This window comes from Empidonax traillii, unplaced genomic scaffold, assembly GCF_003031625.1.
Source record: "Empidonax traillii isolate 1590-97213 ecotype Southwest subspecies unplaced genomic scaffold, ASM303162v1 scaffold928:size235608, whole genome shotgun sequence".
In the NCBI taxonomy this organism is placed as follows: Eukaryota; Metazoa; Chordata; class Aves; order Passeriformes; family Tyrannidae; genus Empidonax; species Empidonax traillii.
The window spans coordinates 174,215-235,608 of record NW_020956121.1 but is presented as its reverse complement, the minus strand read 5'-3'; the positions used below and the strand labels follow the sequence as shown (position 1 = coordinate 235,608).

Here is a 61,394-nt window from a genome sequence, read left to right as displayed (position 1 = left end):
TGTATGCCTCCTGCCTGACAGTAGTAAGTGCTATGGAAACTATTTTTCACCTTCCTGAAAAAAGAATAACATTTTCTTTCCTAGATTTTATGTTCCATTCAGAAGACTGATTTGGAAGGAAAAATTGCTATGAAATAGCAGTACTTTGAAGTTAGCACTGAATAAGAGTTTGAGGGAAAAAGCTGTCTTTGAATTAATATAAAATGTAGAATTTTAACAAGGTAAAATGCTAAGCTGCAAATTTAGAAAGGGGCAGTGTTTCCCTGAAAGCTGAAACTACACTTAAGTAATCAAATAAACAACTGTACTTAATGCAATACTACAGCTAAGAGGACAAACTCAGCCCTTGCATGTATAGCATGACAATCAGGTAGGGTATTTTCTCCTTAAATGTTTCAGCATAAAATCAGTAGAATACCATGCACAGACTTTTTTTTTCTTTTTTTTTTTTAAAGAACATAAAGATCTTAAGACTGAGAAAAGAAGAATGATTTGAAACCTGAAAAAACCACCTTACAGTGAAGTAAGGTTTGTAGCAGGAAGTAATAGCTTTTATTTAATTAACAGCCCATTTCCCAGTGGGAGAACATTTTTCACAAAAGAACTTTGACCTTTCAGCCCACAACCTCAGAGAGACCACAAAATACCTTCAACAGCTGAGCCTGGGAACAAAAATTCAGAACTGCTGTATGCACTCGAAATCATGGACTGAATAAAATACTGGCTTTACAGCACATTATAATCCTCCACTGCAGCTGCCCTCCAACTCATTTATCAGTGTTCCACAGCTGAAAATTTGCTCTCTTATTTTAGCTCAGAGGAATTCTTAACATTTTTATCTGCCCCTCTAGTCACAGGGCAGGTGATTAAGTACGGCAATCACTTTTCTTGTCCCAAATTGTCTGATTACCACATTAGGTCAAAACTAAGAATTTCTCCCAATCTGCACTTAGCTTGAAGTTTGCTGGTTTTGTTCAGACCAACAGAAGGATCTGTGTGCTTGAAGTTTTGTTTGTTCCAACTATATCAGTTGCCTACTTTTAATTTCCTGGTTTTAATTCCACCTTCAAACCTTGTCCCATTTACATCCTACAGTATGGCAGTACTGTACAGCAGGCTCCCAATGTATTAGTTTATCTAAAAGAAGCTTAAGTAATGACTGTGTGATAGGCAAATATGCAACCATATGGCATTATAAATGTGATAATGGCAAGCTGCTTAATCCAGTAGGCAAAGGTATTAAAAAAGGCAAAAGCAAAAGATAAAAAACTGATTTAAATTCAGAAAAGAAAATTAGGTTAACCATTTTAGCAGTGACGACAGTTGACTATTGGTAAAACATGCCTGATGTAGGGAGACTTCTCCATCAAGTCTGTAAATCAAAGCTGTTGGTAGTCCAGAAGGGACAATGCAGGTACAGCGAAGAAATTATCATTTCAGACCCTTCATTCCAATCACCCAGAAGTTCCAACAAAGTGCTTTTGGACCCTAAGATAAAGGAATCTTTAAACTAAGCTCTGTTTGTGATCAGGCCAAATACTGTACTGGGAAGTAAAAAAAAAAAAAAAAAAAAAAAAAAAAAAAAAAAAAAAAAAAAAAAAAAAAAAAAAAAAAAAAAAAAAAAAAAAAAAAAAAAAAAAAAAAAAAAAAAAAAAAAAAAAAAAAAAAAAAAAAAAAAAAAAAAAAAAAAAAAAAAAAAAAAAAAAAAAAAAAAAACAAAACAAAACTTAATGCGGCAAGACTGGCAGAAATTTTTAAGGAAACAATTCAAAAAGACAGTTGTACCTAAGTCTTGTAAAGGTATGCAGGTACCAAGCTCAAAAGAGAGAACTTTCTCATGTGCTATTTAAATATGACACTCCTTGCTGGGGTGGGACTAGAGGCGTAACAAGAGGTACAAAGAGATGACACAAATGTGGATAACAGTTCTAGCACTGAATGTATTCAAAATGAACCTGGATTTTGTAAGTCTCTCTTCTTGCTGTGTTTCATACATTCTTTCCCTAATAAAATTCCAGCTGTCTCCTGCAGAAGGCATGATACAAGCCTAGAGAGACCTTTCATCCTATCACCTGATATGGTGATAACGGTGATCTTACAAGTGGAGAAAATATATGGAAATTTGGACCGATGGAAATACTTTTATCTTCAAGTCCCCATTGATAGCTTGAGTTCCTTCCTCCCTCCTTTCTGAATGGACTATTCTTAAACTATCTGAGGGTACTTGTAACATATTGTCAGTTACACCAGCTTATAAAATATGCATGAATATGCAGTTGCTGGAAAAGGCGACTTCTTTTATGCATCCAGTTTCACAAATGAAGGCGTATTTGTAAAAAAAACACAAACCAACAAACCAAAACCAAACCTAACACCCTCCCCAAAAAGATACATCTCCTTTTTACCTATGTCTATTTCTATTATTTTTTAGGGGGATGAGGCAGAAGGCTTCAAATACAGTGTACTTTCATTCCCTTTAGTTCAATTTCCATTCAGAAGTCTGCATTTTCAGTTACATTATTTCTGAAGAAACCTTTTCATGTGTACTGCATATCAGCAGAAATACATAAATTGATGTGATTCTTCAAATTGAATCTTTAATGGATTACCAGTTTACTCATCTCGCTTTCTTAGCATTGCGTTTGGCAAACCTCAGGTACTACTGGTTAAACAAGACATTTTAGGACAACTTAAGCTAAGCTTGAAGAAGCAGTACCATAGAGCTCTAGAATGCTCATCAAACTAAGGTTAAACAATAATGCATTTAGTTCCAGTGAAGAGGTCCAAAGGGAGCTACAAGGACTTCTTTGAGAAGCGAAATCATTTCATGGTACGCACACAGGAATGAAATCCACGTATATTAACACTTCATCACAATGTTTGAAAATAATAAGAAAGACTTTTGAGAAATGAGACATCTAAAAAGGAACTTTTTACGGGGTTCTAGAGAAGGTTATGTATGTCTGATTTTAATCTTTTCTGCTGGGCTCATCCGCATCTTCTGCCATTCCTTAAAGAACAAAGATGGTATCTCAATAATATTATTTTTTTGACACTTTGTTTCGGTCAGTGACAGCTGCTGATGTGAGCAACTTGGTTGATGTGTCAAGAGTCCACATATACAGACTCCAGCTCCTTAAATTCTGTAGAACTGGCTTAGAACCTCGAAGAGTTAACAGAGTGGGGGACATAATGGAGGGCCTGATGCTTTAGAGATCCCGATGTTCTTAGAGAGCTTTGTGTCAAATGCTGTGCACACTCCTGTTCTGCTTGCAGCCACATTTACAGCATTCCTTCTGTTGTGCATAAGAAGTAGAACAAACTACCATAATTACTTTAAAGGTAACACAGGAATGAATCACTGTCTCCATTTTCTTACCTGAAGGAAAAAAATGCATCTTCTGGACATCTCAAATTTGATGAGGATTTTCTGGACAGAGGTGGAATAGAATTATGAACACGTATGATGCAGAAGCAGGTAGACAGTGCCTGAGCAGAGCCCATGTGAAAAATGGGATAGGAAGGCTGGGAAGTTTTTTTTATACTTTTCCTCCTCCAGAACAACAACAACAACAAAAGAAAATAATGACGAGCAGTAGAACAGATTACCTAAGAAGGAAGTGCAAAGAAATATGTCTTTGGCTTTGGAAAAAGCAGATAAGGATGGCAACTGTCAGAATATCAAATCTAATTAAGAAAAAACGCAGAACAACAGAAGTGACTACAGATGGCAGTTCAGCAGAGGTACTGAAGATGTGGAATGCTTCAAGACACGTAAAATCAACCTCTGAAAAGTTGAAAAAGGCAAGGCTGTGTGTCTAATAGGAATACAGTAAGATGCTGAGTGGGGGACATGACTATTGCAGAAGTATATAGTGGATTTTGTATACCTTTGCTGTCATAGAAATTGTCTCTCATGTACACAATGTTCTAAATAAATAATGCCATTATTTTTTCTGCAAATTTATGGACATTATTCTGGAAAGGAATACAAATAAGGAGAAAAATCACAACATTAGTCAAAGCAGTGAATACTGAAGGAGAGAAAAATAAGTATAGAACCAAGAGAATTCTGAGAAATAAACTTGGAACAGTGAGTACAATATGTATGTTAAACTAGAGAATATAACATTGTGTTACACAGCTGCCACACGTATGTTTTACTAAACACTGAAGTGCTAACATATTTAGGAGAATGCTAGAGAAACAGCTCTCAGAACTACTGCTAGAGCCTATGACATGCAGAGAAAATGTTTCAGTAAAGTATGAAAGAAATCAGAGGTATGAGAAAAGAAAGTGAGATTGCATTATGTTCCCATCCTCCCAAATGACAAGCAAAGCAAGAAAATTGTAGACAAAATTGATTTAGGTGAGGCATATGAAGGAAGTCTGGAGATTTTGTTGCACAAAGTCTGCCAGAAGGAAGTGAGAAGTGCTGCATGGAGGATATCTTCTTCCTCGTGAAACTTCTTTTTGGTATGAGCTGACCAGTCATTTTAGGAAACCACCAGAGTGGTGATGGAGTGCTCAAACTAACATGATGAAGTGCAAAGAGATTACAGACATTCACTTTCTTTTTCCTTGATTGCTATTGATTAACTTCTACACTTCTCCAAAAATGTCAAAACCACTGGCTGTAAACAAGCATATGAACAAGGGGGATTCATAAAGAACATAAGCATCGACAGATGGAATATCAGAAATTCCCTGGCTCCAAAATTGTATTATACTTACTGTATAACTACTTTGTTTTAATTCAAGCTCTTATTAACCTAACAAATAGTAATAATTAATTTTGTTCACATTCTATGTTATGAAAAAATAGTGAAAATAACAAAAATACATGGATCTAATTTTGACATCAAATACATTATACAGCTGTAATAAGTATTTAATTGCAAAATTATATAAATTCTAAATTTATGATTTTGCCTAACTTATCTCATTTGCAAGGAGACACATCAAAGTTGTATATGAGCTTTTTGGAAAGATTACAAGACATATTTTACCTATGGAGTGATATACAGAATGATTCCTGTCAGTGGTGACTCTGAACAACAGAACCTGCTCCAAAGCTCTTCAGACAAAAATATACATACATAAAAGTATAAGAGATAAATGGCAATGACACTCAAAACTCTGGTATAGCTGAATCTCCTGAAGTTTCTAGATGCTTTAAAATTTACTTTAAGTGACACAAATACTTGAAAATATGTTAGGAATTTTTACAGTATTATACAGTATAATTACAGTTTTAATACTAAACAGGGTTATAGTATTTGTTCTTTCACCACATCTTCTTAAATTTTCATTGCCATCTTGCTTTGAAACAATTTTCTGGACAGTAATTATTTATCTCCCTTTTTCAAAATTTATTGATCTCTCCTTTTCAAAATTTATTCCTCTTTACAAACATTAATGATAAATTTTACCCAAATGAGCATTTCAGCTTTAAAGTAATTGAAAGTAAATTGAAACCTAAGCAGCTACTTAACTATGAAATCAGCTACTGAGAATTTTATGTTCACCATTTACATCATTAAAGGAGAGATTTTTAAGTTATATTTTTTTTCTGCATAGAAATGGTTACAAAGCATAAGAGTGTTTAGCTATATCAGGAGTCATTCTTCAAGTACCTCTATTAATGATTCATGCCATGGATAACTTCATTCTTGCCTCTGTGACCTTCACAGAAGAAGAATTTCAAATGGGATGATTTTCTTCAAGTAACAGTTTGGGCAGTTTGGGTCTGTGTGCTAACTCTCTTTTATAATATTTCTCTTTTTCATGGTTTGGGTCATTATATATTTTTCCCAGGCTTATAATGTTTTTATAAACAAAAGCATATTGTAGAGAAGTACAGAGGAGATATTCTTCTTTCTGAAGAGCTATTATCCCTATCAGCCTCTTTTTAATTAGCTTTTAAAATTCTCTACTTTCTTTAAGCTTTCTCAGAAAAAAAAAATATTGTTATATACCAGCATGTTCACTCATTAATCTTTTTTCCCCAATAATAAGTAAAGCATGAATGTGCCTTAAGTGTTCACTAAGATCATAGGCTAGCTGAAGTTCCAGGTATTATTACTTACTGAAGAGCACTTTAAGATCAAAATCTCAGGATCTTTCGTCTGTAGGTTTCAAAATTGTCTACATTCATTGATGCTTCTGAACTTTGCAAAACTTAGTGGAATTTACAATATTCCAAACCCATGCTGGTGTTTTTGAAAACACCTTCCATGATAGCAAGTTAATGGAACTTATTCTGGTATATGAATTTTTCAATATAATTACAATCTTTTCTTAATAGTACTACAAGCAGGCAGAAGCAGCACCCAGCTCACTCAATAGCAGGGAATTCGAATTCTATCAGTAAGTCTTTAACTAATTCACTCAGTGACTTTGGATGGTTCCTAAAGCCAGCAGATTTAAAAGCCAGCAGCTAAGGTGAGGTACTAAAAAACACTTTAAGGAAAGATATCCATGGCCTGTAGGAGGCTCTGAATCAGCCCACAAATGGCTGATTAGTAAAATGTGCTGAATACTTGCACTAACTGCTGAAGTCAGCAACAGATGGAGGAGTTGGCATCCGAGGACATAAGGCCACTCCTTCACAAATCCAACTTTAGACATGAAAGCATGAACATGTGAGCCTAAGCTTTGCATTCCAACTTTCCAATCAGTAAAGCAAGTCCTAAGGAAACCCCATTCTCACATGTGATAGTGGAAGTGCTATTTCATATTCACACATCAGCTGTGTCACAGCCAGCCATGCTTACAAACCAGCGCCGAACGTGCCCTTTCAGCAGCTCTGCCTTCCTGGCAGTCCAAGCTCCCCCTTCCTGCTCAGCTTCAGCCTCCACACCCACCTTCCAGCATTGGGCTCCCTTCCTGAGCAGCAACCACCTTTGCTCCCAAACCAGCCCCTTCACACCTACCCAGCCTCCTTACCCAACAAATTTAAATTATGCTGCTGTTCAGTCTTCCCCCCAAGTATTTTCTGGCCTCCCAACAGCTGAATTCTGTGTCCCATTCCATACCTGGGAACAGGAGAGCCAAGCCAATGAGAAACAGGTTACCAGGATTTTCATTTTAAGACAACAATGTACCTAATTTTTGACAAGAGCAGAACTAAATGGGATGAAACTTTCCTTCTCTCTCATGCACACAGGGACACATACAAACACACAAAAGTCCTGAAAAAAATAATGTCTTGCCCCAGAGAATTCAAATTACACTAGAAGTGTTATGTCTGGAAGAAATAATAATAACTGGAGCTATTAATCAAGAAAATTTGGGATTGGAAGACAGTGAAGGGGACCTGGGCCTGGAAGTTTAGAAAGCATTTGGACTACAAGGGAAAGAGATTTGGTAAGATGAATAGGCGCATTGCCAGTTCTGTCTGTGAGGTAGAGAAACATGCAAAATCATCACAGAAAAACAGGTAATTCCAGTGTTTGAATATTAGAAAGTAGCAAATTAATTAATATTTTCCAAGAACATAGTTTATGCTTTAGTGGTAATTTGGAAACAACACCCAGCAGGAGTATTTAGAAGTGTAAATTGAGTGCACATGTATCACTAAAATATTCTGAGTGTAAAAGCATTTTTTCCATTTAATTTCTAGTTGCATCAAAACCTATTTAATATTAATGAAAACATTTAAAGTTAAATTTTTCTCTTTTTTTTTCCTGTTTGCTACAGTACAACAAAATAAATGAGTTTACTAGTGCTACATTTGAGTGCTTTGAAGAACCTGATATTATCTGGTACCAGGCTAATAAAACAGTAACTGCACGTACAGTATAAATAACAAGATAAGTATTATGTTGCCTTAATGCATAAGTAAAGACTCCATTTTCTGACCATTTTCCACACAGACCATTTGCCTAATGAAATCAGCCTTCCTTCCTCTTCAAAGTGCTGCTTTGTATTGCCACAGTTGGATGAAAATAGCCTTTTCACTGCCTGAAACCACTCTCATTACCACAACAGTCAAGCACAGTGCAGATTCAGTCACACAGCCAGCCTGATGTTGAAATTTTAAAAATCCCATTTGATTCTCTGAGCAAAAGGTTCCAGAACGGAATTTTGTGCAGTAGGCAAAATGGCACTAAACTCATATGATGAATTCAACAGGGATATTCAATGTGCAGTTTGCTTGCATTGAAGGTATTGAAGGCAACAAGGCTCCAGGGGAGCTCAGGGGAAATATTACCGCACAAATTTTGCCCACCGTCTCACTAGTGGTACGTGCATAACTATTGGGAACTCCTTGCACTAGGATGGAGGGGCTACATTCTGACCTTTTGGGGCATCTGCGATCTGAAAGCAACGGCACCACAGCATTTTAATACAGACTAATAAATACCTTTGATTCTAGTATTAGTATCTGACAGTCCATGTGCAAAATCACACAGACTTTCTCAAGTGTTTTTATGGATTTATTTTCTTTCTTAAATTTAAAAGTAACAAACCTTCCCAGTCAGCTTTGAAAGATCATCTCCTCCCATGATCTGCATATCTTGCATAGATTGATCATTCTGAAAGAGGAAAGATCAAATTTGAAATTGGTTATAACTGTATAAAATAACAATACAAACATGTTAACTTTTTTTTTTTTTTTAATCTTGGTTAGTAATATTTACTAATGCTTATTAATACTGGTGTGCAACAAAACAACACTCTCAGTTGCTCCTGTGGCTTCCATCATCTCCTGGTTGTATTTAAGCTAATATCAAGCTCTAGGCTTTACTGAATTAGAAAAAGTTGCATTTTTCTTTTTAAAATAATGTTCCCTTGCTTGCTAATTCTTAACATGGCAAGTATTAAGTAACATATTTGTCCCTTTCACAACGGGAGGACAGGAGCATCTCAACACTTGAATAAATCCCTGTAAGCACATTCTCTTTTTGAAAGTCTTTAGAAACACATGCAAAATGTGCTTACATCTATCACTCACACAGAGAACTCAGCTATTTTTGAAAGAAATCACTCCATTTTTTTCAAGGGAAAGAAAAGTTTTACAAAATTCATCACTTGCTATCAAAAATAGTTTCAGTGTGCCTTCCTAAGTTTTGTTTTTGCAACTGACTCAAATATAAAAATCCTTGACATCAATTACATAAAATAGACTATTACCAATCAGCTTGAACTACATGCAACAGAATAATATGCTTTGATTTGCCTATTAAAAAAGGAATTTTATTACAATCAGTAAAAATTCTTTTTTGATAGATTTGTTTTACAGATATTTCTAGTTGAAATTCATTCTGATGGAAAATTCTCAACCAGCTCTATGTCAAATTCATTATCAGCAGAACACAAAGTTAATATCACATAAGGGAGAAAGACTGAAGCCATACCTTTAAGGGAAGACAGAAGAACCCCTAAAGAAGATGGTAAATTAAAAAATACACAGTCGTGGCCACGCTATATGAACTTTTCAGAAAGAGCAAAAGTAAGAATAGTTAATGTGGGGGTTTTGCCAAACTGGTGCATGTGCTAATCTAATCTCCCTACCCAAAGAAAAAACCACATTATTCCAGTTTCAATAATAGCTGCAGTACCTCAGTGTGACACTGTAGTCCACCAGGAAGCTTCACCATTACACAATGATGTAAGCACAATACTTGAATACTTTGCTTTTCTTTTATAAATCCAGTGCTCTGAAGTCAAATGTTTTTCCACAGATAAAACAATGGGACAGCAGAACTTTTAAGGTAGGTGAGGATCTACCAGACTAAGGGGTTTATAGCTTGTCTTCTTCCCCTCAAGAAGCAGGACGAGCAGAGGCAGCATTCTGGCACTGCCGTGTGGCACAGTCACACTGCAGGTGGAAACCACACCTGCCCACACTCACAGCCCCAGTGGCACAAGTCCAGGGACTTCCAAGGCACCTTTGCAGCCACTGGATCACAAGCAATCTGACAACCCCAGGAAGAATTTGTGGTCCCCATGAGAATGGATTGTCTAAATTAATACATCCTTCCTGAGTAACTGTAAGTGAAGGTTGTAGAATTGCCCAGAATTGCACTGCAGTCCCACCAGAAGTCTCCCCCGCTTTTACTCAGACTCCACTCTCCAAAAAACTCTCACACCACAGCTTTGTAAAAGGTCCTTAGCAGTCACTGCCTTAAAAGACAGTTTTTAGACATGCCTTCACTTTTTCTGCACCGGATCTGGGAGCTTTAGATAAATTTCATGCTGCTCTGATCCGTTTCCTGGGAAACAGAGCTAGAGCAGCAATGAAGGTTACATCCCATACATTTTCTAATATAAATTTCAACATTTCTTTTACTTTCATTAAGGAAAACAAGAAAAAAAACCAACCCAAACAACAACAAAGCAACCAACTGATTTCCTCAGAAGATTATTTTAAAACTAAACAAAAAGTAGAGATTGAGAAGATTTAAAGTTCAGGCTTAAAAGCACAAGTTCTATGTTGTAAAGCAAGGCAGGTCACTCTTCAAAAGTCAGGGATGTATTCAAGTCAAGACTATTATAAGACTATAAAAAGCAGATTGTTTCTAATATCTACCACAGCATGTGTAACCAAGGCACTGACAAAATATTTTTTCATTTCAAATGAGAAAGTGTGGAATTTCATTACAACCAGCACCCAAGAATTACTGAAGAGGCAGTTTGCCCTTAGCCACTAGCTGAAAAAGAGAGAGGGAAAAAAAAGATAACAGTGAGGTGCAATGATTAATGAATTTATTTATTTTTAACTAAAAAAAAATATCTCTTTCAGCAGTTGTCACAGCAGCACTGTTTCCTTTGCACTTGGTATTTCTGGCTTCAGCTGAAAGGAAGATGCTGAAAAAGCATCTTCATTGCTGGCAAGCAGCTAAGCAAACACAAAAGCCATTGAGAGCAGGGGGATCACAGCATCCCGTCAACCTCAGCGTTCACACATTGGCTGTCGTGACACAACTGCACACAGTTATGAAAATCCTCAGCTGAGTATTCTCTGTGCCTAAAAAACATACTAGTTTTCTATATGGTTTCTTTTTTTATATATACATATACGCAGCTCAGAACCCTTCAACCAAGGTGCTTTCAAAAAATTTAAAGATATTCCTTGCATTACACTGTAGGCAATTATCTTGCCAAAAAAACCACAAAACAAACAAACAAAAAATTCCAACACAGATAATTGATTTTAATGTCATTTGTAACTATCTACATTCATCACTTAACTCATGTTGTAAAATACATACCTGCCAAACAGCAAGACTCAACACCACGGTGTCACATTACCGTGATCATAATGTTCACATAGATAGTTTGCACATTATGGTTGCCATAGGAACCTCCCAGTGCAGTTTTCTGAGTTCTCAGTTTATAATCTCAAAATAACACTGCACTAAATGTTAAGTATAAAGTACAATGAATGTCAGGAAAGAAAAAAAATCTGTTTCATTCAGTATAAGTTACTGTCAATTCAAAACTGTTTGTTTAATTTTCATGGTCTCAAGTCATTCAGAGCTTCTTTTTTTCTTTAGGAGCTGTTCCAAATGACTGACTCTATAGTTTCTTATAAATGCAGATACATGAATTGAAGCTTCACTTTCTGTCACCCAGAGTTCCTCAAAACTTGCTTCCTAACATCCCTAAACCCTATCAATTAATTTTTTTTATGTTAAATGTTTGACACTAAATATATTGTCCCAGATAGAGACAGATCTAAATCACATTATATTTTGGTTTATGCAGCACAAAATTTATTGCAGCTGTTTCTGACAAGACATGATGCATTGTGTTGCATCCCTACATCTCATCCCAAGATATATTTAATCCTACATTTCTGATTTTTTTCTGTGGTTAATAAATCTGTATTTTCCAGGATAAATCTCAATTTCTTTGGTTTTACTTCCTGTGTTGTGCTTTTTCACCTGTTCATCTTTGTTTTATAATTTTCATTCAGACCTTGTCAATATACATTTTCAGATCCTATGAATACTTGATGAATAAAAGCAAGAATGTTATTTCCACTTCCATTTTTCATGGCATACAAGATAAAACCTTTGCTTTCTATGTAGATTCAAAGTATAGATATTTAAATTCCATCTATACTAAGTCATGTCTTTTGAACTGGGTGGGGCACAAGATTATTACATCTCTTTTACATCTCCTGAGATCAACACTTGGATATAGTTCAAGTTACAAGTGAAATGAGTTGGGTGGTCTCAGGAAAATTCATTATAAACAGAATTGCTCATCTGAAAATTGCACCAAACTGTGAACATCTGTTACTCTTCTAAAGAAACAGAATCTGGAGCACATTAATACTGGGCTCAGTGAAACAAAGATTCTTTAATCATGGTAAAAAAGTAGCTCTGACAGAACAGTTTAAATGCATAGCTAAATTATGAAATATGGACACAAGGTTATTATTATGTATCTAATTACTACAGTCTGCAAAGTTCGTATGGAATTTCTTTTAAAAAATGTGGTTACCTTTTTCTCCAAAAATTCATCGGGGAAGCTCATAACAAAGAAAGATGTAACCATCAGGCCTGCTCTGCTTTGCTTTCTCCCCTTGGTGATACAGCAAATACCCCAACCTGGGAATTCCCACGAGGAAAAGCTCTTTCACTTTGCACCATCATTCCATCTCCTACAGCTGGGTTTTCCAGGAAGGTTACTTAGAAGCATCATACACTTGAATTAATACTATTTTGCATTTCTTCTCCACAGAACAACAACTAAAAACAAAAGACCTCAGGGGGGTAGAACATGAACTGTCATAATTTTCATGCCACACAACTGGAAGGACTATCCAGGCTTAAGTAGCAACATTCAGAGGGCAACTAGTGAGTACTGTTAAGCTGGAGACTTGTGCAAATGAGTGGGAATGATATGGATCACTTCCCAGTAAAGACTGAAAAGTTTGCCTTCCCCAGAATCACATGTATACCCAAGGGCAGACTGCAACCTCCGGGGTACACCCACATTCAAAATAGTCAAGTGCCAGGTCACTGATATATTTTTCAGAGGTGCTTTGAACACCTTGCAAACAATTCAACAATGCTGAGCCAACTGGAAGTCAAACACAGTAAACCAGCATACACCCACTGCCAGGACATCCTCTTTCCCACAAGGACAGTAAAGCTGGTACATTTGCACCGAAGCACTGGCAGCTTTGTCAATCTCTGTCAGCTTTAACAATGCCTTCCTGTGCTGACCACACGACTGACTGTGCTGCACTGAGACAGCCTTATTGCTACTGCCAGGACAACCTGTGACAGTAAATGTTAAACTGGTGTAGGTGTACATCTATCAGAGTTCTAGTTACCACCACGTAAGACATACTTTACTTCTCTAGGATTAGACCTACAATATAACTAACAAATATTCACTTATTTTTTATTATTGTTCTTCCTTGTTGTTATTCCTTAACTAAATGCTCCATCACTCAGGTTTGGAAGTGCCTCAAATGTAGGCTAGTCTATCCAGTTCCAGAGAAGGCCAGAGTTCTGCAATGAGGAAGTTGGCTTTGGACAGAGAAAGGCAAACAATGAACTTACTGACAGCAAGGTACTCCTTATCAGCTGACCTGTTGTAACACCTGGGTATGTTTCTTCCCTACTGTAAAAGTGAGGCAGGTCATTCAGCTTAAACAATTCTCTGGGCAACAGTGAGTTATTAAACTGAATAAATGGGATTGTTTGCAATCATCTGTTCACACGTTCAGTAATTTCTTATGTACCAGGACTCCTGCATGCCTTCTCTGTATTTAATTCAAAAAAGATAAGGTATCTTAAAAACGGACCGAACTGTCATAAATTGAAGCAGAATTCAAACCAGTTAACTTGGCTAAAAAGCATTACAGAGAATAAATTATTTCATATTTTTATTTCTGGTTTAGCAATTAAGTTTTATGTAATTGCTTGGTATTGGTTAAATGTGTTCTTTTGTTTAAGAATGATGCAGTAAGATTGCAGCATCACTTATAACCATATGGCACAAACAGCACCTGTAGGCTTGAACTGAAATCAAGAGCATATGATACCAATTGTTTTGAATTGCATATATATTAGAAACACAATGTAGCCTCAAAACTCAGGTTAGTTTCCACAGAACGCAGCCTGAGGTTTCCATGTACTCTAACTTATTTTTATTCTGTAAGACAATATTTAAAACTTAGAGCCAAAATCTGTGTATGTTCCAGGGTAAGAAGAGGTACTAACAGTTTCATAGGACTCTTCAGTCAGGCAAAGTTCAGATCACATAAGTTGTCTCCAGAGATGGGAGGCAAATAAATTTAAAACTCCCAGGTAAAAGAAAAATTTAGGAAGCATACCCTCCAGAACTGCCATAATCCTACTCAGGCACTCCTTTTGGACTGCCAGGAGACATTGCTAAGAGTATCCACATTTTGTGATAACAGTGTAATAAAAGCCCTCTTGGAATAGAGATTTGGTTTGCTTATCGTCCTCAGCTCCATAAGCCAAAGAGTGTAGGGAAAATCTTCCTCCTGTTACTATGCTATGGTACTGCAAAAATCATAAAGGTCATCAAGCGTGCTATAGCCAACTATACTGGCCTCAGCTGGGGAAACACCAGTTTGGATTCAAATACTCCACAATAACTGGAGTATTTGTCTTTTACCCAATTACTGTTTAACATTAAATGCATGAGCATTACAGCAGGGAAACTAGAAATCATGTTTCCCAGCATCAACAGAGGGTCTCAGCATGCCAGCTGGGACAATCCTAGATCCCTATGTACCATCTTACCCCAATTTTTTAACTGTGATTTAAATTAATGATTAAAGTAAATGAACATTGTGAAAAATCACGTCGTGAATTTGTAGCTCTGTATTGAAACTCTGTCCCCTCGGGCATTCTGCAAGCACAAGAGAAACAGCTTTCTCCAGACTAAGCACAAAGTACTAACCTTCTGACCCTGACTATCATTAGTTCCTAAGATTTGGTGATAAAAGGCAGATAGGAGAAGAATCTTGAAATTTGTCAAATAGCCACAGGCTGAGAAAACAGATAGATAGGTGTAAGCAAATTCACAGAAGATGAGATTGAGAAAAACCTCAAATGCTTAGTCCCTTCCAGCAATCTGGAGTCCAGTGTGTCATTGAACCTCACAACTCAGTAGCATTCTCCTTCATAACACTGTGTTTAGTTCCTTGGCTGGTATAACTGGGAAACTTTAACAGCACAGTCTTTGTGAATTGTCTTGAAAGATTATTTTTATAGCATGCCTTTATTTAAATATTCTAACTTCTGTCTACCAAATGAGCAGGGAAAAGAATTTTGTATCTGTCATGCAGATAAGCAATGCAGTAATAGAGGAGTTCCTATTATTGCTATATTCCTTTAAAGTAACCTTTTTGGTTCATGCCTTACAGCCCCCCTGGGGTGTGGCACTGCAGGAACATCACACATGCTATGATCTGTTTTAAAAAACAGCATTTAAGAGATGCCAGTAAAAGAGAGTCATAGAATTCCTTGAGAACATTAGAACCCTCCGGCTTCTTTTAATTAATTTTGCCTCATTTCAGATCTTTATATAAAAACCCCACATATACTAAATGGCATTACTAGCATCTAAGTAAGTAATCAAGGTGATATTTTTCCAATGCATAAACATGTCACAGTACTTTCAAACTCATCAGATCTTGCTTGAACAACAGGATTAGCAACAATTATGTGCTGGACCTTTCTTATAGGTAAGATCCCATCTCCCTGTTACTGTAAAAATCTGTGAAGCAGACTGAAAATACAGACTGCAGTCTCTCCCAATGATGACATATAGTATCAGTGCAAAGACCGTAATTTAGCAGTAGCTTGCGTATTTTTGGCAGAATATGAAACAAAGTATTTTACTAAAACTTAACTTCAATTTTTCAGGCTTTGTAACAAACCACTGCTTTACAACAAATATTGTATCCAGGGGCTTTAGAATTTAATTCTTTGAAAATATGAACTCTTGGAAGCCATTTATTAAATCCCTTGATGCTTTGAATCTGTTCTAAAACTGACCAATTTTACAAACATCCACAGTCTTAAATGTTAAGATGTACTAGGAATCTGGACTGCTTAAAAATACCAAAGATTTAAGCTCACCAAAAAGAATATTAAAAGCCTCAAGAAAAATGAACTTCAGATCTAAAACTCCATTTATACATAGTAGCTGTACCCTATGTAATATACTGTAATCCAAGACATTTATTTCAAATTAGAAGACATTTTTCAAAAGAAAACATTACAGCTTGTTAGAAAAATGTGGCCCTTGGGGAGAAAAATCTCTTGAAGAAGATTAGAAAATACCTCTGTGGAGTTTGCATTAGATCTGAAGTCCAGAAGGACAGAATGGCAACAGAGGAAAACTAATTTTTTTTTTGTTAGAAAAAAATAATTCCACAGATAAAAATCATGTATTAGTATAAAGGAAAGTAATACCTAAGCAGGAAACAATAGAAAAAAAATTAAAAGTATCTTCACAAGGCAAATAGTTACTTGCTTTAATAAACCTCACAAATGCCTTAAATCAATATTTTGATACTGCTGGAGAGCTGTAGGACAGCTCAGTACCATTGTGCCTTCACTGCCACATCTGTTCTCGTTCTGTCCCCATGGCAATCAGGCCACTTCCTACTCAGTTCTCCCCCGGCTGAGTTGTTTGGTTCCCCCAAATCTTTTATATGTGAGTCACTGAAACACTTACTCATACTTACAAAAAAAAATCACTAAGAATTCAGATGGTGCTAACATATTTAAGTGATGTGTAGGTGTGTTATCTGATGCATAGAGTTACAGAGATCATCCCTCTATGAGTAAGTTTTACATTACAGATAAACTTGATAAACTGACTGTATGATAGGTTTATTATGACCTTTCCTGAACTGTGCCCACAAATTAACACCTACTTACATTATTAGTAACACTCCAAGCCCCCAAGCAGTGTCCAACAGGAAAAGACTGTATGTTTTAATTAAAATAACTTAAATCAGAAACACTTTCTTCCTCCTTACACTCAAGACAGCCTTGAGCAAGTTATGAATTAAAGCTCTGATATCTCACAACTCTGCCATCACGTTAAATGGAAGCTGCAGTGCTTAGAAAGGAGAGCATATGCTTCCAGACCTAAGAAGTTTCACCACACTTTTAAGTTCACATTTTATTCCCTATAGTATGGCCTTCTTCATTTTATCTTAGAACACTATGAAAACAAGGTTGTTTCACAAAAATAACTAGGGTTGAAATAGCCACACTCCTGATACCTTTTAGGAATGTGTCTCAGATAAAGAAAAGGGTGAGTCTGAGGCTTGGAAACTTGGTAGCAAGGATCCCTTGACTATGGACAGACTTCTTTTTCTAGCAAGGGCTGAGTAAAGAAGTTACTGCCCACAGGCTGTCCCCAGCCCCTCCCTCTGGCAGGGACTACTGGCAGGCTGAGGTGCTTGTGTGCATCTGAGTCACTAAAAATGAATCCAGCAAGCTTCAGACAGAAAGTCTCTCGTAACTGGTCTCATCTGGGTTGAAACAGGTTAGGAAGTGCTCAGAACACCAGCTGAGCTGGCAAGTGTGACTGTCAGGAGGGCACTGCAGTGGCTGAGGAATGAACTGGAAATGGTGATTGTTCCAGCTGATGCAATCAGAGAAGAGACCCATCCCCAGCGTCTCAGCTCTTACACCAAGCCATGAGCCATCTGTACCTGATGCAGAGGAATCTGGCAGGAGAGTATAAGAGAGTTTACTCTCAAAGTGCCTGAATTGTGCTGCTACTCTAATACCACCGCCCACAATTCAACCCATGAGACTCTCATTCACCTCATTATATTTTTGTAAATTCCTTTAAAGAGTTCATCAGCTTGCTGCAAGAATAAGCTCTTGGGACAACTTCCACCACTAACATGTTTTCGGCTGATTCTCTGAAAAGCTTTAGTGTCTCTGAGGCTGATATTTAGCAGTAAGACACTGCTGCATGTAGAAGTGGGGTTTTTTGCTTCTTTCACAAAAAACATTCTATTTTTAAACAAGTCCTACCACTTGAAAAATGAACGTTTGGACACAGTTTGGAGAACTGTCAACTGTAGCATCTCCAAACATTCAATTCACAAAAAATATGGTCTGTTTCCACCATTCCTCACCTTCTTAACCATCTCAGGTCTTACTAAGTTTCAGAAAATAACTGAAGCATCAGACATACAGAGATATATCAATATCTGCTTAAGACTCAGGAATATCTTTGGCTTGAAGCTGTGAAGGACCTTATACTCACTCATTTTTGCAGGTTTGAGTATTTCCCAGAGCTTTCCTTCAAAAATATACTGCTACTTTAGGATGAAAATTCCATTTTATCTATTCACAGACATGGAAAGTACACAGAGATAAAACCCCTTTGGCAATTCTAGGAATAGATCCCTAGTCCCAAATCTCTTATCTTCAGTTTGCCCATAAGACATCTCTCTGGCAGCACCACTGACAATCTCAGAACAGCAACAACTTCAAGGTCTAGATCCTTTACACTGGTAGCTTCTGTGGACTAAGTTAATGTCATATTTTTGCTGCCCATTAGCATCTAAAAATATATCATGGTGCAAAATTCTCAGTACAGTTGTTTACTGTCTACAATGCTGACTGCAAGACATGCATCTGAAAAAGCTTAAGAGTATTTTTTAGGTTTTAAATGTCTAGTACATGGACCACCTCATTCCATATATAAATAATAAATTATTAATTTCCAAATTAAACCACATTTTGCCTACACTGAAGTTATTTATCTGCATGTCAAATCGATAATTCACACATAATTTGGAGTTCAGTCCCATGAAATTATTGCAGAACTTGGCTTTAAAGTTGACAGGAATTAATTCTACCAGATAGGCTCCAATTTGTAAGTCTTCCATGGCTACTCAGCATCAAGATGATGATGTGGTCATCATCAGCTAAACTGTGCACATGATGCAAAATAAAGGGAACTCACAACTTTCCCAAGAAAAAACCTGCATGTACAAAAACTAATGTGGCTTCTCTTTCATCTCAGGATGCACATTTTTCTCAGGAGATAAGTTATGTTTTCATGACACAGGAATAGAGGTAAACAATCACTGTAACACTGGTGTACAGTTTGGGTATAGACATGAATCACTAAATGCAGGCAGGACACTTAGTTGTTTCTTTTGTGTTGTTAAATTAATAAAACCATTTTGAGGTTACTTTTTTCGGGTCAGGATTTCAACATATTGTTTTCAGATATAAAATTCATACTGGTGTTAAAAAAAATCAAGTTCCATACAGTAAAACTATACTGAATAAGAATAGGTTATTATGCAATGTAGGAATGTACATTTTACACCACTCTCTGATTATAGTCTGATGGCTCATGCTGTTGTGCCTTTTAGGAATTAAGTATTTGGTAATGGTGTATGAGAAGGAAAACTACACAGCTGAAAAATAAATTTACCAAGCTTTCAACTTACTCATTATAAAATCCCACTGCTTCCTTACTCCTACAGTAGAGAGATTTAGCAAAACTATTTACTGAGATGGTTTCATATAGCAAAAACATTCAGATTTCTACTAAACAATGCTTGTTTTGTTGCTTGTTTTCAGATTTTTGCAGTACTAATGGTCCTGTTTATGCCAAGACTAATAACCAACAGTTGTAAATATGTTTCAAACAACTGGAGGCTGAAGAGGAAACAGATCATATCAATGGATTTGTTTGTGAGCAGAATTCAATGCAACCATTGTGCATGGATTACAATTCAGAGGTCATATTTTTACTTTTTTTTTTATTAATTATGTTCTGGAAACCATAAATAATATACTTATTTTAAAGAATTACATGAATTGACCAAATCCACATAATCCTCTAGAAGTTTCCTCCAAGTGACTAGCAAGCAACATTCTCTTAAGTTCATACACCTTTGGGGGCATCGACCACCTTTCTGGGCAACCTGTTCAGTGCCTTACCAACTTCATCATTAAAAAATTCTACTTTATATCTAGTTTAAACCTACCCTCTTTCAGGTCAAAGCCATTCTCCCTTGTCCTATCATTCCATGCCCATGTTAATGTCCCTCTCCACCTTTCTTGTAGGGCTCTTAGGTACTGGAAGACTGCTCCAAGGTCTCCCCAAGGTTTCTTCTCCTCTGGAGAAGAGACCTGTGATCATCTTCATAGCCCTCCTCTGGATTTCCTCCAACAGATCCATGTCTTTCCTGTACTGAGGACTCCAGAGTTGGATGCAGTACTCCAGGTGTGGTTCCAAAGTTATTCAAAATAACAGAGTTTGTTACAACAATGCTATTTCAAAGTAATAGAGATGTCAGAAGACACTTTAGTCTGCATATATAACCAAATCACAAAAGACTTCAGGAAAAGTATCAGTCTCATTCTCACTTCACTTCTCCACAGCTTTCAGTGAAAAAAGGTTATGCTACCAAGATTCACTTGCCTCTCCCCAGGATGTGAGCTTTACTATCATACTTACTTTATAAAATATAGTAATTAGGAGAATTCGATAGATGTCTATGGATAACAACGTGGGAATACCAAACATTTCACAAGAACAGGTAGCAATGCATGGTGTGCCTGTTTCTTCTCTCTTCCACCAGTCCCCACCACCAGTTTCAACAACTCTTTATGATTCTTTCAATTTCTAGCATCCATCATCTGTCCACTAAAGAAGTTTTAATTCACATGCATTTACTTTCTCTTCTATTGAGAGGTTGCTGAGAACTTCTCAAAAAGTCTACAGACTCTGTGTACTCCCTCTACTCCTTCACCTAATTTTTTCAATTCCATTTCAAAATGGAGGTTTGACTTAAAGATCACATTTGTCAGAGCCAAGGAACAGGATTAGGTGATAACGTTGCACCTCTTAGTAGGGGATTAGACTTGATAAGCCAGAATATCCTCCTCTGTCTCAAGCTATAATTCAGCCTTTACCTTTATCAACCTGTCCTAAATTGTCTCTTCCACACTGAGCAAAGAGAAGCTCTAATTATTGTTTATGAACAGCTTACTCTTCTGCACAGTATCACAAATGTATTACAGAATTTCTGGATCTGTGTTTCTTACCTCTCCTGCTGGTGTCATATTCTCCTTAGATGACATTCCCAAACTCAGCCTCTTCCTCTACTACTTTTCATCCTTGACTTCAACCCACCGTGCTTCTGAAAATGATTTTACTTCTTCTACCAATCTGAAACTCACTTATTTTTAACTTCAGAACCCTGATTCCTCACAGAGGAACAATCACTCAGAAAAAAATTCAGTATGGTAAAAACTGAATACAGTACATTTTAAATTTTACCCAGTTTTAAACTCAAAAATCTCTACAGTCAATTCCACTGTTCCTTAATATCTAAAAAGCTGCCAAATTCTATCATTTCTTATGTCAGTGTTTCCCTTAAAACTTAGCATGCATCTTTCCAGACATTCACCATATTTCACATGAGGACTATTCTAGTGCTTTTTTGTCTACCCACTATACTTCTTGCCCTAGTACTCTTGAGTTCATTCAAAAAATTGTATGTTTTCTCTGCCTCTTAAAACTCAGAACTGCTGCTTCTCATTCAACTTCCCATCACTGGATTTTATTTTCCTCTACATCTACTTCCTGACTCTTACCCTTAAGTCTGCGTGATGCTTCCTATCTGTTTACTTCTGAAGTCGTATTTTCTAACTCTCACTTTGGTGCTTTCTTTTAATCTGCCCCTTGTAAAAAACACAAAAATTTCTCACAAAAATGTTCAGGCACATATGACAATACTTAGCAAACCAGATAAAACCATCCTGGTTATGGAAGTACAAGTAGTCACTCACTTCATTAATATCCAGAGAATCTAAGGGTACTTTGCCTTAATTTTTTTTTTAACAATTCATTTGCATGACGAAGTCTAACAAAGAGGACACATGCCCAGGTTTCAACTACTTAATAAGAAAGCAGATCGTAACATACTAATTAAGTATAAATGCTAAAGTCTAAATTCTGGAATATTTTGACAGGTTTGAAAAACAAAGCGCCCTATAAACCTTGTCATATTTACAATCTCCTTTTCCTGTAATCATGCCTGTATGCAAAACATCAAAGTACAATATTTTTCACTGACACTTTGCAATTAAGATGTATTTTCACTGATGCCAAGATCTGACTTTGGGTCACAATTACAGCCCATTTTTGCTATATGATTAAACCAAGAAATCCCACTTTAAATTACAACTCCTAAAAATCAACTAACCTTTCAGTATTGAAGTTGGAATGAGACAATTTAAAAATCCCATGAGTTTGAGCTGAAATTAGTCGTTGCATTTAAACAACTGGAGGGGGGAAGGAAGACATATCTGAAGGAAGTATATTGAGAGCAGCAGGACTCCCTTTAGAAGAGAAACAGAGAACAGTTAGTAAAAGGAAGCAGGATAAATAATGTGAGAAGAACAGTGTCTATAAAATGAAAAAGGGATAAAAAGAGAGAGCAGCAATAAGTCTTACTAGAAAGTGGAACAGAAAAGGCAAAAGGAAGAAAAGGAGTGGAACTGGTGATGCTCCAAGTCTTTAAGTAGAGTCTTACCTCCAAACTTGTAATTATTGCCTCTGATTAAACTGTAAAACACTGTGAGAGATATGTTATTACAAAAGATATTAACATGGGAGATTTGGGAGTTTGATATAAGGCTGGGATAAAGAGTCACTCAGACAAGTTACAGCGAGTTCCTCAAGTGTTCTGACCCCAGCTATGTTGACAAGGGAACATTCTCTAAAACCTGCAATTGCACAGGAAACAACAATAACTCAAGATGCAAAGGATGGCAGGTAGAGGTACTGGTACTTTACTCAGCATTGTATTTCTGCATATCTCATGGAATGAATCTACCAATCCTATTGTCATTTCAAATGATTGCAGTATCATTCAGCTTCTCAAGACCAGACACACATCAAGCACTCTTCCCAGCACTGAATTCAGGACACTTCAGACTCTAAATACATGACACCTGCTTGGAAGCACGTATAAGAAGAAAGGATTTATTTTCTAAACACTAGATGCAAGCACTAGTTCTGGGGAAGGTGCTTTCTGATAAAGCACAAGACTAAGATCTGAAACATGCACAGCCACTAAATGCTAGGATCATCTAGGACTCAATATTGATATCATCACCCTTGCATAACAAAATTTGGATGCAGTTTAAGCTTGATATAACATACTTTTATTTCCTAAGCTAAAGATGTGAAGATTTCCATATTTCTGCAGTATACATCTTGTGCCACTCGTTGGTTATGAGTTAGTATGGCTAATAAGACTTGATTTGTCACCAAGGAAAGAAATTTTAGAACCTTCATATCTTCATACTGGATAAGGGATAACCCTATAGGAAAAGCACCTGCATTATCTATATGCCAGATGCAAAATAAACCACCATTAAAGTACTTCCACTATTTGACAAGGAGTATTACTGAAGTGCTCTCAAAATTACAGAAAAAAAATTGCGTATAATTTTCATGTGCCATTATGTGAGACAAACATTATAATTTACTTTATTAATTAGTTCTGTACTACTGCTGAATACCTAGAAAATATAAAATATTAATATTGCATGTGCTCTCCATAGACATAGCTAATTATTGAAAGAGGACTCCCAGGACCAAAGCCTAACCAAATGCCTAATAAAGGCTCTCGTTCACTTTTCTTCCATAAAGGAAAAAATTCAGACTGAATACGTGAAAGTTGCAAGAAGTTTATGGTCTCTGGTGTCAGAGCAAACTGCCAACCAACGAACCTCTGCCTGTGGAAGGGATGTAGAGTTATTATGGGAACTGCTGGACTCAGCAAGTTGGATTTCTGCAAGACACTGTATTATCACTCCATTTTTTCAGTGTATTTCCTCAGACATTTCTAGGACAACTTGCTTCTAGAAATGCTCCCTCACTATGGAATGGGCACTACAACGTAGAATATAAATTTATAGCTTATAACAATGTGCAATTAAAGGCTGGTCATCTCACTATCATATCCTCACTGACACAAATGAATTATTGCATAATTTCCTCTGAAGATAACAGGAGATCTTGATGCTTACTTCAACACTGGATTTGATTCTATGGCTTGTTTCATCTTCTTATAGAACACTATCATCATCTGATGGTATATTTTGCTACTATGTAAACTGCATGTTATGAAGATGAAAGCACTTCATTTACTTAGCATTAAACATTTAGAAGAAGACATAGATTTATCATCTTGCAGTTATGCCGAACTATGTGGGGGTGGAAAATGAAGTAATATGAAATTAACCTGACAGAACTGCAAAGGGTTTTGAGAACAAACAACATGCTGACATTTAGCATGAAGGAAATTTGAATAATTTTCTGTCCAGAACTAAAGACAGACTAAACAAAACAATACAGGCCAAAGATGTTCATATCCTCATTCATACTAGGATATGAACAATTATTTTTAAAGAAAACCTCACAAGTTTTTCAAACAAAAATATTTTTCACATTGTTTTCGTTTTAACTGAAGGGAGCGATCTCAGGAACAAAAATCCACTATTTATTATGACATTCTACCGTAATCTACATAAAAAGGGTGTTGACTTACGTGGTAACTTTTCAGTCGAACAAAATCGACTTTCATGGAGATGAACCTTTCTGAATTTCTGCTGAGATTTTTAATGTGCTCCACAAGATCAGCACAGAACTTGTAGCCACCTTTGAGGACACAGAGAACCACAATATCATTGTCTCCAATGTCTTGCACAATATCTTTGGCCAGTCGTTCTGTCCTGGGCCAAAAAAAAAATTAAGGATAAAATAACATTAGATGCAGATGCTCTAAGTTCATGGTAGGCTTTCCACGTGTTTACAAACACTACAGCGAGTATAAAGCTTGACCGATACTCTGTTTAAGTGTCTTGACTTCACATAATCATACAGTCATTTAGGTTGGAAAAGACTTCCAAAACTATCGAATTCAGCCTTTGATCACCTCCTTGTCAACTAGACCATGGCACTAAGTGCCACATCCAGCTGTTTTGTGAACACCTCCAGGGATGGTGACTCCACCATCTTCCTGGGCAGTCAGTTCCAATGCTTACCGGGTTTGGATCCAGCTCACAGAAGGCAGATACAGAGTGATGGATGCATGATGCAAAGCATGTGAATCAAACTGGTTAACCTTAAATGCATAAATTCCCCAGCTAAACCAAAGGGAGCAACCCATCTCAGCATATGCTGGACTCATAAGCATTTCAGAGACTTTGGAGAAAAGAATATGGTTTATCCTTCCATTTTACCTCACAGGAAACATCAGTATAAAATATTCCTGAACAATCCCCTAACTTGTTATTTGCTGCACAAGAACAACAAATTAAGTGAAAGATAGGGAAGAAAATTACTGGAAATATTTCACACTGATTGGCTTTGGAAGATGCTACCTCTACAATTTTAATAAAAATACACACAAATTCTAGAAAGAAGCAGAGCATCAGTCAAAAGCTTATAAAGAGTGCACATTATCACTATTTCATACAGATGACTATTTTATCCAACAAAAATGAAGAGTGCAAAGAGCTTAAGTGACTTGTTCAAGGTTCACACACGCGCAAATAATTGAGCTTACGCTCCAGTGAACTCAGAACTGCAGGGTTCCCAAACCTGTCTTCCCTTTGACAATTCTGCATTGCAAACACAATATGGCAGATGATTGGAAACAAAAGTTACTCATTTCTGCCATAAAATGCTACGTATATTTTCAAGATAAAAATAATAAATATGAATCTTACTAATAAGTATAAATAATATATATTCATCTTAAGAAGCTTTGCTGTCTAAAGAACATCAAAGATGGCATTTCTAGACGTAAAACAGAGCACCAGGTAATTTCTAGATGTAAAGCAAGTATCAACAGAAAACTTAATGTAATTTGAAGTTTTGAGGAAAAACAGCTCAATGCATTATATTCTATAAACACGTATGCTGGAAAATTCTCTGATAGCTCTCTGAATTACATGAGCAGTTTCAATAAGAGTGGCCTTCTTGACAGGAAGAAATTTATTAAATAATCCTAAAATTTATCCCATGTCTTTCATTATTACATTTATAAGGTTTTGTTGATTTTTTTCTTTCTCTACTGACTCTAATATGGAAATCAATCTGCCACTACATAAATGAATTGACTGAACTTCAGTGAAATCTGTGCACATACTAGAACAGAATAAGCTCTAAACTGAAGATAATATACTAGTTAGGAGCAAAGCTGTTGCTTCATTTTCACATCTTTGTATTGGTAATGTTCTAGTAAATTCCATATAGCAGCAATTAGTAAGTCTTTATCTGAGAAACAGGAGATATCATTACATCATCTTGTTTGATCTCAAATATATAATTACTTTTACTGTTGTAAGAATGAGAAATAGTAAAAGACTTTCACTTACTTTACTGAAGAATAATAATCTTTTATCATCTTTTATCAAGTCTGAGAATCATGGGGAAAACCTCTCATTAAGAAGAAGCATTTCTCTGATGATTTTCATTTTTATATTGTTCCTCAGATTGTCTGAGGAGCTGAAATTACCAAGTATTCCAAAGATCACTTTGTATTTTAAAAGTGTATGAACTCCAGCACAGAAAAAAATGTATTATTTTCAATTTCTAAATAAAAATTTAGACATTTTAAACTTATATTTAATTGCTACCAACTGACAAGAGAATTTTCTTGTGCTGAGCCTTCTTCCTACATGAAAATCTTGCCTGATCTCAGTATATTAAGTTCTATGTCCTTTTCCATTAGAATAGAATCAGCCTTTTTTTGCTGGAGTAAGAAGTGGAGCTCATTCTGCTGGAGTACAAAAACAACACTGGAGTTCAATGCTTACTTCAAAGAAATTTATATTTAATTCTATGACAGCTGAACTTGGGATATATTTATTTAAAAAAAAGAGGAATTAAAATTCAGTTGAACCAAAAAAGATTAGAAATTCAACACAATGGTTACTGAACAGGCAATTAAAGAAAGCTTGTGTTCAAAAACAAACCCAGGAGTAATAGCTATTCCTTATGATGGATGTTTACAATCTTCTTTCAAGGAACTCCAACTCCTTGTATTTGCAACCAGCTGCTGAAATGTGGTAGGTAGAAAGCTGCAGGCTGAAAATGTCCCATGAAATTCCATTCAGATATTCCCAATAAAGACACTGTTGAAAATTACCATTTCCATTTTGTAACCTTTTCGTAAGTCTTTTAACAGGACACCAAAGTAGTAACTGAGCACAAACACTGAGCTGACCTACCACAAATACCGAAGCACATCAGATGCCTACACTGAGTGCACATGGGAACTGCCACAAAGTAGGGAATGAAGGATGATCAAACTTTCCCACTGACACTCTCCAAACTTAACATCTGGACCCAAACAGTCCACAACACTTTTTAGTTATGCTGAATGGCAGAAGTCACATGCAGTCAGGAACCATCAGGTTAATTTGCATTAATTCGTGCTAGGGAGTTGCCAAAGTTGTACCTAATGGAATGTAGCTTTTTCTCCTTTTTCTGTTTTTTAATTAAAACCACAGGATGGTTAGAGTGCAAGTGAGACATTCAGACATACATATATGCAAAGATATTACTTGCCCTTTCACCTTCAGTTCAGCTGTCTTTTCATCTACATTCCAAAGCCAATTTCTCCATATGATAAGACTCTCTTTTCCTGTGGGACTCCCCGTCTCATTCAATGCCCAAATCAGAAGTTAGGTGAAAGAAATTAGACAGGGAGTTGCAAAGGCAACTAAAACCTTCAAACATTTTTTTACTTTCCAAATTAAATCGTTTTATAAATGCCAATATAGTATTTATGGACAAATGTTATACACGCACTGTCTGTGGATGAGAGCCTTTATAAAAAAAAGAATAATACTACTGAACAAAGAATCTATTTATTAACACTCAAACTACACATACCTGTCAACAATAATGCCGTGAGGTATGAGCACATATTCCAAATCTCCATAGTAGTGCTGAGGATAAGTGAACAAATCCAGACTGTATCCAGGCCAATTGTCTGAAATCTGAATATCAAATAGTACTGTTAAGAACATTTCATGGTGTCTGACATTATGTAACTGATATAAAATCAGGATTCTAGTACACTCTATTGGCTGAATTATCGTATGCCATATTTTCTTCCAGTTATAATGTACTAATTTGCTTTTCCTATTAATTATTTTGTTTCTTGGTTTATCTCAGAAATCAAATGCTACATTTTTCCCCCACAGAATGTGGGAAATTTTACCACAAATAACAAACAACTAGACAGAAAAAGGAAACATTTGATACTAATTTAGTGGCAAGAATGAGTTTCTCGCTACTTCAAACTCAAAATGCAAATATAAGATTGACAGTAAGAAGGGATTCTCCAATGGGAGATTCAGACAGTGGGATCAAAAGTCATAAAATCCTACATTATACTTGCACATTTCTAGTTTAGAGTTATTTAAAAGCCATACATGAATAAAGAAATAAGAATTCTACAGATGAAACAACACAGGGAGAATAAATTACGTGGTTCATGGATGATATCTGTGCAAATCAGTGAAAGACTGTACTTCTAGTCAGAGGTGAAGTCCTTAATTTATACGTTATCAAAGATAAGTGATTACAAAATGTTTGCATCTCACCTCACTATCAGCTAGTCTTTAAATCCATACATTTACAGAAAAAAATATTTTACAGATTTAATATACATTGGTTTCATTGGTGTCAGAATACAACAATTAAGAGATCTCACAGCATACAAAGCCAGTAGAGATTAGGAAAGGCAAAACTCAGCCAACAGATGAAGGCTTCAGAAAGCTGTGAAGATGCAAAGCCCCGGCACAAAAATTAAACAAACTCCAAACCAACCATTTTCCCAATTCTTTGTAAAAGACAAGACCTGCAGGTTCACAAGGTAATCTTGAAATCATTACAAAGCTTTGCTTCAGTATGACTCAGGATAAAAAGTGACACCTACTAGGTTTTCTTTACAATCATTTTCTTTAAGCCACATATTGTCTTTCTACAGCTTGGCTTATAAAAGGAAAAATGGGGACAAACTTTTGCACTTTTGCAAAGTGCATGTCTTAATGGTATTAAGGCACATACAGCCTTTAAAGCACCATCACTGAAACTAACCTCTGCTTACAATTTTATACAGTAGAGCAATAAGCTGCTTCTCACAAATATTTGGCTCACACAGCATATTTGATGTTGAGCTTCCATGTGCTGTATTCTTGGACTCAGATGTAGCCCTGCCTCATGCTGTACCAAAAGCGTTCTGCCTCAGGGATTTTGGTTTCCTTGGGGACTTTTTTTGCATATTCATTGACAGCTACAGACACATCGACTGTCGAGTTTTCTTAACACTACCCAACAATTTCTGTATCAAAAAAAGTTATTCATTGGCAACTACTACTGAACACTTGCCCACAAAAGGGCATGACTGGGAGATCACTGGAATCAATGAAAGCTTTTCCCCTGACTTACAGAAGCCTTGAAACTATACAAAAGAAAAAAAAGTTACTTAGTTGTGTTCCCCATTTCCATAGAAACAGGAGATTATAAATATCCTCCTTGGTGAGGTTTTTAAATAGAGGCAAATCTTGCTCCAAAAACACTGCTGCAGAAGAGCTGGGAAGCCCATTTTTCCCATCCACTTTTTCATTACATAGGGATGGCTGAAACTTTTTAAGCGTTTTGTAGCAATGAAATGCCTGGAATGGTTTTGTTCATAAGCATTTTAACACAAACTGAAACAATTTTAGATAAGTTAAATTGCCTGAGTATTATAAACACCCGCTACAAACCCCTGTCAGCGTTGCTTTACTTCTGCATTTTCATCAAATTGCACGTTTTTAGTGTGATGCAGAACAACAAACTAAGTGGATGGAAATTGCTTCAGAATTCATACAAACCTAAGCTTTTACTTAGGTTACAATAAATCCTTTAATAAAGAGGATCAGGATGAAATTTTGATTCTCCCATTTATCCTTCTGGTTCTCTTGAATAGAAGAAAATAAACTGCATCACTTTTCAATGCTATAGAAATTCTCATTGACAAGTCCCTGCTGGTATTTGACAAAATAGATGAAATTCACATGTACTTTCAAATTAATTATTTTTCAGATATAATAAGCCTATTTCATATTCTTCCATCTTTTAAACAGGCACTTACCAACAACAAGGCTTAGAAATTCTCATTTACCCTAAAGCTATTCACAGCGCTATGCTATAGGACAAGTTTCAAGTAACTGTAAATTCTTATGACTATCCTGTCTGTGAATTAAAAAAGTGCAATTATCCTGAATTTAATAGCTTAACATAAAAAAATATTCAAAAAATATAGATTGAACTCGACTTCTATTTAGTTGTGGCTTTAGCCCTCGAAAATATGAAGGGAACAATTGTGGTTGTTTCATAAAAAGACCATATTCAACTGGATGAGTAAATATATATACTAAATACATCTGTATACTTGCATGTAAAAAAATTCCTATAGTGAAAGAAAGACCTACTTTTAAAGTTCAGGCTTGGCACGTTGAAATAGCCCAGCAGATATTATTGAGTAGGACTTTTAAAAGTGGATGTGAATGGATACAGAAGGAATACAAATACATGGTAATACCCAAAAGTGTGTACCCTTGAGGTGTAAGAGATAAGCTGGAGATATTCAATTGCAATGCCTTTGGAAGGACACCACTAATTTTGTTGTCTGGTAAAGTGAGTACAGGTGAAATTTGAGCATAGTCCTCACCTCAAAGTGAGCATCAAGCAAAGTCCAGCTTTTGTAACTTAAATGATACAGACTGACCTTACTATTGACTGGGGGGGTTGAGCAGAAGAAATTAAATCAGTACAGCAGAACATGGTTATGAACACTCATGTCCTCCTTTGCAATATCCTCGCTTTGCTTTGGTGATAAACACAATCACCTGCTTTAAGAATGTCATTTGTTACAGGTGTCAGGAGAGGTGGTTGGTGTGTAGCAGTTTCACAAAGACCTCAAACACAGACAGGTCCTTAGGAAGCAGGATGGACAGGACAGTGGCATGGACACTGTGTGACCACTGCCTACACAGAGGGCTCTGGACCATGATCTGGGCAGCTGTCCTGGTGATTTTCTGCTAAAATTCCAATGCCACAACAAAATAAGAACATACCTAAGGTGGTGGCAGTGATGGAATTTGCTTCACGGGAGAATCTGGTTTGTCCCTCAGAACAAGGAGCACATTCATTCATTTTTTACATCACTGATCCATCCCCACAGGCACTCCAAATACACTGCCAAAGTTCGGGCTATTTCCCATCCCAGCCTGCCTTCAGGGAGCCCACAAATCCCCAGAGGCGCCTGAGCGTTCCGGTGGGAGCCAGACACCTCGGGATCCCTGAGGATCCTCATCTCCATTACTCGAGGAACCCGGTGAAGCACAGCCCTGGCCACAGGAGCCACTCGGGGTGATCCAGGACTGCATTTCCACGGGGGAAGAAGCCACGAGCGCGGTGCAGCCCGGGGTGCCCAACACGGCCGTGCCCCTCCGGCAGCCGCACCGGGGCCGGGGCCGGCGGGAGCGGAGTTGGGTGAGGGGACGCGGCTCAAGAAGGGGAAGGGAAGGGAAAGAAAGGGAATGGAAGGGAAAGGAAGGGAAGGGCGCAGGGGGTTAGCACAAAGTGGTGCGGGAACCGCGCAGGGCAGGGACGAGCGCCGGGCCGGGCCCCGCTCCCCATTTACCACAACGCCGCGGCCTCCAGCGCCGCTCCCGCCCGGCCCCGCCATGTTCGTGCGCGCCGCCCGCCCGAGGGGCTGCGGGGCGGGGCGGCGGGAGCGGGATCGGGGACGGGAGCGGGATGGGGGACGGGAGCGGGATCGGGATGGGGGACGGGAGCGGGGTCAGGGACAGGAGCGGGGTCAGGGACAGGAGCAGGTACAGATGAAGGAACGGGCATAAGGTGGAGCGGTTTGGGCTGGGCTGCATAGGAGGCCTGGGCTGGATAAGTGGGCGCGATTAAGCTGGTGTGGCTTAAACTGCCCTTTTAACAGGATTTTGATTACACTCTAGGGGAGGGAAAATGGGATGCCGGAAAGCAAATTTCCGGCAGTTCGGTACTCGTGCTTTCCATCCTCGCTGTGCTGTGCGGTGCTGCTCCTTCCCACCGCTGTGTGCGTGCCGGAGCAGGCTGTGTCTTCCCAGTGCCTCCAGCCCACCCCGCGGTGCCTGCGCTGTCTGTGGAGTAGGAGGAAAACAGAGTAGGAACCAGGAACAACACAGCCTTCTGCCACCTCCCTTCCAGTGCTGCTGAAGTTATTATTAATACTTTGCTTTCACAGCCTCACAAATGAGAAGGAGCTTCTTTCTTCTTGCTTCTTTCTTGCTGCTTCTGTCAAATATACAGCAAGAGTTCTGCCATTCCTATGATAGAAATTATTAAAGGAAGCAAAATTTGCTTTTAAGAGAGACTTGGGCATAATGAAACATGCCCAGGGGTACCTGAGGGACTCTTACCAACCAAGTAGAAAGACATTTCCATTTGGTACATTACTTTTCTACAATGTGGTCATTGACACTTGTAGGTCTCAGATGAATCCAGGGATATCTACCCCTGGATTTTTGTGTCCAAGATGAACTGCTTTTAAAGTGAATCCTTTCAGTGCACTTGCATTAGAACTGATAGGGCAATTAATAACTTAGGAATCTGGTATTAAGAAGGCTTCTATAAATTAATCACTAATTAATATCTGGCCAAGTACTAAAGCAATTGAAGATTATCTTGTTATCAGTCCTTTCTTATATGAAGCCAAGTCTGTTTGCTTTTTGATGGATTAAGGAACTATTCTTAGAAGAACTATTGCTACAGTAGACAACATGCCTGAAAGAACAGAAGACCAGGTTTACAGAGTGATAGGGAGCCCCTCCAGGATACACCTGCCTCAGAAGTGGTGCCTGTGTAAGAAGATTGAGGTGTGCTGGAAAAAATTAGTTCCTGTTCACAGGGCTTTAAAATAAACAATAAAAAGGAGTGAATTTGAACAGCATATACAGACTTGTACAAATGTACATGAAGTAAAAAAAATATTTTTGTAAAATACATAGGAAATTTTCATAATGGACAAAGTCCCTAAATAGTTTTGCTTTTCAATTACTCATCAACATTTCATACAATTATTGAGAAAGTTTAATGTTTCATCTGAACTTTGGAATTAGATGCTCCTGATTTGTACCCACAATTAATTTTCAATATTTGAAGATTCTTCTTGCTTGGAGGTGGGCAAGAACCCCTCCTGAAGCCCACGTTTGCCCAGAGGTAATGCAGTCTGACTCACCACCATGTTACTGATAAAACTCTGTTGCGTTAACAACACAGAACTGGGCTCTGTAGATCTGAAGATATTTGGATTACAGCTAGAACCACAGATCAATTCTGCCAGTGCTGTTTGAGTACAGCTTTCTTTTACCTTTTGGGCTATTTGGGTTACTATTACAGAGTTTTCTGTATTTTTAAAATATTCTTTATCAGACCACTGCAATACAAGAGATTGCTCTCACTACATTACAGAAGTTTAATGCTTTGAAAAACGTCAACATGGACAAGACAGTAAAAAAAAAATTCCTCTGTCATTGTGCTGAAAAACTTAAGCAGGAAATGTTTGTTCTTCCCATCAAGGTTGAGTGACTGCATTTTGTTAAGTCTTCATTTTGGTATTCTTCTCTTCCAGCAATTCTACCGGGCTTGCTTAAGAAATGTAATGAAGTGTTGTGTCTTGCTAATAACAGTAAATAATAGTAAATAAATAAAAAATAGATAAATTTAGCTGGAGTACCATTTGAAGGGGAGTGCTGCTATCAGCAGCCACCTGCCCAATCCACAAAGCTACTCTTCTCCAATTTTTCATTGGCATAAAATGTAATAATTTTTTTTTAATCTTTTCTGCAAATGAGACAAATTCATGGATCTGTGAACTCACAGAATTAATAGAAACTAGAATTAATGAGGTTCTTTGTGCATGACAGAAGTGAAGCTGCTAAAGATTTTGCTATGGAGATATGTGTACTTACTGAATGTTTACAGTGGGTTTTTTACAGTATGAACTGTTGTAGAATGAATGAATTTACAGTAGATTTTCAAAACTTTTTTTAATTATGGCCAAAATATGATTACTGAAAACATGTTATTAGGGCCTTAACTGTGAAAAGGCCTGTGAACATTCTGAAGAATACTCTTATTATCTTTGTTTAGCTGTTTGTTTATAAACTAAAAATAGTAGGAAAAGAATAAACATTTCTAGACATACAACCATGGGAAATGATCAAAGGGTGAAAGAACAAAGAAAATAAGGGTAGATAGTACTAACAAGTAGGTCTGGACACATAGCCAAAAGCCATAAAGGAGCAGATGGAAGAAGCGACACACAGAGAGCCAGAGCAGAATTAAGCCTTATATGCAAATCCCTTGTGAATGTATTTATAACTTAGGCCTTTACAGAATAAACTTTATAATTTCAATTACACACGTGTTGTTTCTTAGCTTGTTACTGATAAAATTAGGACATGTCCACCCTTTCACAACTCTGACGTAAAGAAATACTGAAAATAGAAGGTCAGGGGCAGGAATATATCAAGAAAGCAATATCAAGAAAAACATTTTCATGGAGTTACCTGTAAGCAACCTTTGCAACTTCATTATGTATTCTCCTCCCAAAGAGCTATAACAAACATTTGACAACTCAGTTTAATATGTAAACACCAAAACTAGACAAGAAAAGCATGAAAATCCAGAATATTTCAAGAGGTATGGCTTACCAATTGGCTTCAAGAGGTAGAAGCTTGCCAATTAGGGGATGAAGTAAGAGCTCTCATTCTGGTTCTGCCTGTTGCTGCAGCTGTTATGTGAACAGCAGAACTGTAAACAACCTTATCAAGCATAAACCTGCATTTCTTAGTGGTTACAAGGTAAGTGACAACAACTCCTCCCCCCAGTTGTGGCAGAGAAAGACTTTTTTTGATAAAATCATCACTGAAGAGATTATCAAAAACAAAAGTCTAGCATATATAGTACTTTTAAGGCATGTTGAAAGAATTGTAAATTGTTTTCATATCAATTTTTAATATATTCCAGAATTTTGAGTTCTTATGCATTATCTGAGTTAGTTAACCAGTCCAGGGGGTGGCTGCTGGAGACCCTGAATTCAGCAGAACATATTTGGCAGACATTGTTACAGACATCTAGGAGAACATGAAGTACTATTTCAAAACATTTCCCTACATTCAGAAACACAGGGAGGCTGCAGGAAAAGCTGTCCCATTAGCAGGGCTAGGTAGCATCCTATGATGTGCAACAGTATAGGTGCTATACTTGCTCTTTGTGACTGCTGTACTACAACAGGTGACAGAGTGGCACTGCAGGCTGGAATCTGGCTCCTGTCCTCCTTCAGTTTCAACAGAATCGCATCCCTTTCAGAGGAACTGGAAAATTCAGCTTTGAAATAGTTGCAGCATCTGAGATCCACAAGGGAAGCTTGGAGCTTTTAGCTGTCACAGTTAACCTGCACTGAGTCTGTGAGACTGACTTAGGCTTTGAGAATTAACTGTGGTAGCTTCAATACCAAGAAAATGGCTAAAAGCTGCCATTCAAGATGTCAGTCTGTTTTTAAAATTTTTATGCCCTTTAAGTCACTGTTAGGCACTGCTTGACAGAACTCTGAGCTTTGACTTATTTAGTCTATGATAAACATCTTTAATACAAAACTACATTTTTGTTTGTTATTAATCTCACTGTGCCAAACTAGAGCAGCGAGAGCTTCACTTTGCAATTTCCTGTCTCCTGAGGATACTCTTCCTGCTTTTCAGGTTCATATTATTAATATAAAGTTCTTTATAGCTGAAAGAAATGCAAACAGAAATTTCCTCCTGTCCTTTAATACTAGAATAAACTTTATATTCCTCATAATATTATGGAAATATCTCCCCTAGCTAACTATTTACAGATATTGACATTTGAATAATAAAGCATTATTTTCAAGGAATGCTGCTCACATCATATCCTACAACAAGTTCATCATGCATGATCATGAAAACTAGTCAGGGAATTTTAACTATATTGAGAGTCACACCCAGTGTAACAAATTTAACTGTTAGAGATTGTTTTCTTTTTGAAGGAGGTTGTTCACTTGGCTTCATCCCTCTTTTTTTCTGTTTTTAGTAATTAAAACAAATTTGGGAAAGTCTGCCAAACAAAAGAATTCTGAGTGTCTTAAACAACTAAACAAGTAACATTTTAAGGACTTTTTTCCCAGAATAGTTCAGTCATCTTTGATGTAATTTTGTATCCTTCACAGCTTGCCTAGAGTAAACAGTGCAGTCACAAAAACAGAGTCTGGTCCCACAAGTTCTCCTGTAGAGTAGGACAGTGAATGTTCATGGCTGGCCGGGCAGCAGCTCTGTTGCTGCACGGAATGGCCTGCTCCCTGAGGGTGCTGAAATGCTGGATTTCGAGCATTTGCTAATTTTATTATTTGTGTAAAAGACAAATCATTCCTCCTGAGCAAACAGCAATATGTGTTTGTCTCTCCCCTGTGCAGTGCTTGGGGCCACACACTGAACACTACTGGAGTTTCTTCCTTCAAAGAGAGAATTACTACATTGCTTCCTCAGCTTTAATATGGACCTCAAAGCAATATGGAAACAGCTCTAGATGTACTTGTCCACCCTTACAGCAGCTCTGGGAATTAAAGGATTGAGTCACCTGAATTTCCATATGGGGGATTTCACCTATCAAGAGTAATTTAAACATTAATTTCAATAATTTTGACTAATCAACAGCATTCAAACTACCACACAGTGCTGTCTCGGCTCAAAGCGTACTTCTAATTTTAGGCACACATATCCTGTATTTAAAACAGATGGGCTCAAATTGCAGATGTCAGGAACCCCAAAAATGAGAAATGCAGCATTAATGGTTACCAGTGAAAAAGCCAGGTATGTCATTTACCATTGCATTTCAAAAACATTCTATGACATGAATAAATCATATTGCTCCGGGGAATAAGTTAAGTGCTTTAAATCTCATTTCTCTTCCTTCAGCTCTTACTTTCCAGTTGCTGAAACAAATGAGATGAGGGTTCTTGGAAAACAGACCCTTTTAGTAAACAACTTGAATCTGTTCCCTTTGTTTCATAGTCTTAATTCATCCCCAGATGACCATATTTATTACCACTATTATTATAAGCACACAGGAGCTCTACTTACAGACAAAAATGTTATTGTGTCAGACATGAAGCAAAGAGAGAAAGAGATGATCCACACGACAGACAACTTACAATCTAAGCCTAAGACAAGAAACAAAGGGCTGCAGTGCCAGGGGAGTTCAAGGAAACTGCACAGGTCAGTGAGATAAACCCTAAGCTCATCTCACCAGCAGTTTAGCTGTTGTTAAATTTTTGGTGGGCACCATTGCAAAGGACATTTGAGGAAAGATTTGAAGATTAAATTATTCCAGTGTTTGCATGTTTGTGTGAATTTCCCCATGCTGTGGAGTCAATGTGGAGGCAGGCATGGAATAACGAATTAACACCACAGGCTAGCACAGTGACTGAACAGAAGTTCATTCTCGTAGCAGCATCAACAAGTCCAGCTGACATGCACATAGCCTGCTATTTGGCTATGTCTGCTTGTCTACAAACATTTGTTTGAGGTACAGTCTGGAAAAAAATTATTTTTTTCATAACTTAGTGAAATGCCAGTCACATGTACATCAGCACCCTTTGAACAGTAAATAAGAAAACACAAGAAACAACTCACCTTGCATTTATACCATAATGCCACTGCTTAGCCTGGAGGGTAAAACTGCTGAATTTACTCACATTTTACTTACATAACTTTGCATGACAAAAAGGAGCTGGAGGAAGACTGAGACAGAGTGAAAAAAAAAAATTTAGGCATTCAGTGGTCAAGTATCCATCACCACCTGGGATGTCCCTTCATGGCAGAAATGGCTGCTCTTCCTTAGCTTGCTCAGGCTCAATACACCTCTAGTTACTGGTGGACGATGCCAATCAGCTGCAGGGCTCAGCAGCTGCCTTGAGCCTCGACTATGGGAAGTGTCAGACAACCTTAATAACAGGGTTTGCCACCTGTATCGCCTGTAATTATGTTATTAATATTATAAGCATCCTAAAGCCCAGGATGAAAGTGTTTACTAGGGCTAGCATTTATCTAGGACTCCCATTAATCAGCATATATGTGAAATTTTCTTATCTGAAAGATGCATACCTTCCTTAGGGCTGAAATTGTTAGATATGAAGATTTTCCTAAAATGTAGGCCAGTGAAAGGCCTAGATTTTTGCTTTGTGGCAAAGAAATCACAGCAGCAGTTTGTGGTATCCATTTTCCACAGTGTACAAAAGGCCAGAACGTGCCCTCCTATGATAAAACCCACCCACAGAGACTAAGGAAAATGAATTCAGTGAGGAATTTCTCCCGTATTATTTTTTTCCCACAGAATTTTGCCCTTTCTGTTTTACGAGGGGAATGAGGTTATCCCTCTGAAAGGAAGATTTTGAGGAACTGTCCCAGACTTAGTTCCCAGGAATGCATGCAGAGCCTAAGAAGCCACCATGCCTCGAGACCAGCCACATGGAGCCCATATGCTCCTGCCAGAGCTGACGCTTGCTTGAGGCAGCTCTATCGAAGCCATACAATCAGGAACTCCCTCTGTTTGTGACGATGCCATATCTGATCCCTTCCTTCCTGAATATAAATAGTTTCATTCTCAAGAACAGCCAGTGAGATATTTATCATAATTTTATGTTTCTATTTTTAGAAATTAGATACACAGTTTTGTCACGCGCAACTTTCAACAGGAAATATTTTCAGTTTGTGGCAACATAACTCCCACTGACCAATAGAGCATTCATGCCCTGTTTTGCATGTGTTTTTTGATGGTTATCCAATCTAATACAGACAATTTGAAATTATCAGTTTGATAATAATGAAGTACTAGAAGCATCTCTTCTCATTACTTCATTGATTATCAGTAATTGACTACTGAATTCAGAGAATGTTTCAACTCATAATACTACTTCTGAGCCTGTGGACAGACTTGTTTCTGTTAATATTTAATAGCTTTTATGAAGGAACAAATCTATCAGAACAATTGAGTTTATTCACCTTCTTAATTTTGTTACACCAATGATACATACTAGTTGATTCACAAACATTACACTTTCAGTTACTGGCATTTCCTTAACAAATAAATACAGTTACATTATTTGGATTCTGTAAATTTATTTTGTTATACTTCCCAGAGAGGGTTAGAGGGTAAACGTTGTCCTTCTGTGTGTATTTTCAATGGTTTTCATTATAATATATCTTTGTAATCAGAAGTGTTGGAAGGTCATATGGAATACACACCAAAAGGAGTTATAGACTCTCCCCTGGGTGACAGAAGCTATTCATGTCTCAAGAGGGGAACACCCCATGTGCAGCAGAGCTACCTGCAAAGAACTACATGAGGCTTATGAAAAAAAACCACAGTACTGTTGAAAGACACTGGTAACAGCCCACTCAGCTACAGAAGGACACTGGCTTTAGTCTCTCCCTCTCCTGTTAAGAAGGAAAAGTTTTTGCATCTCTTCCCATCCACTTCCTAACTTCCCAATAATATATTAATATCCTTCTGACAATTTTAAAAAGAAGTCATTATTGTTGGTGAATGATGATTGTTTCCAAGTGTGGCCTAGCTGTTTGCCACAAATTTTGGGATAGGACACCTCCTACTTTGCATTTCCATAAAGTTAGCACTGATGATAAACGAAAGAACCAAATCCAGATCCTAACATAATTCAGCCAAATAGTCTACAACTAACTAAAAGCTGAGGAGGCAATGGGAATGCATTCTGGTTTAGAGTCAAATCCTGTGAAATAGCCTTGTTTGATTATATAGCATTTCTAAAGAACAGCATCTTTACTAGGAGATAATGTGACATGTTATTAAGTGCTAATAATTGGTGCGGTTTTATTAAAGTATACAATGCAAGTGATTATTTTGAGTAAAAAGTAAATGAAATTCATATTTTACAAATCTGCAGCTTTCTTCCAGCTTATATCCTTTGAAAATGAACATAATTGCTTAACAATAAGCTACAAAGAACAAAATACACATTCCTGCTCACCCACACATTCCTAGTGCATGTCATAGACAAGTATGACATACACAAGAAATAGAGCCTAGAATCACTGTGAAGTCTTCAAAACCATTCCCTCACAAATTTAGGAAAGAAACTTAATGTACAGGAAAATTTGGCTCTTCATAGTTAATTTCAGACTTTTTACTTCATGCTCTGCTGATGTCAGATACTATGATGTCACAACAGCTGCTGGTGGTAGTGATTGATACCATACAGAAAAGGCTGTATTTTGAAGGGCTGAAAAAGGTCTTTTCTAACCCAAATAATACTCGTGATTCTATGAAGAAAAGATTAAGCAGTAGGAAAGAAAAACATTTTTCCTTCTATGCAAACAATTGCAATAGAGTGTGCTAATGTAATTTCTGCCTAAGCCTTGACTCAGATGCTAGTATATTGCTTTCCTTCTAACAGTACACATATAATTTCAATCAAAACACGTTTTTCTAATTTAGTTTTAGATTTACTACAGTATTACAGAATTATTTACTCGTAAAAACACACAGCAAGCTACATGTGGTAGCTGTATTGTGTGAAGTCTATATTATTATAGGCTTCCACATTAGAAATGGGTTTTGGTAACAGAAAATGAGCACAAAAAATGTTTTGCAGAAGCCAAGCTGCTTAGAAATACAATCACTCAAGCTTTTAAGTAAAGCACAACAGCTCTTTAATATGTAGTCCAGAAGCCATCTCATCCTGAAGTTATATTTACCAAGCTGTCTTCAGCAGCGAATTATTTCCTGTTGTTTTGGCTATGCAAGGAGAGATGTGCTCCAAACATATGAAACAGGGTTTTATATGTTTTTTGTATTATGTTTATAGAAATCTTAGCAGCTAGCAAAAATTACAAAGAATAACAAATTCATGATTTACACTCAAAGTTTAGTTAAGAATTTTATTTCCAAACATATTGGACTTGTACAGATGACAGCTATATGTAACAACTTTTTTAAGAAGCTACATACTTATATTAGTTGAATATTAGTTTCTGAATAGTTGATGGTAACAGTTTCTTTTGACAGTGTAGGGAGGCACTTCTTGAAGATGTAGGGATGGAGAACAAGGAGGAAAGAGGCAACATCTGAACAAGCCCTTACTCATTTGCAATGTAGACCCATTTGTGCTTCTCGAGTGCTTCTATGTCATGCTCCAATTGTTTCAACTTCATTTCCACCTCTGCTTTATGCATCTTCTTGTACCTGGTGTCAGTTAGTACCGGAAGACACTGAAATTCACGATTTAGTTCCTCCCAGTTCTTTTTCAGCGCCTGGTGCCATTACATGAAAAGGAAATATATAAGGAAAAATTTAAAGTAAGAACAATATGTACATAAATGACTAGACTTTTTTATAAATGTTGCGTTTGGTGTCACTGCAATGTAAAAATATCAGATAAGCATATGAATAATGTGTCATCATCTTAATTGGACAAAATTAATTAAATCCTTAAAATTTGAATACTTGGAACTCCAGCCAAAATTCAGCAGCAGTTTCAGGTCATCTCACCACCAGCTTGATTTTCTGTAACTGAGACTTTTCTCAGACTGTGGACACGAAACTGGTCCCACTGTATTTCAACTTCTGTAAACTACTCTGAAAAACTTCTAAAGAAATTGCATTCCATTTCCAATCTACATTTGTAATAACATCTATAGGCAATTTATTTATCATTTGGACTAAAACTCTCAGCTGTCACTGACCCTATCAACAATAATCACTACGTACTCTTTTGAATGCTGCTGTGCCAAGAATTACCTTACTAGATAAAGCAAACTGTATCCTCCATATATAAAACGCTGAGTCTAAAACCCTGCCTAAAAAATAAATTACAATGCTATAATCCAAAATTTACTCATAAACCTGTTAATTCAACACCAGAGACAAACTTTTATCCAGCAATATATACTGAATGGAACCAGACTGTGGTAGAAAAATAAAATTTAAATCTTGTCTTTACAGCCTCACAATTACTGCAACAATTGCTCTTACTTTCCTCAAAAGTATAATCAAAATCTGCACATCCTATCCATGCAAACATGAGGATTTAGTAGAGTTTATTCAGGGTATCAAATGTCCTCAGGAAAACTATGTGGGTGAATTTAATAATCACACCTAATAAGCAACTGAGATAGCAATCAGTAAATAACACAATATAGCTGTCAATGAGAAAACACTTCTTCAAAATCTATTTGGCTCTCAGTTGTGTCACCTTAGAGGATAATGCAAAGTATCTTCAAAAATGAAGAACTGAAGTTACTCTCTTGGGAACGAAAGTTTTCAACTCTCTTCCATAACTAAAATTGGATTCAACCAGTTTGTATGGCACATTATGATTTCCAACCTCTTGTCTTCTATTATTATTATTAAGCAGTTTTTCTCACAGAGTGGCTAATTGATGAAGATACTGAAGTTAAATTTAGATGGTTTATTCTTAATACAGATTTAGCTTTGAAGATTGTTGTTTCTATTTCAGAACTCAAGGGCTCTTGTGCTTAAAAGCTTGTCTGATTTTGTCGACTGCAGGAATTGATTTAATGGGAAAAAAAAAGAACTCTCTCTGCCAACACTAAGAAAAACATAATTCTTAATACGAACAAATAGTTTATTGATTCAAACCAGTGTACTTAGCATGGCAATTCATGCTTTTTGCATATTCATATTAAGCATCTAAGTGTTGTTCATAAAAGTTATTCCAACAATCTTCATATAAAAATATCTACATAAATTTAAAAACCCCACCTCAACATGGGAAACTTAGAGCAATGAGGATATTTATTTACTGTCTTGTAATCATACTTGTCTTTGCAAGGCTGTAAAGTACTTTAATAAAGCTTGCAAAGTACCAGGCATCAAGTACAGTTTACAAATATATTATCATGAAAATAAGTATCATCTTTCCAGAAAACTTTCATAGAAGAGTGATTCGTGGCTTCTTTCAAATAACTCTTCTTTGTGTACATTAGCAAAAACTAGTTTGGAAATCATTGAAAAAAAGAGTGAATTTTAAAATATTAGAGTATGCACTCTTCACAATTTGCTCTATCCCTACAAAGTGGAGAGATCAAAAGCAGATTAAGACTCTCTCTATAAAAATCTCCTTCACAGCTCCTCCAACAGCAATGTAATATGCTGACCACTATTGCTATGGGCTAGATCACAAACTGAATATCCAGCTCTCTGTATAAAATTCTAATACATGCTGGATCAGGGAAAAATATGTACTGCATTTATTCTGTTTTATTCTCATAGAATCCCAACCAAAGTAAGCATAATGGAGAGTTCAAAAAATGTTGGCACAAATTATTTCCCTTTATTATTTTAAGGTCATGAGGCTTGACTTTGGTCTCAGACATCTATTGCCAGGTATTCTTTCAAATCAGATAGTGCACATGTGTTCACTAGCAATGTCAATTATTTTAAAAGACAGGAATTCCCATATGCCTACAGCTGAGCACCGGGTAGAAGCCACATACCCTGGGGATACTAATTCCTCCTGACAATATAACGGTATAAGTCAGTTCATGAAAGAGCAAATGTTTTGGGAAAAAAAAAAAAAAGGACAAAATACTGAGTTAATAAAAACAGTCTAAAAACTTTTAAATTAAAAAAATATTTTAGTGCATTACTGTGTTTTAAAAATATAGAACATAATTTTAATCAAACTAAATGCAGAACTATGAGCAGCTGAACTCACATGCCTTTTTGCACATATTTTTGTTGCATAGTTAACTTGTTGGACTATCAGCTTATCCCATGCCTTTCCCATCATAAAAATATCTTAATCTTCACCCTTGCTGTTCTGTTCTTTATCTTGCTATCAGTGCAGTACCCTCACCTCTCACCTGTACTCCCTCCCAGCTGCCACTGCTTGCTGCACAAGCAAGAGACACCATTGTGCTGGTCAATTCAGACCTTGCCAATTAACCAGTTCATCTTTGCAAGGGAGTTAGAGACTGTTTTCTCTCTAGATATTCTCCTGGATTTTTTTTTTCTTGTGGGAGTTCAGCATCTCAAAGCTGTCCATCCATCTACTAATTTGTTTCAGGTGGATGCTAAGAGAAAGTTATTAAGGGACAGCCTGACAAACAGATATCACAGTAATGTAGGCTTCATTTTCATGGGAAATTTGGCTAAAAAGTGGTCAGGAAAAATTTCAGTTCAAGGGTGGGATATACTTTTAAAATATCTCTTTTATGCTCTATTTCTTTCACGGTATTCTTTCTCTTTAGAAAATCTTGTTCAATAAAAACTGTATGAAAGACAGTATCCAGAACAGTATAACAAAATACAAATTTTTCTGTCATAGTTCTATGACTATATTGCAATTTAATTCTGTTTTCTTTTTTTTGCCACATTTTAAAGCATGACTTTATGTTTTAGTCAGTGAGGTCACAATTTCAAGATAGAAACTGCCAATAAAAGGGGCAATATTCTGTGCTGGGGAAAAAATGTATTTTTCCATGATTAACTCTCACTAAATCCATATAGGTGATTTTATGCACTTTGAAGAGTTTCACTGAAATTCCAAGTCACTAAGGGGGATAGGAGTCAAACAGAATTGAGAACTGGATTAAAACCGTAGCTAGATGAGCTCCTTTCAGTTTTTTACAATTGTTCTACAGCTCCACCTAGTGAAAAAGTAGCTAATTCATCCGTTTCACTTAAAAAAAAATCCAGTATACTTTTATTATTTATATGGACTTGCACTACCTTATTTAATCTTTTGTACATATTACTAATTACACTAAATCAAAATATGCACCTGCAGAATACTTGTCTTTTCTTCATCAGACAGATGTTTCATGGCTCTCTTCTTGAGCTCCTCTACAACTTTGGCCTCACGTTCTTCCTCCTCTCTCCTAATTTCTTCATTTCTCTGTGTTACATATTTTGGTGTAACCCCATAATCCTATAAGGGTAAGGAAGATGCTCCTTATTTGTGCTTTTAAGAAGGAAACAAAGAGATACCTGTCATCCATAGTATATTACATTTGCAAAAATAGCTTCAATTGACAATTTGTGCTGCTGAGCACTAAAATTTTAAAATCACTGTGTTCTTAGAAGTATCAAGAGTGATTGTCTTTGTAGCCTGAGTAAAATGCACAAACAATTCCCTTCAATTTCTTTGTACAACCTTGGCAGACAACAGAACGCAGAAGCTAAAACGTCTATTCATAAGAACTGATGGTTGAGTGAGGATTTTGAAATCTGTTAATGACAGCAAGTTATTTTACATTTTTATATGGTGTCAGATTCCACGATTGGAAACACATTCTTTAAGAGACTTTGTTTGAAAAGGTCTTCCTGTATCTTAATTTTTGTTGAACATTGCATGCCACAGAGGAGAGCGAACAGTGTTCACACATACATAAAAACTGGACTAGTTAGGAAGGATAAACTGTCCTATACTGGATGTGACAGAATTATTTCTGTGAGGAAAACATACCTTCTGAATATCCCAGATGGTCTTGGGGAAATATTCTATTTTGCCTTAGCCTTTGTAAAATGAAGCTTATCTAGCTCTGCCAGAAGATACCAGTCTACATTCTTTCTACTAAATGCTAAGTAATTCACAAATCTTTTACTGTTGGGTAGCACTGTGATTAGCGTTGTTTATGTATATATTTAGCCATGCAAAGGTACTGCAAGGGCTTCAGGTCCTCTTTTGCATCTTCTCTGTCAGGAATTCTGTCATATGTTATCTCTTTTTGCATAATTCTCTGTCATGAGTTACTTGTTTAGATAAGACAGACTCTTGATATATCTTGTTTTCTGAGTAGCAGAGTGGACTGTTCCTGTGCTTGGGGAAGGTTGTCCTTAAAGGCATGTCAGCTCTCTTCAAGCTTCTTTGCTTTCCAGAGCTATCTCACATGGGGTCCAACTTACCAGTCCCTTGAATAAGCTGCTGTTTGCTCTCCTGAAGTACAGGGTCTATACACTACCACCTCCCGAGGAGGAAGGGACCTTGAACTGCTAAATGGCCTGTGCAACTCGGACTATAACTGATTATCACACCCCTGACCAATTCTTTCTCATTTGTAAGTGGCAGCACCAGAAGAGCATGACCACTGGTTGGCTCATCCACCGTCTGTGTTAGAAAGCTGTTGCTGACCTGCTCCAGGAACCTTTTTGGATTTCTTTCATCCCACTGTGTTGTCCTTTCAGCAGGTATCAAGGAGCATAAAGTCTTCCATAAGCTGCACTGTGATCTGACCATTTCCTCAAGCTGCTTAAAGGAATTTCATCTAGTTCCTCGCCTTATTAGGTGTTCCATAACAAATATGCTTTTAACACTCGCTGGCCTTTCCTCTGATCCTGACCCACGAGCTCAAATAGCCTATTGACAATTCCATAGAAGAATTCCATATATTTGAACAGCTCCTTCAATCAAAGGGCAACCTTCCCCTCTTCTTCCCTGCCTGTCTTTCCTAAAGAGCCAACAGTCATTTACCACAGAATTCCAGTTGTCTCCCCATTAGATACTCTCCAGGTTCCCACTGCAACACACATGCTATTGCTTTAGCACCATCATTCTGCCAGTTTTTTTGGCTGACACCATAAGCAAATGAATGCAGAGCAAAGGCAAGGCACAGTTCTAGTGTCAGTGACTTCTTGATGAATTTAAAAGGTCTACCACAAACAGCAGTGGATCTAAACATCTCGAAAGAACCACAAACTTTTCACAGGAGAATGCAATAGTGAACCTAAAATATGCATTGCTAATAGTATTTCCACTATAATTTAATAAAACTTACCTTTTTTTTAATGTATTTTGGTACAAGTCCTGAAGGTTCAAGGAGATATTTATCTCCCTGTCTTGAATCAACACAAAAATGTCGAGGCTTTTTAGGTACCCCTTTAATAACAGCAAGTGCATTTATATTTATAAAATTCTTTTTAATCCTAATTACTGGGCGATATGTCCTCCCTGGCACTGATAATGCAGGCTCTTTCTTACCATCCTGTTCTTTTTTTCCTGTGAATAGAGCACATAAACATTCTCAGCAAAAACCATGAAGAACTTAATGTTATTACATTTTTCAAAACTAAATAACTATGTACAGAATTACATAAAAGTAGAACCCAGCAGTATCTACAATGAAAGAATTGACTCTCAATGAATTGTGATTAAAATAAGTATGCTTGTTTGGCCTAACAGAAGTTTTATAACCTAGAAAATACTATGTTGTTTCAGATGGGTTTTCTTTATAATATGTCACTCATTTTCTCTTAGCTGCAGTAGTACAGGCCTCTTTTCAAATGTAATTATAACTACTTTTAGTAGAGATGCTCGTTGTCAGGGCCCTTAGGTAATAATGGCCCCATCCAGTCTCACCTGGGGCATCTACCCCACACTCTTGGGCTCAGGAACCCCATTTCAGCTCAGCCTTGAGCTGTCAGTGCCTGGCTGATCTGTCTCAGCCTTGCCTGCCCCTAGTCCTAGTCCTGAAAATTATGTGAAATCAGTGGAGGGACCTGGCCTGTTACCCTGTTTTGCCTGATGGTCACGGGACCACTGACAGGACAGACTTTCCTCACCACCCCGCCCTGCTGGCCTCTGGTGTGGTGGGACTGCAAACCCTTGCTGAGGTCTTTGCTCAGACTACATTGTGGTTTCCCTCAATGTTTGGCTCATCTCTCCTTACGGAAGAGCCCCGCTCTTGCTGCTCCTCAGCCATTGTAATCAACTTCTCACAATCCTTTTTCTAGAGATATTTCCCACTAGACATAACTCTAATACATGGTCATTGTCAGAGATAATGATTTGTCTGAGTTCCTGTGCTTTTTTGACAGAAAATAAGTGTAATGTCACAAGTGACAGACCTCATTCCTACAGCAGCTGGTTTCCTGATACTGATCCCATGAAGCAGTATTTTCTCAAGGTTTGTTTTTACAACCTGATAGCTTGCCATAACTTAGTACTGAAGGACACACGAGCTTAACTCTCTATTTTACAAAATACATTTCATTGCATGCGTTTCCTGTCTACACTTACTTGGTGCTAGCTTGGGTTTCTTTGAATGTTTCTGCAGGAAATCATTTGGAGATGGCACTGCAACTTTTGCTGGCCCCATAGTTTTCCACTTGGATTTATTTTTCTCTGCTTCATGTTTCACAAATGTTCTTAATTTGGATATAAACCTTAGAGGTGAAAAAATAACCATAAAGAAGTTAAGGGTCAGAGAAGGTATCCCAAAGTTCTTAAAAGAATATACATTTTTGCAGTAGTTCACGGCAAAAGCCTAAGCTGTTTTTTTTTTTTTTTTTGTACTCTCTCCCAAATAAAGGCCATCCATGCTAAGGCTAAACACAGTACTGCACTGACAAATGGGTTTTCTGGTTCTTAAGTTAGCTTTCTTCTTCCTTCTGCTCTTGTGTCTTCAAGGTTGATACTATCACACTTAGGGAAATGGCTCCCAAATATAAATACTGAACACAGACATTCTGAAACTCAACAAAACCTAAATTTTGGAAATCAACTGCTTTGAGGAGTGCTTGCATGAATTCATTATGGCATATGGTGTGATTCTTGGGGTGTCCTGTGCAGGGCCAGGAGCTGGACTCGATGATCCCAATGGGTCTCTTCCAACTCAGCATATTCTGTGATTCTATGAGTCTGTGATTTATGCTTGAGAAAAGACGTCAAATACAGTCAAGAATTGGATAGAATGTCTTTGATCAGCATTTTTTCTTATTACTGTCCACTGTATCACTGTCTCTGTGTTCCTCTTGAACCATCTGTTACAGACTATAACAACAGATCAGATGAGATGGGTCACTGCTCCGAAATAGCACAGTACACTATATATTTCTTATATTGCACAGAGCCAAACTACTACCCTGAACGATTGTAATCAGTGGTGGGTTTGGCACTGAAACAAATTATGTGAAAATCAGTGAGGGCTCAGACATGAAAAGCTCTATGCACATGGTATGCACACACTGCTATTTTGGTCTAATGGTGCATATGGCATTGCTACTTCTGCTTTAATCAAAATCTGCAAAAGAAGCCAAATGCTGATCATTAGCTGATTAGCAACATCTTGCCTCTATCTGAAGGGCTGAGCTGGCACAGATGTTTGCCTGAGGGAGCAGAACTCCTTGCTCCTGAAGTGAAGGCTACCTCACTGTACCTTCTAAAATCTGTCCATCTTTAGGAAACATGTCATAATAATTTATGGTAGACAAAAGCTGATGAAAACATGCTCTTGTTTTACAGAAAAAACATGTTTATGAAAAAAACTATACCACATTTTCAGGTAATGAAACCCCAGCCATTTTATTTTATATAATTATATTGTTGTATTATATACTATTATATATATTATATTTATATATTACTATATATTGCATATAGTGCAACCTATTTTATGGAAACACTAAAATAAGAAGAAAGAAATCATGTAACACTGGGCCAGTGAACGTGTGTTATAGGAGCAACACTGATAAAAGCTCTTGTAGGTGAGCTGCAAATGTCCAATACATGTAGTTGTACTTATGATCATAACATTAGAACATGTTAGAGGACTTGATTAAAAATGTGGAGTTGTTCCGTGTTTTGGAGATTTGGTCTCCAAAATCAGAAAGAGGATTATGTACATAAGAGTACACGTAATTCCATAAATACCTCTAACTGTAAGGAATGAGGTTTTCTTTAGTTTTCTCTCTTAAATTCACAGCAAACAGCTACAGACAGGCATAAATCCACAAACGCATAAATAACTGAATTCCTCACCATTTGCAAGGAGTGGCATTGTAGGCACACAGGAGAAAAAAGCAGTGGATGAGGAGTTTGACCTAGTGGGGCTCACAGAGACTTGGAATGAGAAAATGAGTGAGAAGACACTGAGTTTGTTACATACTGCCATAAGGTAAAGATAGCTTCTGTAGACAGCTATGGACACTCTTTTGGACAAAGAAATGTGGCAGTTATTTCTTTTCAGTGACTTTTCAGGCCAAGGAAGTGGCTAAATATGTCACGCACCAATATCACAGATCAGACCCTCAAAGGGTCACAGAGTGTTGCAAGGAAGAAAACATGGTTATGGGAGACTTCAGAATCTGATCCTTCATCATTTGGCAAGATGAAAAATGACAATACATCTATAAGAAGACAGAAGAAGACAACACATTTTCCTAAAGTGTCACCTTGGGACACCAAAGTTGGGGTAAATGAGGAAGCTTGCTGTGATTTCATGAGCAGTAACTCATCAGTTGAGAGTGAAATATGTATGATTTTATTTGGGAAAAGAAAACAACATAAAACCCACAAACCCCCTAGATTTTGTATGCATTAGTTGAAACTGGTCAAATTATATTCTTAACAAGGTTTGACACTTGTTACCGGCTGAATATTTGTCACATTGTAAACCAAAGCGGGAAGCGGGGAGACAACAAAAGTTAATGAGATCAGAAGGGGATTTAGTCAGATTATATCCAACCCAAGGATCACCTTGCCTAAACTGAATCTGATGGTCACGGAGTATTCAAATCCCTGAATAGTATTAGGACAAGAATGGATTTAGTGTGTGTGCTTTGCTATACTGTCCTTTCACCTTCCTCTGTCTGTCAAAAAGTATCTCCCCCCAAAAGTATATCCATTCACAACGGAAACAAACAAGCAAACAATTCTAATTTTACATGGAGAAGATTCAGAACTAGGAATCTCACAGGTCTGAATCCTTTCACCTGGAAAGGGATAACAATCTTTGTTCTAATGAGTGTCACTGATACTTCTACTTGTTTTAAAGCTATTGAGTCATGACCTACATTAAACTTCTACTAAAGGTGCTAAGTGTACATATTGGGTTTGAGTGGCGAGGTTTCAATAGCAGGATGGCTACAGAGGTGGCTTCTGTGAGAAGCTACTAGAAGCTTCTTCCATGTCCAGCAGAGCCAATGCCAGCCAGCCCCAGGACAGACGCACTGCTGGCCAAGGCCAGGCCAATTAGGAATGGTGGTAACGCCTCTGTGATAACATATTGAAGAAGAAAAATATCCTGCTCCGATTTTGTTAGTAAGAAATTCAATTAATGTGCCGAATTCAAGTCTGTTTTGCCCCTGACAGTATTTGCTGAGTGATTTCTCCTGGTCCTTATCTCAGCTAATGAACCCTTCATTATATTTTCACTCCTCTGTCCAGTTGCAGAGGGGACTGATAGAGTGTTTTGGGTGGGTGCCTGGCACAACAGATAACTCTGTTACTACCATGTAACAGTTTTATATTGTTGGGGACTTCAAGAAAACCTAACATATTTGCTTAACTATAGGCAATAGCCTTTTTTATATTTTTAAGGTAAGAGGTGAGAAAGAAACAATTTCAGAGTCAGAACAGTGTCAACCTGACACAGAAAATACGGAAGTGGGGCACTGAGAAAAGTAAATTAAAAAGCCCAACTTTTATTTTATTTTTATTTTAATTATCGAGAAGTTGTTGTAAGTGCAAATAACAAAGAAGTCTCATGTTCCTCTATGCATAAATTACCTTTTTAAATTATCAATGAACAAGATGACATTGAAGACACTAAGCTGAATCATCAGCTCATAGAGCAGGCTGTAAACTCTCATATCACAGAACCACAGAATCAACTGGGTTGGAAAAGACCTCTGAGATCATCCAGTCCAACATATGACTGAACACCACCATGTCAACTAGGCCACGGCACTAAGTGCCATGTCCAGTCTTTCATTAAACTCCTCCAGGGATAGTGACTCTATCACCTCCCTGGTCAGTCCATTCCAGTGTCTACTCACCGAAGAATTTCTACCTAATTTCAACCTAAACCTCCCCTGGTGCAGCTTAAGACTATGCCCTCTCATCCTGTCGCTTGTTACCCATGAGTCGGGAGAAGAGGCCAACCCCCATCGGGCTACACCCTCTTTTCAGTCAGCTGTGGAGAGTGATAAAGTCCGCCCGGAATATCCTTTTCTCCAGGTTAAACACCCTTAGCTCCCTCAGCCACTCTTTACAGCACTCGTGCTCCAGACTCTTCGCAATCTTTCGCTGCCCTTCTCAGGACACGCTCCAGCACCTCAACGTCCTTCTCGATGTTAGCTAGTGATGCCTTAGGAGGAGCAATAACTATTCAAAAACTAGTCTGTTTGGGGTCTTTTTTAACACCTCTTTAGCTGCATCGCCTTGCCAGAACGAGCCCCCTTGCCTGCAAGTGACTCCGCCACACCCACGTACCTGGCGGGTTTGACGGGCTTCTCCGCCCGGGGCGGGGGGTCACAGGCGCCCTCTTGGGCGCTCTGCGTCGCCATTCTCCCGCCCCGGGACCCCTCTCTGAGGGACTGGGACACGGCACTCCCGCCTCTCCGAAGAGCTCCGGGCTCTGAGGGGCCGCGGGCGGGGCGGGGCCGGTCCCCGTTGCCCGTTACCAAGGGAACCGCTGCCGGGTAACGGCGCCATGGCGGGGCGGAGCCGCGGCCGCCACCTGCCGGCGGCGCGTGCGCACTGCGCGGCGGTGAAGTCAGAGGGGGCCGGGCGGTCCAGCTGCGCGTGCGCCGTTGGGGCGTTCGGTGGGCGCGCGCGGCACCTGTGGCAGCGGTCCCCGCCCCCGCCGGTACGTACGTGGGTGCGCGCGCGCCGCGCAGAGGGGGGGGGGGGGGGGGGGGGGGGGGGGGGGGGGGGGGGGGGGGGGGGGGGGGGGGGCCAGGACAGGACAGGACAAGGGGGATTGGGCGGGACAGGGCAGGGCGGGACAGGGCAGGGTAAAACAAAACAAGACAAGACAAGTCAGGACGGCACAAGGTGCTGCCGCCGCTCCCGGGGGGAGGTGGAAGCCCGGTGCCCGCGGTTGCGGTGGCCGGGTGGGTGCGTGGGTGGATGCGGTCCGCCCGGCCCCCTCCCTCCGCCCGTCCACGCTTCGGCATCTTCAAGGCGCGTCGAGCCACTGAGGAGGGAGCCGCTGCACGGTCTTGGTCTGGGGTGTCATCTGGTGTCTATCCCAGTAAGACACCCATTTTCACTAGAGCTATCGCCGGCAGTGGGTGTCAGAGTGGCGGGTCATTGCTGATGATGTGTAGGTCCTGCCTACGTCCAGATGGAAGGGTGGAGGTGTGTTACCAAAGCATTAAATTCCGCTGGAGGTTTGGGTGTGAGCTCTGCTGCAACAAAACCGCACCCTTCTGTCATAGAGGTTCATATCTAAAGTTGGATGGCTAATTTGAGCTGGTTTTGCAGTAAAAGTTTTGTCACTGGAACAAAACGTAATCTCTAAGAAATGGGTGCCGTTCAACAGCTGCGGGTGTCTGTGTACATGTGCTTTATGTGGGTGGGTGCAAAACCGGGCTACGCTGCAGGAGGTTGAAATGAGTAGCTGGATGAAGAATTCCCTGCAAGATTTTGCAACCAGGTTAACTAAGTTGATTTCAAACAATACCTATGACCTAAATTTGTAGAGCAGCCCAGATGTTACGCCCAGCAAATGTGTAGTGCAAACCAAGTGACTGCAGCTGCAAGTGAATCTCTAGTCTAGCTGGACGTGGCAGGCAGGACACTGTGCCTGGTGTGGTTAGCACTCCTTTAGTCCACATGTAATGCTTGATGTGATTCTTAGGTTCAAGAGATATAAAGTCACTAAAATACTGTCTCTACATTCTTGGGGGGGGTTAATCCCAAATATAACTTTTATATTTGCAAGCTTAATACAATGATCTTTTTTCTGTCCCTGTTGTGAATATAGACATACATAATGCACTCGAGTGCATTACTATTGCACTGCAGCAATAGTATATAATATTGATACTGGATATTACACTTTGCAGTTTGTTTTTCCTTTTTAATAACTGTTACAAAAAACTTATATGTTATCTACACAGGATGACGCGCTTATTCTTTACAAGGATGGAGGAAAAAAACTTTACAGTATGATATGCCGTCTTTGATCTATGCCTTGTAATTACATGTCCACCAGGTCACAGCACTGGATGCAAACACAGACTTACTGTTTGCAAGCTCATCTTTCCACACAGAATCGAGCAAATGCTTTTCCCACCCCCACCTCAGTTTTAAGGAAATTTTGAGAGTCTTTCCCTCTTTGACCTCCCTAAACATCATATGCTGCAGTTAGTGGTGATACTGGTGTTTATTCATCTAAGCAAAAAAAAAAGCACAATGTCAGGAGTTTCTTGCCTAATCTTTTTTGGAAATCCATCTTTCTTAGTGCCTTTTTTTTGAGGGTAGAGTGTCTTCATGATGTGTTCTCTCTCTTCCCCCCCCTTTTCTCTCCCCTCTCAAATAACACTCAATACAATTCCAGTATAGGAGTTCTTCACAAATCCCTTGCTCGGTTTGCCATCCCTTCAGAAGAGATTTGAATGCAACTCATTCAGCCTTGCTGTTGCACAACACTGTGAGTTATCTGTGTATTTAAGTGGGTCTTGCATTTGTTTTTTCAGAAAGTATTAAAAAAATCAAAGTTACCTTGGGAGGTGGGACAAAGGTATATTTTGTTAACATTTTGATTACAAGAGGGTAATCAAGTTAATTGTTATTTGTAAATGTGTAATTAAAAACAAGTGTTAATAGAGGAAAAACTAATTGGTTTTGAATTTCTATAAACAATATTATTTGCAAAGAGTTGGATTTGTCAGTGGAAATGAGCTGGAACTATGCAGGAGAGCGGACTGAGTCTTTCTCTGAAAAACATCTCCCTGGCACTGGTGAAGTCATAGGTGGATTTATGTTTGAAGTCTTGTTCTGAATTTTATGTCCTTTAGGTTTTTTTCCTAGATGTTTGCTGAAGGACTGGTTACTGGTTTTTTGTCTGTTTTTGTTTTTCTCTTTCTGAAGCAGTTAAGTGGATTGTCAAGTTGCCTTGGAAAAACCCCCACAATAAATCATCAGAAGATGTTTCATGTTTTTCAGTATCAGCCTTTGAGACTAATAACCCAAAACAGTCTTTCTAGCATGCATTTAAAACTGATGCTTTCAAGACCTGTTGCATTGGCACAGATACGGAAGTCATGGTTCTCGAGCCATTCTCTTCTTGGAAACAAAAATATTATCTTGATGGGACCTCCGGGTGCTGGGAAAACGACGATTGGGAGAATAGTAGGCCAGAAACTAAATTGCCCTGTCATAGACATAGATGATGATGTCCTTGAAACAGCGTGGAATATGAGTGTGTCAGAAAAACTGCAGAATGTTGGTTATGAGGAATTTCTAGAGGAGGAAGGAAAAGCCCTGTTGAATTTTTCAGCATCTGGAAGTGTCATTTCCCTTAGTGGGTCCAATCCAATGCATGCTGCGGGCATGCAGCACGTGAAGAAAAATGGAATAGTTGTGTATCTGGATGTGCCCACAACAGTCATTATGAGCAGGCTGAAATCAATGGCAGTGGATCGCATCGTGGGCCTGTCTGCTGGTAATTCCCTCAAGGACATACTTCAGTTTAGGAAGCCATTTTACAAAAGGTGGCATGACATCCGTGTTTTTTGTGGAGAGGATGTTGCGGCAGAAGTTGTAGCAGAAAAGGTACTTGATGCTGTGAAGAGATACCAAGATTCGGAACTGGAAACTTTCATTTCAACTCGGTCTAGTAGGTCTGGAAGGAGTATGGAAAAAGACTCTCGTAAGTATTTCAGTGACGTTGTTATTCAGGGCTTAGCCCCTGATGGAGGACTCTTTGTTCCTGAGAGACGACTTCCAAAATTCACTGCTGGAGAATGGCAAGGTCTAATAGAAGCAACTTACGTTGAAAGAGCTGAGGTCATACTAGAAAGATGCATACATCCTGCTGATATTCCTGCTTCTAAACTGGCAGAAATTATTGGAACTGCTTATGGAGAAAACTTTAGTTGTTCTAAAGTTGCCCCAATTAGGCATTTGGCAGGCAATCAGTTTCTTCTGGAGTTATTTCATGGACCAACAGCATCATTTAAAGATTTTGCATTACAGTTGATGCCACATTTATTTGCCTCCTGCATTCCCAGAAGCTGCAATTACTTGATTCTGGTAGCTACTTCTGGGGACACAGGGAGTGCCGTCCTAGATGGCTTTAGTCGTCTCCACGACACTGACAAACAGAGAATTGCTGTGATGAATTTTTTTCCTGAGGATGGAGTAAGCCCAATTCAAAAATCACAGATGATTGGCTGTCAGAAAGAAAATGCATGGTCAGTGGGTGTCAAATCTGATTTTGATTTTTGCCAGACAGCTATAAAGCAAATCTTTACTAATTCTGATTTTACTGGTTTTCTTACAGTAGAATATGGAACTGCTTTAGCTGCAGCAAACTCCATAAACTGGGCACGACTGCTTCCTCAGATAGTTTATCATGCTTCTGCATACCTTGATCTTGTTCATCAAGGTATTATTCCTTTTGGAAGCCCTGTGGATATTTGCATTCCTACAGGAAACTTTGGCAACATATTAGCGGCTTTCTATGCTAAGATGATGGGAATTCCTATCAGAAAATGTATTTGTGCTTCCAATGAAAACAATGTTTTGACTGACTTCATAAGAACAGGTGTTTATGATTTGAGGGGAAGAAAATTAATTTCCACTTTTTCATCAGCAGTAGATATTTTGAAGTCCTCCAATCTTGAACGATACTTGCACCTGATTGCTAATGAAGATGGACAGCTGGTAACACAATTATTTAACCAGCTGGAAAATCAGGGCCACTTCCAGCTAAGGAAAGATCTACTTGAAAAGCTTCAGCAGGACTTAGTGGCTGGCTGGTGCTCTGAGGAGGACTGTCTAGCTGCCATTCACTCTGTGTACAGTACTACAGGATATATTTTGGATACGCACACAGCTGTTGCTAAAGTAGTTGCAGATCGATTGCAAGATAGAACTTGCCCAATTATTATTTCGTCTACAGCTCATTATTCTAAGTTTGCACCTGCTATCTTGAGGGCCTTGAGGATTGCAGAAATAAACCAGAATCCATTAAGTCAGCTTCACTTGCTGAGTTCTTACAGCGCTCTGCCTCCAATCCATTGGGGCCTGTTAGAGACCCTGAAAAAGACAGGGAATGGGGATCACCAGGTCTGTGCTGCCGATATGAGTGTGCTGATGCACCATATAGAAACCTTAATCCAAAATCATTTCATGAAAGTTTTTTGAGCAACTGATCCAGTGTCCCCAGTGTCAATTGCAATGCTGTCTCAGCAAGCTGCATGTTTTACTAAAACCATCATTCACCTGGGCTGTGTCCAGTCCACAGCACACCATCCACAGTTTTATACTCAGTTGTCAAGCTTTCAACAGCATTTGTAAGTAACATGTGTGAGATTTCTAGTGGTGGTGAAAGGTTGTGAATTGAGAGTGTAAAAGACTGGACTACCTTTTTGCAGGTCAGACACAGTAGAGATGTCAGCACTCCCAGCTGTCCTTGGCAGTGCTGTCTCCTTCAGAAGCCTGAAGGAGACAGATAATCAAGTCTGACCTTTCTGAAACTAATAGCTTTGGTTTTGTTGCAGCAATGATGTGATCCTTTGGTCTGTGGGTGATTAATTAAACTCATTTCACTTAGGGCACTGGAACATAATAAGATACTATAATAATGTTCATATGTTGCTAATGAGAATGGATTTCACTACAAAGATTGAAGTGTACTTGTATTGTTAATCCCTGAACCACTGAGGAACCATTGAATTTTGTGGTATCTTTTTGTATAATGTTTTTTTATGTATGAGGCCAGTGTTTCTGTACAAAAAAATCTGGTCTTTTTGTTTTTCAGACTTTTTTCTCCCAGATATTTTCCTGTGTCAAATAGAATACTTGATTTGGTATTTTTAATATATTTGAGATGTGACTCTTCCTCCAGTGTGTTGTGGTCTTTCTCCTATATGTTTTCTGTTTGAACTTTCAACTTTAGAACTCTTTTTTAATCCCATAGAAGAATCTGCTAGTAGTAGCAGTGATCTTCTTAAATAAGAACCAGACTTTGTCTTTTCTTTACATTTATTTTTTTGCATTATAAGTTTAATTTTTGACATCATAGAGCTTTCTTGTTCTAATTACTTCTGTTTTCCTATTTTCTTAAGTTAACGTCCTTGATGTTCTATTCTGTTCTTGCTTTGCATGAATTAGTGTAAGAAAGAAGCTTCCCAAATTGCTTTCCTCATCAAGGAAAGTGAAGGATGAATTCCAGGGTGATAGCATCAGAGGTATTCATTATGTAACCTAAAATAGCTCTATGTGCTTTTGCTAATGATAGGCTCTTTATTGTTTTTTTTCTGAAGAAAAAAGATTGAGTAGGTTGTCCTAGGAGATCATGTGGTTATGGAGAAATGTATTCTGGTACCTGGAGGTATATTTGGCAATGACATAAAATAAACTACATTTCACACTAAGATAAATGGTGAAATGATGTAATGGCTAGTTTTGAGTGGCATGCAAATGGCTCTTTACAGGTAAAGAGCTGCCCATCATCAGATGAGAGGTCGACTTTCCCACCGAGATTCAGATTATCTGGTAATTGATAACATTTTTTGCCTCTTCGATATGCAACATTTCCTAGATGTCAAGATTCACCTGGGGCTTTGAACTGTTGTCATATCTGACAGGTTCCTCTGTGTGTCTGTTTGCCGCATTAGAGGCACTTTCTTGCCACATTAGAGGCGAAGAAGACACCACCTAGTAAACTATTTTAAAGAATTGTTGTTTAAAGAATTTCTTCCAGCCTAAAGTAAAAGACTCAAGCACTTTGCCACAGTGGGTGCATTATACAGTATAATTAAATGTAGCTGATAACATAGGTGTAACACAATAGCTTTCTAGATTATGCCATTCTTGGATACCTTTTTAGAACCTTTGTAGTTCTTTTCTCGGCTCAATCCTTGTTCACTATTTCTGCAGTAACTTTGAAAAAGAAGTTTTTGTTTTCACAGAATCACGAGCATCCCAAGTTGGAAGGGACCTCAAAACATCACCCAGTCCAACCTTTTGTGGGAAAGGGAACCTAGATGAGATTATCTAGCACCCTGCCCAGGCACGTCTTAAAAACCTCCAGCGATGGGGCTCTTCCACTTCCCTATGGAGGTTGTTCCACTGATTGAGTGTCCTTACTGGGAAAAATTTTTTTCTTATATCAAGATGAACCTTCTCCTGGTGCAACTTCCTCTTTGTCTCCGTGTGTCTCCTTCTGAAGAGAGAGCCTCTGTCCTCTTTCTAGCCACCACTGAAGTACTGGAAAGCTGATGAAGTGGCCCCTGAACCTCCTCCAGGGTGAAAAGACCTGACTCATTCAGTTTCCACATGTGGCAGGGGAGTTGTCATTTTCCAGGCACAACATTGGAAAGACCATAAATGTGTAATTTTTTTTTTTTTTAAAAATCCAAGTTCTGTAAGAAAAAATTGCACAAGCATATTGCCAAAAAAGAAGCATTGCTTGTGGTAGTGATAAGTGCACATCCACCTTGTATTTCTCTATGTTTCGGCCTGATTCTTACAGTAGTTCCAAGTGGAAAAAAAATGTACTGCTTTCTCTGGATGTGCTCAGTACAAGACCAGAATTCTAAATGTTAAAAAATCCAAACACAAACAAACCCAACTGCCTGAGTTGAATTACTGGGACAGGGATTGGGTTCAGTTTCCGGACTCAGTGGAAATCCTGCAGTAACTGGTTCTATGGGGCTTAATGCCCTTTGACATCACAGGTCAATTTGTCACACAGTTACAGTACTTTAAAGAAATGGCTTCAAAGAAGAGCTTGTTTTCGTGAAAAATACCTGAAAGAGAAAGCTGAGATTCTAAGAAGATTAGAGTAGAAGCCAACATCCTACCCTGAGATAACTCACTGCTAGATAAACCAGTCAGAACTAAACTAGCAGGGGATTTATTTTGGCATGACTCAATCAATATTTCAAAGTTTATAGCAGTAACTCAATCTTGAAGTAGAAAGTATTAGTAAAATTTCCAGTTGCTGTTTTCCTATGGCATGAACCATTATAGCAGTTGATACAAACTGAATAAGTAAAAAAATGAGCAGTTGTACCTAGTTAAGGGTTTTCAACATGGACTTAAGGTCTTTAAAGGCAGTGGTTAAAGAGCACATAAGGTATTAATACATTTCTCAGAATGTCTAAATAATTAATTTTTGGACTTTCAGTGAGCTATTTTTGTGCACTACATCTGCTTGTGGATCCTTGTAATGGGCTCTATAAAATGCTGCAGTAGTGTTGTGATCCTGGATGTGCACAGTATTTGTGACCTGGTGCTGATGCTGTGTTCTGGCAGCTGTCATGTACAATCTCCTGGCTTGCCTTGTTCTTCTGGGCCTGGAGAAATAGAAGAGAAAAAAATTCCAGCATATTCAGTATACTGGCTGTGGGGACATGGGATAGAGAGGGAAGCAACCCTCTTGTCTTCCCAGCCTGGATTTTCTTAGTGTCAACAATATACTGTGATTCAACAAACGTTGTGCTACTGTTACTGTCTTTTTTCCTCCCTCACTGTCAGTATTATGAAATATTCAAAAGGCATTAAAGAGTGGACACAAGTGACATTGTGTGTGCAGTGTGCAGACATTGTGCACACTGAATGTTGTCATGAGGTATTTTCTATTAAGGCAAAAATGGTGTGCCAGTGATACACAAGGGCAAATCTGTATGGTGCTGGTTAGGAGAATTCCTTAAGCCATTTAGGCTTAAGGAATACAGAGTTTGCTCTTGTTTGTCTAGCGATAGGATGTTGCAGTCTCAATCAATAAAAGCCAGGTTGACAGAGATACACATTTGCACTAGATACACATTTGCACTGGCTTTGTTGACCTGCAGTAAAAGCATAGCTTTAGTTAAGCTGTTGTTCGTCTGTATAGATAAATGTTTGTTGAACACTTGCTACTACATGAAAAACCTTAAGGATGAATGTAACAAATGTAAGGACAAATGTAATGTTATAGTTACACTTTTTATTACAGGAATGTTTATGTGGAAAATACTGTTTTGCTTACGCATGTACCAGCTGCTCGTTACTTGCTTTTAGTCACAGCCCTTCTTGCGGTGACAGAGAGTGATATGAGGTAAAGGGTGAATAGAGCACATAGGGACAACTTGAGAAGATAATTCTGTTTTCTTAGTATCTTACAATTAAAAAATAATTGCTATATATGTTTTTGAGGCAATTGAATATTTTAGCTGGTGGAACTCTACAGGGAAGATTCTTATTTTTTATGCTGTCAAGTTTGCTCTTCAAGGACATCAAGAACATACAATGCCATTAAGTATATCATGTTTGGCTTTCCAGAAATATGCATTAC

General features: G+C 38.1%; 3 protein-coding genes across 8 annotated transcripts; 1 reads left to right on the top strand and 2 right to left on the bottom strand.

The window, feature by feature from the left end:
• Positions 1 to 8,428: 8,428 nt before the first annotated feature.
• Positions 8,429 to 31,786, bottom strand: LOC114067540 (phosphoribosyltransferase domain-containing protein 1-like). 2 transcript variants are annotated; one of them, XR_003573413.1, is made up of 5 exons: positions 31,730 to 31,786; positions 27,925 to 28,031; positions 24,569 to 24,752; positions 22,214 to 22,349; positions 8,468 to 8,540 (listed from the first exon to the last, which is right to left on the bottom strand). XR_003573413.1 is itself a non-coding variant. In XM_027903070.1 (4 exons), exons 1-4 carry the CDS (start codon positions 31,772 to 31,774, stop codon positions 8,460 to 8,462), a joined length of 417 nt encoding a protein of 138 aa, XP_027758871.1. In that variant the 5' UTR covers positions 31,775 to 31,786; the 3' UTR covers positions 8,429 to 8,459. The 2 variants fall into 2 exon arrangements, 1 of the variants encoding a protein (XP_027758871.1); XM_027903070.1 differs by lacking the exon at positions 22,214 to 22,349 and having other exon boundaries at positions 8,429 to 8,540.
• A 9,269-nt stretch (positions 31,787 to 41,055) lies between these two features.
• Positions 41,056 to 52,512, bottom strand: ENKUR (enkurin, TRPC channel interacting protein). The gene is made up of 5 exons (XM_027903067.1): positions 52,370 to 52,512; positions 48,176 to 48,321; positions 46,935 to 47,155; positions 44,942 to 45,088; positions 41,056 to 41,447 (listed from the first exon to the last, which is right to left on the bottom strand). Exons 1-5 carry the CDS (start codon positions 52,441 to 52,443, stop codon positions 41,274 to 41,276), a joined length of 762 nt encoding a protein of 253 aa, XP_027758868.1. The 5' UTR covers positions 52,444 to 52,512; the 3' UTR covers positions 41,056 to 41,273.
• THNSL1 (threonine synthase like 1) lies at positions 50,387 to 59,687 on the top strand. Of its 5 annotated transcripts, none has more exons than XM_027903066.1 (3): positions 50,387 to 50,393; positions 54,449 to 54,536; positions 54,977 to 59,687. In XM_027903066.1, the coding sequence occupies exon 3, from the start codon at positions 55,034 to 55,036 to the stop codon at positions 57,254 to 57,256; it is 2,223 nt and encodes a 740-aa protein (XP_027758867.1). In that variant the 5' UTR covers positions 50,387 to 50,393; positions 54,449 to 54,536; positions 54,977 to 55,033; the 3' UTR covers positions 57,257 to 59,687. The 5 variants fall into 5 exon arrangements, with proteins under 5 accessions (XP_027758867.1, XP_027758864.1, XP_027758863.1 ...); XM_027903063.1 differs by lacking the exon at positions 50,387 to 50,393 and adding an exon at positions 52,573 to 52,745 and having other exon boundaries at positions 54,444 to 54,536; positions 54,980 to 59,687; XM_027903062.1 differs by lacking the exon at positions 50,387 to 50,393 and adding an exon at positions 52,573 to 52,745 and having other exon boundaries at positions 54,444 to 54,536.
• The last annotated feature ends 1,707 nt before the right edge of the window (positions 59,688 to 61,394 follow it).

Excerpts from the sequence above, each read along its gene's own strand:
- LOC114067540 (XM_027903070.1), bottom strand. The coding sequence starts at position 31,774 with ATGGCGGGGCCGGGCGGGAGCGGCGCTGGAGGCCGCGGCGTTGTG. Across the intron at positions 28,032-31,729 it reads CTGGAGGCCGCGGCGTTGTG|ATTTCAGACAATTGGCCTGG; the intron begins GTAAATGGGGAG and ends TTTGATATTCAG. Across the intron at positions 8,541-24,568 it reads TTCGACTGAAAAGTTACCAC|AATGATCAATCTATGCAAGA; the intron begins GTAAGTCAACAC and ends TTCCTCTTTCAG.
- ENKUR (XM_027903067.1), bottom strand. The coding sequence starts at position 52,443 with ATGGCGACGCAGAGCGCCCAAGAGGGCGCCTGTGACCCCCCGCCCCGG. Across the intron at positions 48,322-52,369 it reads AAGCCCGTCAAACCCGCCAG|GTTTATATCCAAATTAAGAA; the intron begins GTACGTGGGTGT and ends TTCACCTCTAAG. Across the intron at positions 47,156-48,175 it reads GAAACCCAAGCTAGCACCAA|GAAAAAAAGAACAGGATGGT; the intron begins GTAAGTGTAGAC and ends CTCTATTCACAG.
- THNSL1 (XM_027903062.1), top strand. The coding sequence starts at position 52,590 with ATGGCGGGGCGGAGCCGCGGCCGCCACCTGCCGGCGGCGCGTGCGCAC. Across the intron at positions 52,746-54,443 it reads AGCGGTCCCCGCCCCCGCCG|TATAGGAGTTCTTCACAAAT; the intron begins GTACGTACGTGG and ends ATACAATTCCAG. Across the intron at positions 54,537-54,976 it reads CCTTGCTGTTGCACAACACT|CAGTTAAGTGGATTGTCAAG; the intron begins GTGAGTTATCTG and ends CTCTTTCTGAAG.